Raw genomic sequence first — 72,089 nt, forward strand, 5'->3', positions numbered from 1 at the left:
ACCCTCCTTTTAACAGGTCAAGTCTGCCATTTTAACCCAATCAGCCTGACATAATGATCTCCAGCCTTGTTCTAGTCAACATTCTCACCTGAGTTAACAAGACGATTACTGAAATGATCTCAGTGGGTCCTTTAATGACAGCAATGAAATGCAGTGGAGCCCAGAACTTTTTGGGATTAAGTTAATTTTCATGGCAAAGAAGGACTATGCAATTCATCTGATCACTCTTCATAACATTCCGGAGTATATGCAAATTGCTATTATAAATACTTAAGCAGCAACTTTTCCAATTTCCAATATTTATGTAATTCTTAAAACTTTTGGCCACGACTGTACTTCACCAACAGGCTCTTCATAGCCCTATATGAGACAGTCTACGCTCTGTCACACTGGGAGTTCCTACAATGTTTACGTTCCTGCTCTATATGCTGTACAGATTAAGACCTGTGTAATAATACTTGTCTCTACACAGATACCTTTCATGCTACTTTGCTACAGAGACTCATACTCACAAATGTTTACACTTATGACTCTCCACAGTCCTGTACTTGCCGAAAATTGACCATGTATTATGTAACCATATGTATTTCGCTGCAACTTGTCTAGACATCACGTGACGTCAACTACTCTATACAATAGACTAATGATCTACTGTACTTACTGTACTTTATCTTTTTTGTTCTGTAACATATCTGTCTATATTTATACCAGGCCGTGATCAAGGTCTATTGTTGACTGAAACGTTGGCCAGTGGCTAAATATTATTCCCTGGATCGATAAAAAAGTAAAAAATAAAATAAAAAGAGCTTTCCAATAATAATAATAAAAATAAGCATTTAACGAAACAGCAACTAGAGTGCCGTGGATTTCTCTTCTATTGCATGTACCAGAAGAGCACCAAACCTGGTGATCTAAGTGGAAGCTGAGGACCAACAATTACTAGAGGGGCCCTATATGATAAATGCAAGCAATATGTGTAAAAACCTTCAGAGACAGTGGACCACAATGGTAAAGCAGGGAGCCATTGGCCTCCTTATTCACCTGGCCGGCGCTCTCCCCAGCAGCAGGCACGATGTAGTGATGTCATCACGCCTGCAAGAGAACGCGCAGGCCGGGGAATGATGATCATCCTAAGCCTGTGCAATCTTGTGCTCTGCACAGCAGGCATGAAGACGCCACGTCATCTTGTCTGCTGCTGGGGAAAGCAGGATGAGCTCCATTTATCAGGGAAACAGGGCGAGGTGAGTGTTACTTATCACTATTGATACACCTTTTTGAATCCAGAGGGAAAACAAACCAGGCTGGTGTAGTGAGCTGCATCTATATTTATTTATATAAGGAGCTATATAACGCGAGTTTGACCGCGACGCGTGGTTGATTTAAGTGTGGTTGCGTAAGTGTGTGACTTAAGATTAAGTGACTTTAGATTCAGGGACTTCAGTGGGGGACTGTAATTAGCCAGTTTCTTAGTACTACATTATATTGTATTTTTTGCTTTGCTGGTGTAATCCCCATTTAGTATGTGTTGCACAATTGACAACGCAGTCCAGTGCACATCTTGCATGATGTATGCAGTCCTGGAACTGCAGTTCCAGGGTGCATATCTTTGTTCAAGATGTGAGCAAATTACCCGTTTGGAATCGCAAATCGAGTCTCTAAACGGGCAAGTTGCAACACTGAGAGGCATTGACAATTTGCAAAAGAGTTTGCTTCTCACCGAGCAAGCACTCTTTGGGGTAGATGAGGGGGGAGGGTGACAGAGAGGAGGCTGAGGAAAGTGAGGTAGCTAGCTGGGTAACAGTTAGAAAGCGGGGTAGAGGGAAGAGTGCCAGGGAGGCTAGCCCTGATCTGACACACCCCAACAAGTTTGCTCGTTTGGCAGATGAGGGGGATGTCAGTCCAGGGATGGCACTGCCGCAGCCAGACACTTCCTCTGCCAGTCATGGGAATGCCAGCTCCGGTAAGCAGGGGACCAGGAGAGCAGGGCAGGCCAGACAGGTGCTGGTAGTGGGAGACTCAATTATTAGGGGAACAGATGGGGAAATCTGTCACAAAGACTGTGATCGTTGAACAGTGTGCTGTCTTCCTGGCGCTAGAGTTCGACACATCGCGGATCGGGTTGACCGATTACTGGGAGGGGCTGGAGAAGATCCAGCGGTCATGGTCCATATCGGAACCAATGACAAAGTTAGGGCTAGGTGGAGAGTCCTTAAAAATTATTTCAGGGATTTAGGTCAAAAGCTGAGGGCAAGGACCGAAATACTACCTTTACCACGGGCCACACAAGAGAGGCAGCGGGAGATTAGGGAAATTAACAAGTGGATCAAGAACTGGTGTAGGAAGGAGGGGGTTTGGGTTCCTGGAGAACTGGGCCGACTTCTCTATCGGCTACAGGCTCTATCGTAGGAACGGGCTGCACCTCAATGGGGAAGGGGCAGCTGTGTTGGGGAAGAAGATGGCTAGAAGGTTGGAGGAGTGTTTAAACTAGGGACTGGGGGAGAGGGTAATTATGTTATAGGAGGGGAAGATAGTGCAGATAGAGACCGGGGGCAAGGTAGTGGGACTGGGGGAGGAATGGAAGGAGGGACTAGAACAGTTCAGAAAGAAAGGTGTAGAGTAAAAAATATACATAAACCTCTCAAATGTATGTATACTAATGCCAGAAGCCTGACTAATAAAACTGGCGAACTGGAATTAGTGATGTGTGAGGAGGACTATGACATAGTGGGAATAACTGAGACATGGCTGGATGATAACAATGACTGGGCAGTTAATGTACAGGGTTACAGTCTGTTTAGAAAGGATCGTCAAAACCGGAGAGGAGGAGGGGGCTGCCTTTATGTAAAGTCCGGTATAAAGCCCACACTCCGTGAAGATATAAGTGAGGGACATGAACATGTGGAGTAGAGATACATGGCGCTAAAAACAATAATAAATTACTAATAGGAGTTTACTATAAACCACCTAATATACCAGAGTCCACAGAAAATCTACTACTAAACGAGATAGACGAGGCGGCAAATCATAATGAGGTGGTTATTATGGGGGACTTCAACTACCCAGATATAGACTGGGAAACTGAAACCTGTATATCTCATAAAGGAAACAGGTTCTTGGCAATAACCAAAGACAATTACCTCTCCCAACTGGTTCAGGACCCGACTAGAGGGACGGCCATACTGGACTTAGTATTAACCAAAAGGCCTGACAGAACAACAGACGTGCAGGTTGGGGGACACCTGGGAAATAGTGACCACAAAGTAATAACCTTCCAATTATCATTCAAAAGAGTGTTTCTACAGGGAGGAACAAAAATACCAAACTTCAAAAAAGCTAAATTTAGCCAACTAAGAGAGGCCATAGGCCTAACTAAATGGGATAAAGTCCTCGCAAATAAAAATACAGCCACAAAATGGGATATCTTTAAAAGCATCCTAAAATCTAATTGTGAGAGGTACATACCATATGGGAATAAAAGGTTAAGGAACAAAAAGAAACCAATGTGGATAAACAGAACTGTAAAGAAAGCAATAAATGACAAAAAGAAAGCATATAAAACACTAAAACATGAAGGTAGCACGGAAGCACTGAAAAACTATAAGGAAAAAAATAGAACATGTAAAAAACAAATAAAAGCGGCCAAACTAGAGACCGAGAGATTAATTGCCAAAGAGAGTAAAACTAACCCTAAAATGTTCTTCAATTATATAAATGTTAAAAAGTATAAATCTGAAGGTATCGGCCCGTTAAAGAGTAATGAGGGGGGAGTCGCAGAGAGCGACGAGGAGAAAGCAAAGCTGTTAAATATTTTTTTCTCCAATGTATTTACTGAGGAAAATAAACTGTCAGATGACATGCCGAATGTTGAAATAAATTCCCCATTAAAAGTGTCCTGTCTGACCCAGGAAGAAGTGCAACAGCGACTTAAAAAAGATTAAAATAGACAAATCGCCAGGACTGGATGGCATACACGCCCGTATCCTAAGGGAATTAAGTAATGTCATAGCCAGACCCTTATTTCTGATATTTGCAGACTCTATACTGACAGGGAATGTCCCACAGGATTGGCGCATGGCAAATGTGGTGCCAATATTCAAAAAGGGTCCAAAAACAGAGCCTGGAAACTATAGGCCAGTAAGTTTAACATCTGTTGTGGGTAAACTGTTTGAAGGTTTTCTGAGAGATGCTATGTTAGAGCATCTTAACGGAAATAAGCAAATAACGCCATATCAGCATGGCTTCGTGAGGGATCGGTCATGTCAAACAAATTTAATCAGTTTCTATGAGGAGGTAAGTTCTAGACTTGACAGCGGCGAATCAATGGATGTCGTGTATCTGGACTTCTCCAAAGCATTTGACACTGTACCACATAAAAGGTTAGTAGATAAAATGAGAATGCTCGGACTGGGAGAAAACGTCTGTAAGTGGGTAAGTAACTGGCTCAATGATAGAAAACAGAGGGTGGTTATTAATGGTACACACTCAGATTGGCTCACTGTCACTAGTGGGGTACCTCAGGGGTCAGTATTGGGCCCTATTCTCTTCAATATATTTGTTAATGATCTTGTAGAAGGCTTGCATAGTAAAATATCAATTTTTGCAGATGACACTAAACTGTGTAAAGTAATTAACACTGAAGAGGACAGTATACTACTACAGAGGGATCTGGATAGATTGCAGGCTTGGGCAGATAAGTGGCAGATGAGGTGTAACACTGACAAATGTAAAGTTATGCACATGAGAAGGAATAATGCAAGTCACCCGTACTTATCAAATGGTAAAACACTCGGTAACACTGACATGGAAAAGGACTTAGGAATTTTAATAAACAGCAAACTAAGCTGCAAAAACCAGTGTCAGGCAGCTGCTGCCAAGGCCAATAAGATAATGGGTTGCATCAAAAGGGGCATAGATGCCCGTGATGAGAACACTGTCCTACCACTTTACAAATCATTAGTCAGACCACACATGGAGTACTGTGTACAGTTCTGGGCTCCAGTGAACAAAGCAGACATAGCAGAGCTGGAGGGGGTCCAGAGGAGGGCAACTAAAGTAATAACTGGAATGGGGCAACTACAGTACCCTGAAAGATTATCAAAATTAGGGTTATTCACTTTAGAAAAAAGACGACTGAGGGGAGATCTAATTAATATGTATAAATATATCAGGGGTCAGTACAGAGATCTATCCCATCAGCTATTTATCCCCAGGACTGTGACTGTGACGAGGGGACATCCTCTGCGTCTGGAGGAAAGAAGGTTTGTACACAAACATAGAAGAGGATTCTTTACGGTAAGAGCAGTGAGACTATGGAACTCTCTGCCTGAGGAGGTGGTGATGGTGAGTTCACTAAAAGAGTTCAAGAGGGGCCTGGATGTATTTCTGGAGGGTAATAATATTACAGGCTATAGCTACTAGAGAGGGGTCGTTCATCCAGGGATTTATTCTGATTGCCTGATTGGAGTCGGGAAGGAATTTTTCATTCCCTTAAAGTGGGGAAAATTGGCTTCTACCTCCGTTTTTTTTTTTTGCCTTCCTCTGGATCAACTTGCAGGATGACAGGCCGAACTGGATGGACAAATGTCTTTTTTCGGCCTTATGTACTATGTTACTATGTATGTTACTATCGTGAGGGGGTACTAAGAGGGCATAACTACTCTGTGGGAGCACAAAGGGGACTGAGAGAGATTGGGCTCATGCACACAAGCTTAAGGGCCCCGTGCCCATGCTGCAGACCGCATACAGCTGTTCACAATGCACAGGCAGCGGCCTTTTGCAAATGCGGTCCCATGGACTTGAATGGCCAATGATAGAACATGTTCTATCTTTTTGTGGTGCGGAGGCACAGACACAAAAGCCCACGGAAGCGCTTTGTAGTTCTTCCGAATAGTGCCTCCGCACAAGATAGGTGTAGTCCTATCTTCAGTCGTATCGTGTGGATTGTGGACCCATTCAAGTCAATGGGTCTGCATGCGCACCACGGAGTGCACACGGCAGGTGCCCGTATATTGTGGACCCACTGTTTACGGCCTGCAATACGGGTATAGAGCCGTTACATTTGTGGGCATGAGCCCTCATACAGATAGGTTTTTGCAGAGTCAAAGACGTGGCTTAGTGTCCTCCTTGGCCATTTTTAAAGTTAGCAGGTAAGTAATACTGTCTGATGAGCCACTGTACCTAATCCTATCATATGTGATACCTCTCTGCTGAGTTGCTGCATCTAAAGGCCCCTTTACACCGATCAATTTAGCAGGCGATTGTTGGGAAGGAAGCGTTTCTTCCCCGCAAGCGCCTGCTCGTCAGTGAAGGAGACCTCTACATTTACATGCAGAGATCTCCACAGTACGTGGAGGAATGATCGCTAATGCCATCGCTTGTCAACATACTGAATTATTGTTTGCCGGCACCCCTGTTTCCTCATAGATTGTAAGCCTTTGTGAGCAGGGCCCTGGCTCCCATTGAAGTGTTGTCTGATTTTGTTTGTACATGTATTCAGTGATGGCCAGCGAACACATGCGGGCAGCCATCTTGAGTCACCCGTCCGGCGATGCACAGGTAAGCCCTTACCTGTACCTGTGCCTGTGCCGTTAGCCGGTCTGAAATCAAATGCGGTCACAGGGAGCAGGCAGTTTCGAGAACAGCTGCCGGAGGCCTTCATCGGGCTGTTCTCAGAACTGCCTGCTCCCGGTGACCACATTTGATTTCAGACCAGCCCTCGGCACAGGTAAGGACTTACCTGTGCATCGCTGGACGGGTGAGTCAAGATGGCAGCCCGCATGTGTTTGTTGGCGAACACTGCGAACCGACCATCACTGCATGTACTCCCTGAATGGTAAGGTGCTGCTATTATTATTATTACTACAGACATATAATAATTACACACACACTCAGTCCTCTCCCCATTTTGTGGATTTGTCGGTTTTTGGAAGAAAACTACAAATAAACAAGACTAAATTTTCACAGAATCCTCCAGGGCCTTTTTTGTAAGGGATTTAAGATTTTCATCACTTGTATATTTGTCGGGGGCCGGGGCTCAGTAGATAAATAAATGGCCGTCTGGCTGCTATGGACGTCTACCTGTTTTCTTATCCCTCAGCCAATCAATCAAGTTTATTATGCGACAGCTCTCCAAAACCCCTTCAAGTCTCCACTGCCTCCTAAGTAAAACACATGACGCCGTTATTAAAGACACGTCGTCAACTGTCTCCAGCATTAGTGTGCCCGGGGTGGGAGTACCAATCTGAATTATATTCTAGGAGAACCCCAGCAGTATGGAAAAGCAACCAGCAAGGAGACCAATACTGCGCAGAACAAGAAAAGAGAGCTTCTCTCCCAGCTAAGACGGGTTCATCCTGACCATCCTAGTTCCTGAATGCAATGCCAAAAGTGCAGTAAGGACTGACACATACTTAGCTAATTCTATATAACACTGCAAATGTATGTACCATTCATTATTTGTGACAACCGAGGACAGCAATGTCACCCAACACATGCCTGAAGGCAATAATGAGAGACGCGCCCTCCATCTGAAGGCTCCACATCAGGAACAAGCCGTTATTTCCTCACCTCTTATCTGGAGGCAGAAAACTGTTACCAGCTGCATGGATTTGTACAACATGAATCGCCCGCCCCCCCCCCCCCCCCATTAAAACATTAAGGTTCATCTCTTCCACATACCAGCTAGTCGGGTAATAAATCTGCGTCAGCTTCATGCAAACGTGACCGTCACATGGTGGGGACAGATGAGAAACATCTAGAAGCACAGAACGTCCGCATTACCCCATATGGGAGAGGGTCCCTGCACCAACCTAGAAAAAACATGGTATGGGCCCACACACACGGCCGGAGCATTTTTTGCGTATCGGATGTGGACCCATTCATTTTAACGGGGCCTCAAAAGATGCAGACAGCACACCGTGTTCTGTCCGCATGCGCACGTCCGTTCCGTGGCATCCACAAAAAATAGGACATGTCCTACTCTTGTCCGGTTTGCGGAGAAGGATAGAATATTTCTACAGAAGCTCACAATCTAAATCCATGTCACCATCCCTGTATCATCCTTCACAACCTACTCTTCCTGTTTTACAATGTATCACTCTCATCATCCCAGTCTTCAGTAGTTCACAACCTACTCTTCCTGTTTTACAATGTATCACTCTCATCGTCCCAGTCTTCAGTACTTCACAACCTACTCTTTCTGTTTTACAATGTATCACTCTCATCATCCCAGTCTTCAGTACTTCACAACCTACTCTTCCATCTCACACCCAATTAAACATAAGGCATAACTTGAAGCTATTAGGTCCCAATACAAATCCTGTCGCAGATGACCTGAAGCTGAGCTGTGCAGTTCCCTATCATGTGCCATTCACAGCACTGCTGTCCTCCTATGGGGTCTAACACCACTACAGTTACCCCCTTGGAACCCCCTTCTCTCATCCCAATTCTACTAAGCATCCAGTAATCCCTAAGGTGCGTCGATGTTGGACATATACTTTAGTCACATCCAGAGCTGTGCTTTTGTATCATGGGCCTAAAGCCAATTTAAGATGAGTGTTGTACAGACAAATTCCCCTGCCTGACTGCGGGTCTGCTGAGCCAAATTCACAGCGTTATAGGGATCTATGATGCTGTATGTTCTGGCCAGTAGACCTGCAGTACGGTCAGGACACTCTTCCATAATACCGACTAATTGTCTTGTCTGAAACTGGCCTTACTCTAGTTACATCCAGAGCTGCATTCACAATTCTGTTGTTACATCATGTCTCTTACTCCAGTTGCATAAAGAGCCGCACTCACTATTTTGCTATTGCATCTTGTTCCTACAGTCACATCCAGAATTACACGCACAATCCTGCTGTTGCACCATGTCTCTTACTCCAGTCACATCCAGAGCTGCACTCACAATTCTGCTGTTGCATCTTGTCAATTACTCCAGTTACATCCAGAGTTACACTCACAATTCTGCTGTTAAAGCATGTCTCTTACTCCAGTCACATCTGGAGCTGCACTCACAATTCTGCTGTTGCATCTTGTCCCTTACTCCAGTTACATCCAGAGTTACACACACAATTCTGCTGTTAAAGCATGTCTTACTCCAGTCACATCTGGAGCTGCACTCGCAATTCTACTGTTGCATCTCGTCCTTTACTCCAGTCACATCCAGAGCTGCACTCACAATTCTGCTGTTGCATCTTGTCCTTTACTCTAGTTACATCCAGAGTTACACTCACAATTCTGCTGTTAAAGCATGTCTCTTACTCCAGTCACATCTGGAGCTGCACTCGCAATTCTACTGTTGCATCTCGTCCTTTACTCTAGTTACATCCAGAGTTACACTCACAATTCTGCTGTTAAAGCATGTCTCTTACTCCAGTCACATCTGGAGCTGCACTCACAATTCTACTGTTGCATCTTGCCCTTTACTCCAGTTACATCCAGAGCTGCACTCACAATTCTGCTGTTGCATCTTGTCCCTTACTCTAGTTACATCCAGAGTTACACTCACAATTCTGCTGTTAAAGCATGTCTCTTACTCCAGTCACATCTGGAGCTGCACTCGCAATTCTACTGTTGCATCTCATCCTTTACTCCAGTCACATCCAGAGCTGCACTTACAATTCTGCTGTTGCATCTTCTCCCTTACTCCAGTTACATCCAGAGTTACACTCACAATTCTGCTGTTAAAGCATGTCTCTTACTCCAGTCACATCCAGAGCTGCACTCACAATTCTGCTGTTGCATCTTCTCCCTTACTCCAGTTACATCCAGAGTTACACTCACAATTCTGCTGTTACAGCATGTCTCTTACTCCAGTCACATCCAGAGCTGCACTCATAATTCTGCTGTTGCATCTTGTCCCTTACTCTAGTTACATCCAGAGTTACACTCACAATTCTGCTATTAAAGCATGTCTCTTACTCCAGTCACATCTGGAGCTGCACTTGCAATTCTACTGTTGCATCTCGTCCTTTACTCTAGTCACACCCAGAGCTGCACTCACAATACTGCTGTTACGTTATGCCTCTCGCTCCAGTCACATCCAAACCTGCATGCATAATTCTGCAGATTTTCTGTCACCAGAGGGAGTACATATGAGAGTAGCACTGTCCAGGCTGAGCTGTTAGGTCCCATGGCCATCTGCCGCCTGTCTCCTAGGGCCACCAGCAGCACTGTCGCCGCAGCTCTTGCAGTAACTCAGGATCACTGCAGGAGAGGATGTACAGTATGTTGGTTTAAACTGCTGCTTGTTTGGGCTTAGTAATGAAGCAGAGGCGAGCGCTGCTGGAGGAGGATGTGGAAGTTGAGTGTGTGACGTATAGCTCACCCCTGGAGGGTTCCTGAGCTCTGATATTATAAATTGTTCTATTTATTGAGTGGGCGCCCCCGGTTCCACTTCTAATTTCCCCCCTCTAAATGATCCGATTTCTGTGCGGCGGGATCTCAATTAAAATAATTTGTCTGCGTTTGTTTCCCCGCCTTCCTCAGCCTCAGTGATCTGCTAACACAAATAATCACACGGCGCTGCAGTGCGGCTCGCTGGCGCCACTGATCAGAGCAGGGAGACGTGTTTGTGGAACTGGAGCTAGCAGGTGGCAGCCCAAGCCTGACCCTCTCAGGATATCCAGGCTCAGTGCACACACTGCTGACGCTCTCGCAGGAAACGTGCATTGCACAGAGGATCGTGGGAAGTTTTTCATGGCTCGCTCCAGGGTTAGCCTCCAGAATAGCTCATGTTATTGCTTAGCTGGAAGCGGCTCAGGCAGCTGAGCAACATCTGCTGACAAAACGAGAGATTCAGGGCCCGGGCCTGGTCAGAGTCCCAATGGAGGACTTCTGTGTCTTATCGTCACCTGTCAGCGGTCCTGATCTCTCGAGGGCTGTACGGGGTGTGCAGTCTCAGGCCTCATTCACATTTACATTTCTGCGGACAGCACGCGTACCAATTGATTTTAACGTGTCTGTTCACACATCAATATTTTTTTTTTTTTATGACCATGGGTCAGTGAAAAAAAATCAGAGACATTTACTACTTTGGTCCATAATGCGGACCCAACACGCCCATTGAAGTCTATGGGTCTGTGAAAAATCACTGACACAACACGGGTGGCATCCGTGTTTGGTTCGTCTTTCACTGACCATTGGTAGGAGATGCTCTGGAAAATTAATTTTTAGCTGAGCAGTGTCTATGAAATACGGAAGACACACGGAGGGCAAAAAACGGACACATGGACTAAACACAGATCCTTTACGGACATCTTCACGGATGAAACACAGACGTATTTTTCCATGGAAGTCAAACAAATGTCTTTTTCGCCACAATCGGCGACTTTTCCCCGCTCACGCCAGGTCTAAAAAAGTCTCATTTTCCATTTTCTATGCATGGTCTAGTTGTAGAAAATGGTCTAAGGGTCCATTTACACGTCCGTATGTGTTTTGCGGATCCGCAAAACACGGACACCGGCATTGTGCTTTCCGCATTTTGCGGACCGCACATCGCCGGCACCCTCATAGAAAATGCCTTTTCTTAATTGCGGACAAGAATAGGACATTTTCTATTTTTTTGTGGATCCACAAATGCGGATGCGGACAGCACATTCCAGCCCCATTGAAAATGAATGGGTCCGCACCTGTTTCGCAAAATTGCGGAACGGATGCGGACGTGTGAATGGACCCTAAATAAGTGCTTTAGAATTATGATGCGTTATGCCCAGTTGCCCGCGCCATCATGTATCTGCTGTGTTTGCAGAAGAAAAAGTCCTGTCTGCAGAGCTTTTCTTTCCACCAAAAATAATGGATACGTGCGCTTTCAGGGTTTTTTCCTGAAAGTCAGTGGATAAGCCATATTTTTTCATTTTTTATGCTCTTCTGATAAAAAGCTCAATGCAGGTGAGCGAGCATTTTCTAGGTTTATGTCAAATTATAGATGTGACATGTAAAAGTAAAAGAAAATACATAAAAAAACCCTGTCTCTTAAGTGAAATAAATAGATAAATAAAATCAAGTAAGTGTACTTTCACACTTGCGTTAGAAGAATCCGGCAGGCAGTTCTGTTGCCGAAACTGCCTGTCGGCTCCGTAAATCCGCATGCAAACGGAGATCATTTGTTTCTGGATCCGGATGTGGATCTGTCAGACAAATGAATTGAAATACCGGATCCGTCAATTCGGCAATTTCTTGAACACTTGGTACCAGATCCGGCAGTAATATATTTCAATGGAACCGGCATTCCGGAAAATGTTCTGTAAATTTGGCCAGAGAAAATACTGCGGCATGCTGCTGTATTTTACCCGCCAAATACCGTAAAAGGGACGGAACTGAAGACATCCTGATGCATACTGTACGGATTGCTTTCCATTCAGAATGCATTAGGATAAAACTGATGTGTTTTTTTCCGGTATTGAGTCCCTAGGACGGAACTCAGTGCCGGAAAACCTTAACGCTAGTGTGAAAGTACCCTAAAACATATACTTTCATGCATTCCCCCATACTAAAAATGTCAAAAAAAATTAAAGTAACCATATAGTTACCAGAAAATTCTGCCCAAAAAAAAATTAAATAAAATACAGCTAATTAGTGACAGCTGACAAAAAAAAAAACACTTAATCACTGCCCAAAAAGTTCAGCAAACATCATTGAAGCTACTTATAAGACAACTATCGCCACATAAGCATATCTACAGCGAGACAAGCCGCTGCTATCCCCTCTGGCAGCAGCTTATCTCCTGGCGGAACAAAAGATCATATTTAATTTATAGTAATATTTGGATGAAAGAGCCAGCAATAATTATATGTGGTCATAGAGCGCCCTCTAGTGTTCAACCTCAGCATAACCGCTATATGACGTGCACACACGGTCCCAAAGGTTATTGGTCATTCAATCGCTGGGTAATAGACCCTAGTTGTGAGCTATGTCTGCTGCAGACACAACATGAACATTGCTAGAAGGACAATTCCAGCTGCGGGAAGCTGTGACTCCTGGTTTTGGTAGATGCACGCGGATTCCCATGTGGAAAAAACGCATCATAGTACAGGACTAGAAAAGTGTATGAGATTAGAAGATCTCATGTATATTGTGCTGTTTCCTTCCCTGTGGAAACTGACCTACTGTGTGGATTTAGAAAGCATGTCAACTATATTTGCGTGAAGAATGAGATCTGTAGCAAAACCGCATAAAAAATCCCTGTTAGAAGTGTCAGGTTTTGTTGCGGTTTGGATGCAGAAATGCACTGAAATCTGCATGGAAATTAATGCGGATCTTCTGCAAATTGACCTGCACCCTTACCCTGGGTTCACACCTGAGCGTTTTACAGCGCGTTCAAACGCGCTGTAAAACGCTCAAGACATGAAATCCAATGCTTCCCTATGGGAATGGTTCACACCTGGGCGTTTTACAGCGCGTACGAACGCGCTGTAAAACGCCTGACGCTCAAACAAGTACTTGAGCTTCTTTGGGGCGTTTTGACGCGCATTTGTGGCCATAGGACACTGCAGTCAATGACACAAACGCGCGTCAAACGCGCGTTTACTATTACAAAAAACGTGCATAAGAACGCGCGACAAAAACGCGCGTAAAACGCGCGTTTGCGCAACGCTCAGGTGTGAACCCAGGGTTAAGCCTATTTCACATGAGTTTTATGTAAAAAAAATAAACTCACCTCATCCACTTGATCGCACAGCCGGTATTGTCTTCTTTCATCCCCCTGCAGGACCTGCAAAAGCGCAATGACATCATCAAAGGTATTTTTGCAGGTCCTGCAGAAAGAAGATGATACCGGCTGCGTGATCAAGTGGATGAGTTTATTTTTTTTATTTTTTAACCCCTCAATGGACATTTTAGTTAGCATTCTGTATTAAAAATGCTATTATTTTCCCTTATAACCATGTTATAAGGGAAAATAATAAAATGAATAGAACACCTAACCCAAACCCAAACTTCAGTGAAGAATTCCGGGTTCGGGTCTGGGTACCACATTCAGTTTTTTCATCACTTGCGTGCAAAACGCATTGCACTCTTGCGGAAAAAACTAAACAATGGAAAGCAATTGCAGACAAAACTGACTGAAATTGCGTGCCTACTCGCGCATCCGGATGCGTGTGTGAAAGAGTTCACACGGGCGAGATTTCCGCGCGGGTGCAATGCAGTAGGTGAACGCATTGCACCTGCACTGAATCCTGACCCATTCATTTCAATGGGGCTGTGCACATGAGCATTTTTTTTCATGCATCACTTCTGCAATGCTTTAAAATCGCAGCATGTTCTATATTCTGCGTTTTTCACGCAGCCCTGGCCCCATAGAAGTGAATGGGGCTGCGTTAATAACGCAGTGCATCTGCAAGCAAGTGCGGATGCAATGCGTTTTTCACTGATGGTTGCTAGGAGATGTTGTTTGTAAACCTTCAGTTTTTTATCACGCGCGTGAAAAAAGCATCAAAACGCATTGCACCCGCGCGGAAAAAACTGAACAACTAAACGCAATTGCAGCCAAAACTGACTGAACTTGCTTGCAAAATGGTGCGAGTTTAACTGAACGCACCCTGAACGCATCCGGACCTAATCCGTCACGCTCGTGTGAACTCAGCCTAAACAAGGAAGGTTAAATGACCACATAAGCAACACCTGAAGGCAAGGGGTGTGGCCAATACCAGACACAACACAGACACCTATTGATCGACAAGGAAAACCTGCCAGATCAAACCACGTGTTGCCAGTCTCACAGATCTCCTGCCACTCACTGTCGCCGGTACGTCCGTATGTCTCGGTACATCTGTGACAGGTATGTCTCAGGTGGCACAACATTTTGGGCTGAAATGCTGTATCTGTGGAAAATGATTTTCATTTTGCGGTCCCCTCCTCATGTATTTCTGCAAAATGCCTGTGGTTTCAGAATGCGCACTCCACCACTTGATAAATTTGAGGGGTGTCATTTCCAAAATGGGGTCACTTATTGGGGGTACGGGTACCTCAGGGTCTCTGCAAATGTGATGTAGCATCTAAAACCAATACCAGCAAAATCCACGCTCCTAAAACCAAATGGCGCTCCTTCCCTTACCTTCCCTACCATGCACACATACAGCAGCTTATGTCTACATTTATGGCATTTCTGTACTAAGTGTGATGTGAGTCTCAAATTGCACCATTTTTGTTCTCTTAACCCTTGCTATGTTACAGGATAAATGAATAAAAATGGAAAATCTGCAAAAAAAAATGACATTTTAAAATTTCACATACATTTTGCTTTGATTCCTGTGGAACACCTAAAGGGTTAACAAAGTTTCAAAAATCAATTTTGAATAATTTGAGGGGTGTAGTTTCTAAACTATATACTGTAAGTCCTACAAAGTGACTTCAGAAATGAATTTGTCCTTTAAGGTCCCTTTCACACGAGCGAGTTTTCCGCGCGGGTGCAATGCGTGACGTGAACGCATAGCACCCACACTGAATCCTGACCCATTCATTTCAATGGGTCTGTGTACATGAGCGTTGTTTTTCACGCATCAGTTCTGCGTTGCGTGAAAATCGCAGCATGTTCTATATTCTGCGTTTTTCACGCAGCCCTGGCTCCATAGAAGTTAATGGGGCTGCGTGAAAAACGCATTGCATCCGGAAGCAAGTGCGGGTGCGATGCGTTTTTCACTGATGGTTGCTAAGAGATGTTGTTTGTAAACATTCAGTTTTTTTATCACGCGCGTGAAAAACGCATAAAAACGCATTGCACCCGCGCGGAAAAAACTGAACAACTGAACGCAACCGCAGACAAAACTGACTGAACTTGCTTGCAAAATAGTGCGAGTTTCACTAAACGCACTCTGAACGCATCCGGCCCCAATCCGCAACGCCCGTGTGAAACCAGCCTAAAAAGTCAGCTTAAATTTTCTTGAAACGTTTCTTCTAAAATTTTAAACCTTCTAATGTCCTAAAAAAATAAAATGCCATGTGCAAAATGATGCCAATATAAAGTAGACGTGGTAAATGTTAATAACTATTATGTGCAATATCACTGTCTTAGCAGAGAAATTCAAATTTCAAATCAATTTTTTATTTTTTTTTAAAAGACAAACATATCGACCCAAAGTTACCACTAACATGAAGTATGATGTGTCACAAAAAAATCTGAGCATATGTTCAACAACACATTAAGCTAGGAGACCTGCATCGACCACAGGTTTGGTTTGAAAGCCTGATTAGTTCCAGTTCGTGTCACACCAAAATTATATCACAACTATACAGCAGATTTCAGTATCGGACAGACATCATTCTCATATCCCCTCATGAATCGTCCAGATGTGTGAGATTTCAAGAGAAAGGCTACAAAATAATTACAAGTTGGTATAAGACTCCCGACAAAACATGCATGTACTCTATGTCCGCCTCTGACACATGCTGGAGGTGTAGGAAAGAAAGAGGATCTTCCGTCCATATTTGGTGGGATTGTCCTTTACTCCTAAAATGGTGGAAACAAATCTGTGGGGCGGCGCTACAACCCTCTTTTGGAAGTGGCACTTATAAACCTTTATCCCCATTCTTGTCGAGTCCCCAATCTAGACCTCTTTAGGTAACTGATAAATGCGGCTAGATTCCTTATCCTGAAATACTGGTTGTCAACGGAAATTCCCTCAATCGAACAATGGGCCATTAAAGTGGATCAGATTTATAGATTTGAGGAAATCTCCTCATGGGAGATGCGGAAGATCTATAGATTTACGAAACTTGGGGATGAGGTGGGGAATAGCGATTCCAATAACCCAACACTCTCTCATTAATCAACAAAACAGAGGGACGGAACCCGAAGAGTTCCTGCAAACTCGTCCTCCTTCCACTCTCCATACAGTTGACCCGCTCCAGAATTGACCAATAAAAATAACCTTGGTTTTAAAAGTGGATTAATCTTTTCTAATGTGATCTATGATTTAGATGTGACCATGTTATTGTGTCTTGTTGACTACATACCTTTATGGAGGATTGTTTCACTCCCCCACTGTTCTGTACTTTACTTTTAATTAATGTGCTTACAAATTTTAAAAAATAAAATAAATAAAGCTCCTTTTATAAAAAAAAAAAAAAAAAGTACCAAACTAGATCTCATCCTTAATGATTAGGCCAGTTTCACATGAGCGTGTTCAGTCCAGGAAACATGCTCCGTGTGATTTCCCAAACCAAACACTTCTCCTCTTACTAAATTATTGACTTATGATGTTGCAATTTTCTCGGATGGTCGTTAAACTGTACTGACTGCATTATGTGAGTACAGTACAGGAGACACCTTTTTGGGCTGGAAACTTCAGAGTCTTAAGTCATCAGAGGAGCAGTGTTCAGTTTGGGAAATGAGGCCGTCACAACAAGGGTGTATCCTTGACTGAATATGCTCAGTCAGCCAGATTACACAGACCAATAATACTGCCATACAGTAACTATCAGACCATTATCAGGTACTAATTCTATACAAGCAATCTGAGGAGCATGGCCTGGACTGGAACTACAAAGCAACCCTGGCACACAAATCCCACCGGCCAACATATATCGCAGAAAAATAGTGCAGCACATTTTGGCTGTCTTGGAATCGCTATTCCCCACCTCATCCCCAAGTTTCGTAAATCTATGGATCTTCCGCATCTCCCATGAGGAGATTTCCTCAAATCTATAAATCTGATCCACTTTAATGGCCCATTGTTCGATTGAGGGAATTTCCGTTGACAACCAGTATTTCAGGATAAGGAATCTAGCTGCATTTATCAGTTGATGCCCTTATGTAAACCATCAGTTCAAGAAATAAAACAAAAGTGGAACACAGAATGCCCAGTCACATGGTCAGGGACATATGCTACCTCCTCAATAGCTGCTCCTGGAACCAAATCTGAGCTACCGCAGAGGAGACTGATGGAATGTCCGGCTCTGTCAATCATACAGCAGGTGGGAACTTCTGTGGAGACAGCCCCCAGAGGTGAAGAAGTCTGGCTAATAAGACAAATCAATTCAGTTATGTCTAATGCAATTATTTAAAGTGGTTGTCCCGAGCTTAACAGAATAGGGAATAAGTGGGGATGCGATCACTAGAACAGGGGTCTTTTGTCCCACCATATGAATGGAGCGTCAGGCAAAAAAGCATGCTGATGCTCCATTCACTGCTGGAGATAGCTGAAAGCTATACTTGATTATCTCTGGCAGTAAGCATTCTTGACAACCGCTCCAATCATACATGGGGACACACAACTACTGTTCTCATAATTGGTGGGGGTCCTATCATTCAGACCCTCACTGATGGATACTTATCCCAAAGAGGGACATTACTAGGGGCACAAATAGAAGTGTTACCACTTGGAACCAAACCAGAGTTCGGGAAATGTTTTTTTTTTACAGTATAAATCTATTTCTGAAGTTATTATGCAAAGTCTCATCGGAGCCAATACATTCTAATACTGTATGGAGCTCCTGCTCCTTACAGTATTATAACAAAGTTTTATGCAAATCGACTTCGGACGTTTCATCCGAAGTCGATTCGCTCATCCCTAGTCACGAACACCTTTGACACACTCAGATCAGGAGAGAATGGGTCTCATAGATTTATGTCCTTCTACATCTCTTAAAGGGAGTCTTTCACGCCGATTGACCCTATTAACCTATTAACACACTTATGTCCACGGCATCCCCCCTATTAAAACTGTTCTTACCATTAGTTCCCTGCTAGCATCATTCGTCCCAAAAACACTTTTATTCCGTATGCAAATGAGGCTGTGAAGGTGCCCAGGGGCGGCCTTACAACGGCCGGTGCCCAGGCCCCTGGGTCATTTTCATACCAATTCACTCCCCCTCCTCCGCGTCTGCCCGCCCTTGGTCTCTTCTCTATCTTTCCTCCTACTGTCCGTAATCCCGCGCATGCGCCGATGACCGCGATATCGGCGCGTGTGCGCATTGAATGACCACAGTCTGGCCGGGGCATCACAGTTTACTGTGCGCATGCGCCGGCCTAACTTACGTTCTTGCCGTGATCACAGCATCGCGGCAAGAACGTAAGTTAGGCCGGTGCCGGCGCATGCACACAGTAAACTGTAATGGCCCGGCCAGACTGTGGTCATTCAATGCGCACTCGCCGATATCGCGGTCATCGGCGCATGCGCGGGATTACAGACAGTAGGAGGAAAGATTGAGAAGAGACCAAGGGCGGGCAGACGCGGCGGATGGGCGCGCAGACGCGGCGGAGGGGGAGTGAATTGGTATGAAAATGACCCAGGGGCCTGGGCACCGGCCGTTGTAAGGCCGCCCCTGGGCACCTTCACAGTCTCATTTGCATACGGAATAAAAGTGTTTTTTGGACGAATGATGCTAGCAGGGAACTAATGGTAACAGTTTTAATAGGGGGGATGCCGTGGACATAAGTGTGTTAATAGGTTAATAGAGTCAATCGGCGTGAAAGACTCCCTTTAAAGGGGACCTGTCACCAGTTTTATGGTGTCCTAACTAATGGCAACATAAATAAGTGACTGATTCTCTTAGCAAAATGTTGGGTCACTTTCTTTAATTGACCCAGTCAATCTGCCAACGTCTTGTATTGAAAAGCTCCAGCTGATAATGACGAGTCATGAATATCATGAGCTCCTGAATCTCCCCGCCCACCTGCTGCTGAATGAGTTATTTTCCATAGGAATCAGCAGCAGGTGGGCAGGGGAGTGGCTATAGCTCTGAATTAAATATACGCTGGACTCAATGACATCACGCTGGACTCCAATCAGCTCATTTCTATTAGAGGACGATAAAACTTTCACACTCCTTATCTATAATTTCTACAACACAGAGCTATGGGGACTGGGTATTGCGGATGTGCTAGCGGCCATCTAGCAACCCATGTCCTCAGCTCTATGCACAAAATCCCGGTGACAGGTTCCCTTTAAATAGAACTCAGCTGCACATAGGTCATGTGACTGTTGAAAATGATGGAAGCAGCCTAAGACGACGACACACGGGGTGCTGGGAGTCTGACCCTAACTGATCTTATATTGGTGACTCATCATGAGGATCATAAAATAAGTTACTCCAGATAACTCCAAATAAAAAAGTGTGAAGCAGCCATTGGCATTGCAAGATGAAGCACCACTTTTCACATAGAAGCCATAGTGTTGTGTTTTCATCCGGTAAAAGTAGACCCAGTGGTAAGTGCAACTGTATGAGCTGATCCAAACCAAGAAACATGTTTAATATTAAAGCGGTTCTCCAGGAATTAAGAAAATTAAAATAGGTAAATATTTTTTTCATTAAATATATTCCCAAATACCTTTCATTAGTTATTTTTTTTTTTCATCAATAAATTTTTTATTGAAGAGTTTTAGTAATTGCAAAACAATAGACATACAGAAAGGAAAGGTAACATAACAAAAATCAAATCAAAAAGGTTCCATACGTGACTCCATTAGTATGCAGATTAGGCGACATTAATTTCATCTTATGAGTACCCCCGGCACAAATGTATAATCGTAGGGAGGCTACATCAGGTATTTTGAGAGTGGCTCTGCGAAAGGACTTGACAACCATTGCATCCATAAGTTGTGCACTGATATTCTGGCCTTCATCGTGGATGCGAATGTAAATTCACACTACATATTGTGGTTAACAATTTTAAATACTTCACCCAGTGAAAGGGATTGTGGACTTTTCCAGTGACGTGCAATCCCTTTTTTTGATGCAAATAGGACATGCGCTATCGTGCCTCTGCACTCCCATGGTATGCTCTCCAATCCTATGCTAAGAACTGCTAATTCTGGGGTCAGTATTCCCTTTACCCCCGTTATGTCTTCCACAGTATTCTTTACTGAGGCCCAAAATCTAGCTACCACTGGACACTCCCACCACATATGGAACGGAGATCCTATCCGGCCGCATCCCCTCCAGCACAATGGAGAGTAATTGGGAATGATGTGAGCCAGTCTGTCCGGCGTTAAGTACCACCGCAGTTGAATTTTCCTGCTCTGCTCTGCGTGAATTATACACTTAGAGCATTTCATAGACCAGTACATGGCATCCATCCATTCTCTCGAAGAGAATTCCTTTCCAAGTTCAGCCTCCCACCTAAGCATAAAGGGCTTTTTGCTATCTATGTCTGTGCACAACAAGTGTGCATACCAAAAGGAGAGGCTGGACGTGGAGCGACCCTCCCCTCTTAGCAGTTTGCCCACTGAATTACTTACATCCACTGTTGCCTCCAATTTGAGGGGGGTGAGGAAGTGCCTCATCTGCAAAAATTGGTAAAAAACCTGATTGGGTAGCTTATAAGAAGTGTGTAACGACTCAAATGTACGTAGGGAGGACTGATCATATTGGCTCCCAAGATTGTCAATTCCGCAATTTAACCACCCTGTGACTTGTAGTGTGGGAATGTGGTATTCTATGGCCGAGAGCGGGATATATTTCTTTTCCAGAGGTAAAGAGGCTCTCTTTTTGAATAAGTGTGCCCATGCAAACATAGACGCTTGCATAGTTTTTAGAGGCAAAGCGAATGTGGTAGGCTTCATCAGGTATGCTGCCAGTAATGATTTAAGAGACCTCCTCCTGACATAGGCCTCCTCTATATTGAGCCATTTATGAGGAGAGGAAGGTTTCCACCATTCCATGGTCTGGTCTATCAGGTTGGCCAAGTAATAATTATATAGGTCCGGGACCCCTAACCCACCTTTGATAATAGGGGGAAATAATACGTTCTTCTTTATCCTGGGGGGGGGGGGGGGGAGTTTCCCCATATAAATCTAAGCATTTCACTTTGCAGCTGCTTAATATGCGATTTGGGAATTTTTAAAGGTATGCACCGGAATATGTATAGGATTTTGGGGAGAATTAGCATCTTAACCGTGTTTATTTTTACAATCCACCACAGCATTGCTTTACTGTATTTGAGATAGTCAGAGTGCAACTCAGACCTCAATTTCTTAAGGTTCAATGTGAGCAGGGTAGTCAGTGAGCTAGTAAGCTCCACACCTAGGTATCTTATTGATTCCTTGGCCCAAACAAAGGAATATTTAGTGCTCAATACCGGATATAGACTCTCCGGTACATTAATAGGTAAAACATTAGTTTTGTTGACATTCAATTTGTAATAGGAAACTGAAGAATATTGATCTAAAATTTCTGTTACAGCTTGAAGCGACTCAGAGGGGCTAGTAAGGGTCAGAATGACATCATCTGCATATAACCCAATACAGTGGGAAGTTTTCCCCACCCTAATTCCAGATATTAGCGCACTGTTCCTTATTGTCTCTGCCAGTGGCTCCATCACCAGTGCGAAAATCAGGGGCGACAAGGGACACCCCTGCCTAGTCCCATTAGTGATTGAAAAAGGAGCAGACAGGAAACCTGAGGCTAACACATTGGCACTGGGCGATGAGTATAAGCCTAAAAGAGCCTGCAAAATGTGTCCTTGAAACCCAAACTTCCTAAGAGTCTGATCCAGAAACTCCCAGTGCACCCTGTCGAACGCTTTTTCAGCGTCTAACGAGACAAAGATAGTGGGGGCTCTGGACCACTCGGCAATCTGGATTAAATTCAACATTTTCCTAGTCCCATCCCTACATTGTCTGCCTGGTACAAAGCCTACCTTTCATTAGTTATAATTGCTCATTTTGTCTAGGGAGTAATCATCAGAAGAAATAAAATGGCCACCATCCTATTAGTCCACACTGTCCTAATCTCACAGGACAAGTTACTTTAGGACACTGAGCTAAAGAGCTGCCTCATCCTCCTTTCAGGGATTATGATCCTGAATATAGCTGATATCTTCTGCTGAATCTCTGTAGGAATGGAGTCCATGAGAAGACATGAAGTACAGAGAGGAGGTGGGGATGTAGTAATGAGCAGCAGCACATGTCTGCAGTCTCCATTACCACAGCCTGTCCGTCCTCTCTGCACTTCATGTCTCCTCATGGAATCTATTCCTACAGAGATTCAGCTGAAGATCTTATCAGCTGTATTCAGGATCATAATCCCTGAAAGGAGGATGAGGCAGCTCTTTAACTCAGTGTTTTGAAGTAACTTCTCCTGCTGTGTGCTTAGGACAGGTTTGCGTGTACTAATAGGACGGCGGCCATTTTATTTCTCCTAATGATTGCTCCCTGGACAAAATGAGCCATTATAACTAATTACATTTATTTGAGAATATATTTATAATAAAGTAATAAGTATTTTTATTTTCTTAATTCCCGAAGAACTCCTTTAAAGTACAGTATTTGCACTTTAGACCCCACAGATGTGGTTTCCAACCCTACATCCAGGCAGATAATATATGTAGAAGAGCCTAGGTATGTTTGCAGTTCACTTATATGGGAGTCAAGGAAAGAGCTGAGCACACTTAGCCAACTCCCATACAAGTGAATGGAGAGAGCACCATTACATTCATTTTTCAACTGGTTGTGGTGGAAAATGGCAGCCTCAACATCTGGGATAGGAGCGTGTCTCAGAGGTGAGCCCTACATCTATGGCAGGGATTGCCAACCTGTGGCTCTCCAGCCGTTGTATAACTACAACTCCCACCATGCCCTGCTGTAGGCAGTTTGGGAGTTGTAGTTTTGCAACAGCTGGAGAGCTTCAGTTTGGCCATCCCTGATCTATGGCATACCCTGTCTAAGGGGCTGTACACATGTCTGTCCCCCGTTTAAGATATGTTGGGGGGGGGGGGGGTGGAAAGCAAAAGCATAGTGCACTGCGCTTTTTTGTCCGTATCCTTTTCATTCTTTTTTTTTTTTTACAATGGAACCCTATAGTGATGGCTATCACTGTATGGCATCTGTTTAACATAGAAGTCATCTTCATTAACGTGAAAAAATGTGATGTGAACTAAGATGAAAGTTCCCCTTAAGAGTTTCTTAAAATACAGAATTATTTCAACTATTTCTAAATAGAAACTGCTGCCATGATGGCCGAGGATCCACTGCTCTGTCCACACATTTTCTTCTGCACCTGGATAAACAGCTTGATACATTTTCTTTGACGTACTCTACCCAGAACACACGTGAAGAAAAATTGAAGAACAAAACTCTGCACCAACTAGCGGCCATCGGCGAAAAAACAGACTGCATCCGGATACAATGCCTGTGCTGTCAGTTTTTTTTCCACTAACCAAGTGAGGCTACTTTCACATTTGCGTTTAGAATGGATCCATCTGCATTATATTGAAAAAAAAATTCTAAGTGTGAAAGTAGCCTGAGCGGATCCGTCCAGACGTTATATTGAAAGTCAATGGGGGACGGATCCGTTTGAAAATTGAGCCATATTGTGTCAAATTCAAACGGATTCGCCCCCATTGACTTACATTGTAAGTCTGGACGGATCCGTTTGCCTCCGCACAGCCAGGCGGACACCCAAACGCTGCAAGCAGCGTTCAGGTGTCCGCCTGCTGAGCGGAGCGGAGCCCAAACACTGCCAGACTGATGCATTCTGAGCGGATCCGCACCCACTCAGAATGCATTAGGGCAGGACGGATGCATTAGGGGCCGCTTGTGAGAGCCTTTAAACAGAACTAACAAGCGGAGTCCTGAACGCAAATGTGAAAGTAGCTTAACATAAATGGACCCAGTTTTGCGTTAAAAATGGATTAAAGACTCATGTAGACGACTGCACAGTGTTTTGCAGTCCGCAAATTACGGATCCGCTAAACACGCAATATGCAGAACGGTTCGGGCCGCCCGTAAATAGAAAGGCCTATTCTTGTCCGAAAAACAGACAGGAATACGGCATGTTCTATTTTTTCCGTGGCCCCACAGAACGGAGCAATGTATGCGGACAGCACATGGAGTGCTGTCCCCATCTTTTGCGGTCCCATTGAAAAATGTGGCTCTGATGCAAAACCAAACCATGTTCGTGTGCATGAGCCCTAAGGCAGAGTTCATATCACGTTATTGCCCAACGCTTAATGTATACATTGGGAAAAAAGGATGCAAACACATAGGACCTGATTTATCTTACCTTTACTCCGGAATTCTGGCGTCAAAGTCATAAAAAATAGGGCTTTTGCAACTTTTTGCACTCGTATGCGCAAAATTTAGCATTTTTACACCGCACTCACCCCAGTTTTGTAATGTGGGTGGAAATGTGTGTGTGGTTACCCATGTTAATGAGTAAAAAAAAAAATTATATATCTATCTATGTCACAATCTCACTCCAGGAGGAGAAAGAAGGAAAACCGGAGGAGCTTCTCTAGACAAAAGTGTTAGGTTTAAGGATAAGACAAATTTATCAAACATCATGAGACATTTGATAAATGTGGCATAAAATACTCCAACGCAGACGAACAAAACAGACTTACAATTTTCTCCTCATGATAAATTTCCCCCCATAGTACACTAGCGATATGCCCCCATTGTCTGATATAAGAACCCTTTAATTCCAGTGTCCTACTCCACCCCCCTGAAGTGCAGCATCATCATTCGGGTAGAGTGTTCCTTTACCCCTTGTCTCATTAACAGAATGGAGATATAAAGCCCTTTGTTCCTCAAATTGTTTAGACCCTATCTGAAAGGTCTTGAGCTATCCCCCCTGTAGGAAGACAAAAGCACAACTGCCATGGAGCAACACTAGCGGAAACTTTCTAATATGATTTTTACCCTGGAGCTCTACCCCACCAATACGGCAGCCATTGTGCTGAGATGAGTGCAACCAATGAGATGCCGGACCATTTAATGAAATGACAACACTCGCAATCTGCCACATCCAGCATTTATTAGAGACGACACAAAGGAGGGGAGGGGATGACCCAAGTTAGCACGCATTCTCATTAGTAGTCCATGAAACCCAGTCTAAAAACTGGACACAAAAAGAATATAGCAGAAAAAAAAAAAAATCTGAAATGAGGAAACAAATCGACGCCTCGATGGACTTGAACTAAATGTCTATAGCGAGGAAAAGAAAATTGTAAAAAATAAACTGCAGCAATAACGTGATTGTGTGATACAGGCTTCACAGTCAGATAATGTGCCACGCTGCTCGCAAACAGGAAGAATTTAAATAGATTTTTTTTTTTCTCGACACTGGAACGTTGACAATGCAGACAGGATTATTGTTATAGCACAAACTTAGATTTCTGTTTCGAAAATGAGGGAAGGGGGGAAAAAAAATATTAGTATAATTTACAGCATCTCAAGATAAACTGGCGTTATCTCGGGAAAACTTCCAGTACGTCTGAGGTCTACAAGATGTATCTAGAAAATTTACTACTGTGGAAAATGACGAGAGCATAAATTCCTTTTAAATTGGGCATGAACAATTTTCTCTTTTCTCGTTTTTTGTTTTGCTTTTTCCAATTTTTTTTGTTTTGTTTCTTAATTGCTGTAACATTGTCCTTCAGGGGGCTGCGGAAGTTTCATATTTTCTTTGGACATCATTAGGCGCCGCAGTTCTTGCAGGATGACTTTGATGCTATAGGAATTCTGCCATTTTGCTAGAACAGATATGGCTCTGGGATCCACCTATTCAAAGAAAAGGAGAAAAAAAAACACAAGGCCAGGGGTCAGAACTTGAAATCCAGTCTCTTCATGCTGACGCTTAACACCAAGGATATTTGGATTCTCTTCCGATTCCCACCGACCCCAAGCTCCAATTATGAAGAAAGGCTGCCCTCTAGCGGTCGCTGCCACAAGCCTTTTTCTTTTTTATTTTACTTTGTATTTATTGTGCTCAGTTTTATTAGACCTAATTTACTAGTCACAGACTATGGCATTTGTAGCTATTGGGTAGACAGGTTTTATGTCCAATGTACGAACACTTCTTATTTAAATACTTTCCTGTATACTTGCCAACATAAAATCTATCTAGTTTTATAATGATCATTTTGCTTGACTGTTGAACATACGATTAATCTCTCCTTATAGATACTAATATGCCAAGAATACAATTCAAACCGGATCCAGTCCAGGTTTTGGGATATACAGCCGATCCAGTATGGGCGCTCTCTGAACTTGGGGTGTGCGTTATGAAATGTAATGTCAGGGAAAAATACATTTGATGTTGGTAATGAGAAAAGAGGGGTGATTCCTCAGAAACCATAGTATGTACTGCCACCACTACAAGATCATACCAATGACTGTCCTGGCAGTATCTCGCTTGGATTACATCACCTAAAACAAGGTGTAAACACTATAAGTATCCAACTATTCTGTGAACCAGACAGGTGTAAAGGAAAACTGGCCTAGTTGCCCATAGCAACTTTCATTTTTCAAAACTACTTTGGAAAATAAAAAGTTGGAATCTGATTGGTTGCTATAGGCAACTACGCCAGTTTTCCTTTATACCAGTTTGGATAAATCTCCCCCACTGACTGAAAGACCAGCATCATATACCAACAAAGCCATTCAAGAAAGAAGTCCTGGCAGAACTTCACCAGTAAGGTGGGCTTGATATCTCAGTCAGACCATTCATTCTGCCCAGAGAGCCCCCTGCAGGGACTCAATTAGAGCATCACACTAATCAATGCAATGCCCTTCTGTGGGATCCTTATCAAGAGAATAGAGCTGTCATACAGTTAACCCAATTCTACAGCTACTATTATCTTGAGGATTACACTTCAGATAACACCATCCCCTCACAGCAGCAGTAAGCTGACAATAGATTGCCCATCTATACAGGAGGGATTATCAGAAGGACAATATCTTGTATTTAATCTTCAATAACTTTACTGCCAAAATGAAAAGCAAAACATTCCTAAAAAAAACTTTTTTTTCTATGAATATTAAAGGTTTTCTGAGACTTTACTACTGATAACTTATCCTTTGGATAAGTCGGCAGTATCTGATTGGTGGGGGTTCGATACCTGTAACTCCCACCAATCAGCTGTTTGAGAAGGCACCGACAGTAGTGCCGTGGCCTTCCCCCTACTTACCTAGCACAGTGCCATCCATTTTACAGAGGGTTTGCTTGGTATCACTGTTCAGCCCCATTCAATTTAATGGGGATGAGCTCAGACTTTGCCATGTGACCAATTAACGTGACGTCACATGGCCTAGGGAAAGCTGACAGAAGGCTGCAGCGCCACTGCGTGCGCCAGTGCCTTCTTAAACAGCTGATCGGCAGGGGTCTGGAACCCCCACCAATCAGATGCTGATGACTTATCCAGAGGATAGGTCATCAGTAGTAAAGCCTGAGAAAACCCCTTAAAGTAAAAAAAAAAAAACAATAGCCTTTTCTGTTGGGTGTTTCCCTTTCTCTGCTAAGGACATATTTCACATCCTTGCAGGGTGGCACTTCAGTAGCCAAGGGTGTATCTCATATGTCTTTGCTACTGAGGGCTGAATCTCGGGCTGTGTCGCAGCTAGAATATACAAGCCAAGCTGTTCTAAAACAGACAATCTAAACCAGGGATCAGCAACCTTTGGCACTCCAGCTGCTGTGAAACTACAACTCCCAGCATGCAAACTTACTCAGCTCTTTTTGTAACGCCCACAGAAGTGAAAATTGAATTAGTCTTACCGGTAATTCCTTTTTCGCGAATCCTCCATGACGGCACCTTACTTGGAGATTATCCTCCTCCTCCAGCCAGGCAGGGACAGGAAGGTTCAAAAGGGCCCGCCTCCTCACTTATCTTCAGTGTCTTCTGGACTTGACAGGCCCTAAACTTACACACTCATTCGTGACCTCCACCAGTTAATTATCTATTCTTTGTTATACGTATTAAACCTCATACATATATCTCTAGACTAATTATTAACTTTATAACTAGTCCCTTTTTTTTTTTTTTTTTTTTTTTTTGGGGGGGGGGGGAATATAAGCGGTGCCGTCATGGAGGATTCGCGAAAAAGGAATTACCGGTAAGACTAATTCAATTTTTCCCCTCCCCTCCATGACGGCACCTTACTTGGAGAACTAACAGATTAGTCAATTAGGGAGGGACAACAGCTTGTAAAACTTTCCTACCGTAGGATAGGTCTCTTTTAGAATCAGTATCTAACCTATAGTGTTTTACAAAAGGTATGCGGATTCGACCAGGTTGCTGCCCTACAGATCTGCTCCAAGGAAGCGGATGCTTCTTCCGCCCATGAAGTCGATACTGCCCTTGTTAAAAGAGCCTTGATATTTACCGGGGGTCGTTCTCCTATTGCTATGTAGGCCTCTGAGATTTTAACCACCGTGTAATAGAAGGTATGGACGCTTTTAATCCCTTCCTACCCCCTAGGAATTGGACAAATAGGTTATTAGATTTTCTCCAGTCTTTAGTTTCTGATATATACTTCAGAACACATCTTCTGACATCCAAAGTGTGAAAAACCTCTTATTTTTTAGATCTGGGATTTTCACAGAACGAAGGGAGAACCACCTCCTCCATTCTATGGAACTCCGAGACAACCTTAGCCAGAAAGGAATTGTCGAAACTTAGAATTATTCTGTCGTCCCTGATCGTCATGAAGGGTTTTTTAACCGAGAAAACCTGTATCTCGTTAACCCTACGGGCAGAAGTAATGGCCACTAGGAATACTGTTTTAAGGGTCAGATATCTGATATTTGCTGACTCTAAGGGCTCAAAGGGGGGTTTAGTGAGACCGGAGAGGACAGAGTTTAAATCCCACGGAGCGACTAGAGGTCTACTCCGGGGTCTGAGTCTGACGGTTCCCTTCATGAAGCGAATGATCCACGGATTAAGAGCTATCTTTTCATCTAAGTAGGTACTTAATGCTGAAATTTGAACTCTAAGGGTACTAGGTTTTAGCCCTTTGTTAAAACCTTCTTGAAGGAAATCTAGAATAGACGGAATACTACCCCTGGAGCTAGAGGTATTTACTGAACACCAGGAAACATATCTCTTCCAGATTTTGCGGTAAATTTTATTAGTAACCTCTTTTTTGCTGGCTAACATGGTATTAATTACTCCGTCCGATAAACCCTTAGATTTTAAGACTGCCCTTTCAGGATCCAAGCAGAGAGGTGCAGACTTTGCGTCCTTGGGTGGAAAACTGGCCCTTGAGAGAGGAGGTCTTCCGACCAGGGCAAAATCCAAGGATCCTCCCTGGACATCTTTGCCAGGAGAGGAAACCAGGATCTCCTCAGCCAGTTGGGAACAATCAGGATTACCTCGGCCCCTTCTTTTATTTTCCTGAGAACCCTTGGAATCAGAGGCAGAGGTGGGAAACAGTATGCCAGTTGGAAATTCCAAGGAAGAGCAAGCGCATCTGTTCCTGCACTCCTCGGATCCCATGGATCCAGGGAAAAATAGGTTGGTAATTTTGCATTTATTTTGTTTGCAAAAAGGTCTATTTGGGGAAGACCCCACCTTTGTGTTAAGGACTGAAAAATTTCTTCCTTTAAACTCCACTCCCCCGGATCTAATTTCCTGCGACTGAGGAAATCCGCCTGTATGTTTTGCGTCCCTTTTAGGAAGACCGCTGACAGGGAGAGGAGATTCTCCTCCGCCCACAGGAAAATCTTGTTGGCTAGGGCTTGTAGTTGTTTGCTTTTTGTTCCTCCCTGGTGGTTTATATATGCTACCACCGACTTGTTGTCGGATCTTATTTGTACATTGGACCTTTCTAACTCCTTTGAGAAGTAACTCAGAGCCTCCCATACCCCCAGAAGTTCCCGATGATTTGATGAGTACCTCTTCTGGGCCTGTGACCACTCCCCTTGGGCTGACATTGTTTGGAGATGTGCTCCCCAGCCCCAAAGGCTGGCATCCGTGGTGAGGATCCCATCGTTTGTCTTATGGTGTGGGATCTTTGTTGCCTGAACTGTTTTACTTGGGATTGGATTTTCGAGATTTTTTCTGCTGGTAAAAAGCATTTTTGGCTCACCGAGTCTATGAGAATTCCCAGAAAAACTATCTGTTGCGTGGGGACTAAGTGGGACTTCTCCCGATTTAAAATCCAACCCAGTTCCTCCAGTCTGTCTATCGTTTTGGATAGATTGGTCTCTAGGTCTTTTCGGGAGTCCCCCACTACCAAAAGGTCGTCCAGGTATGGAATTATCATTATTTTTTCCTTTCTCAGAGGGGTTATTGCCTCTAGCATAATTTTTGTGAAAAGCCTGGGGGCAGTCGTTATCCCAAAGGGTAGAGCTTGGAACTGGAGATGTTTTAGCTGCCCTTGGACCCATACCGCTATTCTCAGGAATGGTTGAGACCCTGGATGGATGGGTACGTGAAAATACGCATCTTTCAAATCTATGGATGCCAGAAACGCCCCTTCCTGTAGAACTTTGACCGTGGTTCTTATAGATTCCATCCTGAATTTTTCGTACTTTGTGGACCTGTTCAGGGCTTTCATATTTATAATGAGACGCATTTTCCCGTTTGTTTTTTTTACCAAGAATACCCTGGAATAACAGCCCAGACCGACTTGGTCCGTAGGTACCGGAACTAAGACGTTCATCTGAACTAGAAGTCCGATTTCTTGCTCCATGCCAAGCTGGAGATGTTCCGAGCTCTGAACTGGAGTCTGAATAAAAAGAGGGGGGGGGGGACTCCTTACAAAGGGAATACTGTACCCCTTGCGGAGGGTATTTAGTAACCAGTGGCTGTAAGAGTATTTTTCCCAGCAATCCACAAATTTTCCCAGTCTTCCCCCCCACTGGGGCTCTGGCGTCATTTTTTGGAAGGTTCCTCGGAACGGGGAGAGAACAAAAACCCCTTCCCTTTCTGTCTTCCTGATCTCCAGTTTTCCGATTTACTTCTTTTATTTTGAAAACTAACCTTTTTTTGGGGACGAAAAAAGGGAGCTTTCCTCTTCTTTTTATCCTCTGGAAAATTCTTTTTAGAGTCAGATGCTTTCTCTAGGATTTTATCTAAATCCTGACCAAAGAGAAGGTTACCATGAAACGGAATGTTACATAGTTTTGCTTTGGAACCCGTGTCACCAGACCAAGCTTTTAGCCAAAGTGCCCTTCTGGAGTTATTGGCTAGAGCCGTAGCTCTTGCGGCCAGCCTGACAGAATCCGCTGTTGTGTCTGACAGAAAATCTACGGCTTTTAACAAAAGAGGGAAGGAGTCTGCAAAGTTTTCGTATGGGGTATTGGACTTCAAAAGTATATCTAGTTGTTCCAACCAATTTTTTAGGGATCTAGCCACGGACGTGGCCGCGATATTAGGTTTAAACAAAGCCGCGACCGCATCCCAGGTTCTTTTAAGGCTAGCATCCACTTTTTTGTCCATAGGATCACGCAGTGATCCTGTATCCTCGAATGGTAAAGAGGAACCCTTAGCTAGTTTGGAGAGTGACACGTCAATTTTAGGACAAGTCAAGAACGGGGACAGTTCTTCTTCGTCAAAAGGAAGCCTTTTCCTAATTGTTCGGGGTAGGAAAACCTTCCTGTTAGGATTTTTCCACTCCCTCAAGATAAGAGACTGCAGATTTTTATGTACCGAAAATACCCTTTTTTTTCTTGGTTTCTAATACTGAAAACATTCTATCTTGGGCAGACTTATGTACTTTTTCTTCCTTAATTTCCATGGTATCCCTAACCGCTTTTAATAGATCCTTTATATCGTCAGATGAAAACAGATAATTTTTAAAATCCCCATCAGAGTCGGAATTAAAACTATCCTCGTCGCTATCTGAAGAAACATCAGAGGACGATGAAGAGGTTTTTAAGGGGGATCTTTTCCTGGGCCCCTGTTTGGAAGTAGATGGGACGTTAGCGGCTGCAGAAAAATCTGAGAAAGCGTTTTTTATTTCCTGCTTAATCAGGCACTGCAATTCCTGTTTCAGGGACGGGGCTTCCTCCCTAACAATGCAATCAATGCATTTCTCACAAAGTTTTTTAGCATAGTTATCGGGGAGTTTGGCCGAACATACGCGACATCTAGGAACTTTAGATTTCGGCGATATTTTAGGCCTTACAGAACTATCCTTGTCACTCTTCCATACAAAAAAGGGGAAAGATGAGAAAGACTTAGTACAGTGCAAGCAGCATTCCATACTCACAACCTGGATGTCACTCACAGCTACAGGTTGGTCCATAGCTTCCTCCTGATCCATATGTGCGGATGTCTGAGGCTGCAGGAGCTTGCAAACTCTCTGGTCAGAGGCCGACATCCGACTTGACCAGGGCGCCAGTTTTTAAAGGATATGTATGGCCGGAAGTCTTCCCAGGACCTCCGACGTCATCCAGCCGGGCAACACTCCGGCTACCCTAATTAGGCCCCCAGATGACGTCACCCGCCGGAGCCGAGAATCTCGGGCAGCGGGCAGCCTAGACACCGGAAGAACTCCTTGAGTGTCCGGTTGCCGCGGCCTGCCACTACGCGCTGGCGCGCGCGAGTTTTGAAGAAAAGGAAGGGACCGCGGCAGGCATCCATGGAACGGACTTACTTGCCTAAGGTAAGACCGTGGCTGGCGCAATGCACCCGCCCTCCGCAATCGCTCCCGACTGGAGCACGAACGTAGTCCTATCCTCCGCCTGGCAGGGACAGGAAGACACTGAAGATAAGTGAGGAGGCGGGCCCTTTTGAACCTTCCTGTCCCTGCCTGGCTGGAGGAGGAGGATAATCTCCAAGTAAGGTGCCGTCATGGAGGGGAGGGGAAAAGGAGGATTCTCGGAGTTGTAGTTTCAGAACATCTGGATGTTGCTGATCCCTGATCTAAGCACTAAAACGTGATCTACCAGCCAGGTGAACGTCAGAAAAAATTAAAATAGTTTTTATTTAAATTTATAATTTATGTTGGGAAAAAACAAACAAAACAAAAACACCCATGGCATCAGTGGGGGCCAGCCTACAAGGTAATACCATAATTAGCCTATGTCAAAACTGATGAAAGGTCCTCTTTAAGTGAAATAAAATGTAATTTTTCATTTAATGTTCCAATAAAAAAAAAAAAAAAAAAAAAAAAAAAATTCTATGAAACACTTGTGGGGTCAAGCCAATCATTATTCCCCTAAGTAAATTCTTAGGCTACTTTCACACTGGCGTTTCTGGGTCCGCCTGTGAGATCCGTTTCAGGGGTCTCACAAGCGGCCCAAAACGGATCAGTTCAGCCCCAATGCATTCTGAATGGATGAGGATCTGTTCAGAATGCATCAATTTGGCTGCGTTTAGTCTCAGTTACGTTTTTTAGACGGTCACTAAAACGCTGAGGAGCCTAACGGATTCGTCTAGACTTACAATGCAAGTCAATAGGGACGGATTCATTTTTCACTGACACAATATGGTGCAATCGAAAACAGATCCGTCCCCCATTGACTTTCAATGTAAGTCAAGACGGATCCGTTTCGATTTAGACTTTTTTAATGAATAATGCAAACGGGGGGGGGGGGGGGGGGGGGGGGGGCTTTTCTCCTTTTATCCCTTGTAAATAATAAAATATTTGGGGCTAAAGCAATATTTTATTGGAAGAAATTTATTTTTATTTTCACAGCCAAGTATTCCTAAATTCTATGAAACATCTCACTACACTCCTTGAGGCATGACATTACCAAATTGGGGGCGTGGGGGTTCACTGTAGGGGTACCTCAATGTCCAAAATGCGACCTGGTGCCCAAAAAGTATTCCAGCAAAATCTGCCCTCCAAAACCATTACTGCCCTGTTTTCCTTCTGAGCTCTGCTGTGTGCCCATACAGCAGTTTACAACCACATATGGGGCGTTTCTGTAAACTGCAGAATAAGGTTACCGGAAAAAATTGAAAATCTGCAAAAAATTAAAATTTTCAAATTTCACCTCCATTTTGCTTCAAGTCCTGTGGAACTAAACAATATTTCTAAAATCAGTTCTGAATAATTTTAAGGGTGACATTTCTAAAATGGAGTCAGATATCGGTGGTTTCTAATATACAAGTCCCTAAAAGTCACTTCAGAACTGCATTGGTCCTTAAAGTCAATTTGGGAACCTTTTTCGAACAATTGTTTCTAAACTTCTAAGGCCTCATGCACACAGCCGTTGTTTTGGTCCGCATCCGAGCCACCGTTTTGGCGGCTCGGATGCGGACCAATTTACTTCAATGAGGCCGCAAAAGATGCGGACAGCACTCCGTGTGCTGTCCGCATCCGTTGCTCCGTTCCGTGGCCCCGCAAAAAAAAACATGTCCTATTCTTGTCTGCGCTTTGCGGACAATAATAGGCATTTATATTAAAGGCTATCCGCGCCATTCCGCAAATTGCGAACCGCGCACGGACACCATCCGCGATTTGCGGACCGCAAAACACACCACGGTCGTGTGCATGAGGCCTAAGTCCTACAAAATAAAATGACATTTAGAAAATGATGCCAACATGAAGTATGTGGTAAAGTATATGGAGACTGTTAGTAACCATTTTGGGAGGTTTCACTATCTGTCTTAGGCTCTATGGCCAGCATAGACTTCTATTATGACGGAATGCGATATGGAATGCCTCTTACAGGCTTCTGTGATGCATTCTGTCATAGAATTAATTACGGAATTCTTAGATAACCCGAACTTGCAAATAGAAGGTTTGTTTTACACTATTCCTGAACCATGACTGTTCCATAATAGTCTGGTGGCTTGTACAGGGCAGGAAGGAGTTAGAATATGTCTGTATACACTGGTACACTTTCTCAAATGGAGGAGAGGGATTCCTATGTGCTTGGTATTTATTTTATCTCTTGGGGGATCAAACAATACTCAAGGTGCATTTACACTGGGCGAGAAACCAACTGTCGGGAAGGTAGCAGTTAATCCTGACAGTCGGCACCTCGTTAAGTGGAAATGAAGCGTTTCATTTACATGCAGCCATCACCTCCACTGTATGAGGACGAGCAATCGCTAGCTACTATACAAACCCATTGCTCCTGGGCAGCAGATCGCTATTTAGGGCTCATTGAGACGGCCGTATGCTGTCCGCAAAAATGCAGATCCGTTTTTTTTTTGGAGACAGATCAGCAGGTCTGCAAAAAAACGGATTGCCTTCCATTTTTTTGCTGATCCATAGACTAAAATAGAATGTTCAGTCTAAATTTTCTTATTGAGGGTAGCACCTCTTTTAGACTGAACACGCCCATCTACCTTCTAAGCAGAGTACGTTTGTAGCTGGTTTCTACACTGCCCTGAATATTGGAGGCTTAATCAAGTCCAAAGTGAGGCGGCATATTTAGTGATCGGGACCCATCTGCGGAAGCCATCTTGATGCCTGGTAGATGGGCCCGACACGTATGTGCGCTAAGAGCTTCCATTATTCATTTATAGTCGGTGTTGTACCACTTTTATCTAGAATGACCCCCATTTCTTAGCTCTATTGTTTGTATATATAACGGTGTGCACCCATTTTGGTTTTTGTAGACTAAAATAGGGCCCACTTTTATCTAGAATGACCCCCATTTCTTAGCTCTATTGTTTGTATATATAACCGTGTGCAGTCATTTTGTTTTTTGTAGACTAAAATAGGGCCATGTCCTGATTTTCACTGACAAGTATAGGACATTTTCAATGTTTTTTTGCTGAGCTGTTCAATGGAAGAAAAGGGCCCCATAGAACTGAATAGGACAGCATCTAATCTGCAAAAAAAAAAACAGATCCGTATTTTTGCGGACAGCATATGGCCGTCTGAATGAGCCCTTATACAGCACAATCTGCTACCCGGGAACGATGATTGAGGTTTCCGCACCAGCGATCATCTCAGCCGATGATCAAGCGGTGATTTGCGGCACCTTTAGACGGGCAGATTATCGGGAACGACCATCCGTAAGAAGGTTCACTCCCGATAATTGGCCCGATATTTGGGCTGTGTAAATCTAGCTTAATTCTTGTCATTTACTATTACAGCTGAGTGACTAGTGCAGGAAGCCGCCATTAACAATGTTTGAAATCTGCCTTTGACGACAATGAGGCAGCGGATCAATATAAGGGAGGAACGCTGCTACTTATGAGCAGAACCAGTGACACAGGCACAGATAACCAGAGACAGACAATTAGATTTATGCTGCACCTACGACTTCCTGTCTCTACAGAAATCATTAGTGTAAAGGAGTGTGAGCATTATTCAATGTAATACAAGCTTAGTATTGCAAGTCGTTTCCTTGGTATGATGTCCATTTCCACCACTGAGGGGCCCTGTTCACGTACGGTTCCTCTGCTTTGATGACAAAGGTTTCTGGTCAGGGCTCTTCACTTTTTTATTGGTGTCCACACAGATCCACACACTGACAGCAGGGCATGTTGTCACAAGAACAGTGGAGCAGAGAAATTGTAATCAGGGAGTAGATCCTCTAAGTTCTCCTCTATAAAACGGACAATGCCCATATGTGACAAAGCAGAAGTGAAATGTACTACTCACCACACCATTAGAATTATTCACGCCATTCATATTAATTTTTGTTACAAATTTGACGAACGGAGGAGATTCTGGGTATTTAGGGCCACACTCTACTTTAAGGCTGTATATCCTGTTTTCATAAATTGTCTGGAGAAAGAAAAAAAAAAAAAAAACTAAGTCACAAGAAGCATGACAGAACACTGGTAAAAAAAAAAAAAAAAAATTATGCAAGACATCAAAAGAGGGCGGAGCATATTTACAGCACATTGCAAACTCCTTTATACTTTGTGACCCTGACAGAGGACTTAGCAGGCAAGGTTCACACCATGTCCTCCAAAAATACAGAGATGCAACTGTGCAGCAACTATATGATTACAAATGCAGGTATACCCTTGGCATCCAGGATAGGTCATCAATATCATATCAGCGGGGGTCAGACTCTTGTTTTAAGAGGCCGCTGCACAGCGCCATACATTGCATCTGAACCTCATTCACTTCAATGGCACTGAGCTGCGCCTAGGCCATGTGACCAATGTACGGGGACATCATTGGCCTATAAAGAGGCCTAAGTGCTCACACAGCGCTGCAGCCTCTTCGACCAGCCTATCGGTGGTGGTCCCGGGAGTAGGACTTCTGCTGATCTGGTACTGAGGATAGGCCATCAATATTACATTTTCTAGAAAATCTCTTTAACTTAAAGAGGACCTTTCATAGATTTTTTTTAGTTTAATTAAATACCTTTCTTTGCTGGGTACCCCCCGCTGATGCTGCCACCCTGCCTGTGTTTTACAAATATCGCTCCTACGCCCCGCTGTGCCCCCACCCAGTATGTTAATAGTATGTCACAATTACGCTGGTTACGCAATGTGAGCAGAGCACTTTAGGAGCTCAGAAGACAGCCACAGAAATAAGGTGATAGGTCATATAACTGAAATAACCTGCTGTCTGTTTCCAAGAGTAACCAGCAGAGGTAAACATATAGATCAGGAAAAAGTTCTCAAGATAATAACCTGTAAATCCAGTTTACACACGCAATGTTTAGCTACGGTTCTGTTCACTGCAGGTTTGTCTATACATCAGACACACAGAGCCTTCAGACCCTTTAACTTTTTTCACATTTCATTATGTTGTTAGGTTTTCCCTATCAATCTGCACTCAATACCCAATTTTGAGAAAGTGAAAAAAATAATATATGTAATAATAAAATTTTAGCCAATTTATTAAAAAGGAATTCTGACCCTTTGCTATGACACTTGTAATTTCTCTTCATCATCTTTGAGATGTTTCTACACTTTGATTGGAGTCACATGTGGTAAACTCAGTGGATTGGACGCGATTTGGAAAGACACAGCCCTGTCTATATAAGGTCTCATAAGTGACGATTCAGATCACAGCAAAAACAAAGCCATGAGGAGGAAAGGACTGCCTGTAGAGCCCAGAGTCAGGATTATGTGGAAGCACATTGCTGGAGATGGCTACAAAAACATTTCTGCTGCATTGAAAGGTCCCAAGAGCTTTGGGGTCTCTATAATTATTAAACGGAAGATGTTTGGAACAACCAGGACTCTTACTACAGCTGGCTTCCCCACTATACTAAGTAACCAGGGAGATGGGCCTTGGTAAGAGGGGACCAAGTGCAATGGTCACTCTGGCTGAGCTCCAAAGATCCTGTTTGCAGATAGGTGAAACTTCTAGAAAGTCAATCACCACTGCAGCACTCCACCAATCTGGGCTTTGTGGCAGAGTGGCCAGAAGGAAGCCTCTCCTCAGTAAAAGGGCTCATGCACACGACCGTATGCATTTTGTGGTCCGCAAAAAATATGGATGACATCCGTGTGCATTCCGTATTTTGCGGAAAGGAACAGCGGGCCCTTCATAAAACAGTACTATTCTTGTCTGTAATGCGGATAATAATACATGTTCTATTTTTTCGCGGAACAGAAATACAGACATATGGAAACAGAATGCACACGGAGTAAGTTCCGTTATTTTTTGCGGACCCACTGAAGTGAATGGTTCCGCATACGGTCTGCAAAAAAACGGAACGGACACGGAAAGAAAATACGTTCGTGTGCTTGAGCCCAAAGACACATAAAGGTTTGCAAAAACTCAGACTGTGAGGAACAAGAGTCTCTGGTCTGATCAAACCAAGATTGCGCTTTTTGTCATCAATTTAAGCATCATGTTTGGAGGAAACGAGACATTGCTCAAAACCATTCCTACAGTGAAGTATGGTGGTGACAGCATCATGATGTGGGGGTATTTTTCTGTAGCTGGGACACGGAGACCAGTCACAGTTGAGCGAAAGCTGAATAGAACAAAGTACAGAGATATTCTTAATGAAAACCTGATCCAGAGTGCTCTGGACCTCAGACCGGGTCAAAAGTTCACCTGACCCTGAGGGACATATCTTCAACTCAACTTGAACCCAATTGAACCTCTCTGGAGAAACCTGTTAACGGCTGTCCACTGATGGCCCCATCAAACCTGACAGAGCTTGAGAAGATCTGCAGAGATTCCCCAAATCCAGGTTTGCAAACCTTGTGGCATCATACCCAAGAAGACTGGAGGCTGTACTCTCTGCCAAACGGGCTTCAACTAAGTCCTGGGTAAAGGGTGTGAATACTTTTGTCAATGCAAGATTATAGTTTTTCCTTTTCAATAAATTAGCAAATATTTTGAACACTGTTTTCACTTTGTCATTATGGGGTATTGAGTGCACAATGATGGGGGAAAAACTTGAACTTTTTTTTATTTTAGCACAAGGCCGCAACATAAAATGTGAAAAAAGTGAGAGGAGCTGAAGACTTTCCAAATGTACTGTATAACATACCGATAGGCTGATGAATGGTGTCAGACGTGAACTTTCTGAGAAGATGAAGCTGTGTAATGGTATAGTGCTGCACAGTATGTGAGGGGGGAGGCATTTATCAAGATGTGCCTTATTTAGTAAGAGGAACATGCCTCTCGATAAATTAGGCACATCTGTGGACCTCCTGAAAGTGTAATCTATGCCAGCTATAATGTGCACTCTCTTCTGGTGTACATTACAGTAAAGCTGACGAGCCGCAGGAGGGCCATGCCTGCTTCTGTAAATCTGCACCCACTTTTGAAAATTGGCGAGTGTGATGTAAAATCCCCAAAAGACACAATTTTATTGCACAAATGATGCTCATGCAAAAACGTGTGCCTTTTGATGCCACATTTCAGGGGTGACAGACTGAAAACTATGTTGGGCTCTATCCAGAGACACTGATGTATTACGGTACTGTACATGCTCCAAGTTGTCATACAGCACCCATAAACTTCCATGAAGCCACTTGGTACATGTGCATCAATCAGATTACATATTATGGAGCTAGTCTTCTCTAAAATCACTGCCAAGAGGGAACAAGTGCCGTTATATATCAGAGGCGACCATCACAGCACATATGACAGGGGGAAGCTGTAATACTTACTCTAGGTGGTCCAATAATCATACCAGTCCATCTTGTGAGTGTCATGTCTTCATCATCTACCAGACCCCAGCTAACCGTCCCATCACCAACTCCTTTCTGACCTTCTTCAAGTTCTTCCAAAAGCCGAAAATTACGAGGAACTTTGACACCTAAAATGAGAAACAAGGGATTAGAATGCCGTCCTCTGGTCACTGACCTGATCTCTGCCACTTTACAGTCAAAGTACGTGCATGTTATGAGAACAGGGGGGGGGATCAAGTACCATATGATGGCTCATGTAATATCCATGATATTCTGCTGGTGGAGTCACTGTGTACATACATTATTTCACCTGTACTGATCCTGAGTTACATCCTGTTTATACTCCAGAGCTGCACTCACTATTCTGCTGGTGGAGTCACTGTGTACATACATTATTTCACCTGTACTGATCCTGAGTTACATCCTGTTTATACTCCAGAGCTGCACTCACTATTCTGCTGGTGATGTCACTGTGTACATACATTACTCATTCTGTACAGATTCTGAGTTATAACCGCTTTTAGAACCAGGCGCTGAAATCTACCAGCATTCTCTGCTTGCTCGGTGTCTGCACAAAGCTCCCTAAGGTGATCTGCATTCTGGGAAGTGTGGTCTTTACACCTGGAACCGTACAGTCATCAGGAAAATGAACTCCTCTCCCCAGCATTATAAGAGCTCAGCTATGCTGTGAGGGGAGGGGTATCTTTCCACAAGCTTGGTAACCATTTCAAATAACCAGAAGAATTGTGATTGCAGCTATAGAGTATAATACAGTATATCATTTAGAATTAGTACAGGATAGGCAATGTATGTACACAGCAACTCCACCAGCAGAATAGTGAGTGCTGCTCTGGAGTATAATACATTATGTAACTCAGAATTAGTACAGGATAAGTAATGCATGTACACAGGGTCTCTACAAGCAGAATAGTGAGTGCAGCTCTGGAGTATAATACATTATGTAACTCAGAATTAGTACAGGATAAGTAATGCATGTACACAGGGTCTCTACAAGCAGAATAGTGAGTGCAGCTCTGGAGTATAATACAGGATGTAGTGTCATATAGCAAGTTACGGATGGGGGTGCATACTGACATATGCACCAGAACTTCTACACTTGGGCAGAGTGGAGAAAGAGTAGCTGCCAGTCCAAAGAGTATGGATTGCTAAGCCAGTGGTTCATATTTGGTGACTGTCAGGACATGTCTCTTGGCCGATGTATTCCGACGGTCTGGTATGAAGAAATTTCAAAAACGGAGGAATCTGCAGAACTTGCAAATCCCTAATGTTATAAGCAATAAGTACACCGGTATGAAAAGCTGCCGGTTCTATTCCTTCACACTCTGCAAGGCCGGTAACTGACCTCGTAGAGGATGAAATCTACACGTATAACATCATATCAATGTAATAGAACCTCATAGGGAAGGAAGAGACAAACCAGAAAATGCGGAAGTGAAACAAGAATAACTGAAGTAGAAAGTGATAACGGAGTAAGAGGAGGTGTCTGCACAGGGTCAGGTATGATGCCCCGGGAGCTTCATGGCGAGCACAATCAGTATATCCGCCCCCGAACTGACTACCAGGATACAGAATGTAGAAGCAGAATTTAAAGGAGCTCTAAGGGTTAACGCACACTTTCAGGAATTATGTGCGGACAATTCGCACTGAAATCTGCAGGGAATTTACGTGCGGATTTGGTGCGGATTTTCCGCTTGCAGATTTTACTTTCCCTATTGAAGTGAATGGAGAAAATCCAGTCAGGAAAGATAAAATAAACTTGACACGCTGCAGATTTCAAAGACCGCACCATAGGTCAAAATCGGCATCTTGTGCATGACAATTTAAAATTCTCATAGAATACAATATACATGCAATCCTGATGGTGTGCATTTAGCCTGAAGCTTATCAGTACAGCTGCTCATCCGCTTCATAAAACAAATCTGTTACTATTTCTATTCTGAATCATTTTCCAACTTCTGGCATGCAGCCTGCAGTGTAAAGAATGGTGGATTTCATGGCTAAAACTCCATCCATGCACCTTATGTGTATAGCAGTATGTCTGGTATACAGATGAGTGTACCAATCACTGCAGAGATATCCTACGCTTACATGCAGCCCGGTCAGGAATGTTGTATGTTTGCAATTCACCATCCACATCAAGGTCCACACATCACGGCTGTGAAGTAAGCCATTGATGGCAATCTGACAAAGACCAGAGCACAGCCGGAAGTGGTGTGATGGAGACTTATGGACTAAAGTCGGTGGAGGGACTGGAGAAGATTAAGATAAGCTGAAGCACCCCACCTATTTTTAGTATACCGTAGATAGCCCGACTGTAAGGAACTTCCACCACTATGGGGCACGTGCAAGGAACCCCAGGGACTACAGCACTGAACCAGCAAGAAAACCTGCACGGCCTTATGGACAATAACTGAAGCTCTCACCTACAAGCTTCCCCCTGTGCTCGGTACTGCCCCCTAAAGAAGCAGGGGAAGGGTAGCGACAACTGCTCAGACCACAGTTCTGCTCTACTATAGTGGTTGTCAGGCTACTTTCACATCTGCGTTTTTAGTTCAGGTTTTGGGGTTTCAGAGGATCTCAGAACCTGAATGGTACAGATCAGTTTTGTCCATATTCATTGTCAATGGGGACAAAACTGATCAGGGAGCATCGGTTCGGATGCTTGCGTTTTGGAGCCGGACACAAAACCACTGCAAGCGGCGTTTGTGCGTCCGGTTTGCAAAACTGAACAAACCTGACCAGGCATGAAAATCAATGTTAGGCCTCATGCACACAACCATTTTTCTTTTTAAGGTCCGCAGGTCCGTGACCGTTCTTTCGTCCGTGGGTCTTCCTTGATTTTTGGAGGATCCACGAACATGAAAAATGAAAAAAAAAAATCTAAGTCAAGTTTGCCATTGAAATGATAGGAAAAAACTGACACTGATCATGGACGCGGATGACAATCTGGTGTGCATCCGTGATTTTTCACGGACCCGTTGACTTGAATGGTTCCGTGAACCGTTGGCCGTGAAAAAAAATAGGACAGGTCCTATTTTTTTCACGACCAGGAAACACGGATCACGGATGCGGCTGCCAAACAGCGCATTTTCCGATTTTTCCATGGACCCATTGAAAGTCAATGGGTCGGCGAAAAAAACCCCGGAAAACGGCACAACGGTCACGGATGCACAGAACGGTCGAACTGCCTGCCGGATCCGGACGCAAACGTATGGCATTTGTCAGATGGATCCGGATCCGTCTGACAAATGCATTGAAATACTGGATCCATCTCTCTGGTGTCATCCGGAAAAACGGATCCGGTATTTATTTTTCTTCACAGATTTAAAGGTCTGCGCATGCACGGACTGGAAGAACGGATCCGTCAATGCGGCACTAATACATTTCAATGGAAATTAATGCTGGATCCGGCAAGTGATCAGAATTTTTGGCCGGAGAAAAAACTGCAGCATGCTGCGGTATTTTCTCCGGCCAAAAAACGTAAGAGGGACTGAACTGATGCCTGAACGGAATGGTCTCCATTCAGAATGCATTAGGATAAAACTTAAGACTTAAACAGGCGAATGGGCAGCAGAGCAGGACGTACAGGGTGCAGAGACGGCAGAAGATAAGGACACAACGGCAGATAATCAGCCATTAGTCACCAGTAAACTGGTCCATTCACTTCCAGCCAACACGACTTCCTCAGCCCAGCCCCCCATACACAGAGGGATTCAATCCTCCGACATCACTGGAAACCATAAAGTAAGTGAACCCACGTGGCACCTAACTCTTTGTGAGACTTGCGAAAGCTATTGTTGGCCACTGAACAGTCAAGCCGGGTCCATGTCCCCTCCAGAGAGAAAAGACTGCAAAGTACCGTAATGGCAGATAATGTTCCCCCCCCCGCCCCCCCAACCATCTGTCCTCCAAAAATACAGAGCGACTGCCAAAGAAGCGATCTGTATCCAGGGGTCTACATATATCTATACACACACGTACATATACAAGCGCCTGAGACGAGCAGGAAACGACTGTCATTCATCAGGTGTGGGCGGCAGATGCTGGGGGGTGGAGGAGAGGAATTAAATTAAAGCTGACGTCGTTCACTTCTTGGATTTCCACAAACTCCTTGAGAAAGGACTGCAGTAGGAAGCAATAGACAACTACATGCATAGCAATCGCCTGATCCACAAGCTGCTGAATGAATACAGGCCAGTTCCCTACGCTCTCCTACATGGAGACACTGCGCCTAATCTGAAGGATTGCCTATTATATTCTGTGATGTGACTCATTGGGAGGTAAATGCCTCGGAGTCGTCATCCACATCGGAGTCACAAAACAGAACCAGTGGCACCGGATCCACGACTTTCCTTTCCCTGAGAACATGGCACCCATACAGAGTATCACCTTCCAGATCTCAGTATGGACGACCAGTTGTAGGGGACATAAGTGGATCATACCTGTAAATGGCTGGGGGAACGGAGCACCGGGGAGCAGGAGAGTAGGATTTTTTTTTTTCAGCAGGTACAACCCGCTGCTGACCACAGTTAAAAATGTCCCAAAGCGGAATAGGACCAGTTTCACACTAGCGCTAAATTGATCAGAGGAACAACCTGCATCCGACATAGACAAAAAAGGCTGGAGCACCGCCAGACCCCACTGACTATAACGGGACCCGGCCTGTTTCCGGCATTAGTGCCGAGATTCGGCCGGACGAATACCACTGGGAGCAGCGGTTTTTCTCTGGACAAACCAGGGCTGTGGAGTCGGTAGATAAATGCTCCGACTCCGACTCCTCAGTATTATTTTGTACTTCCGACTCCGACTCCCCGACTCCGACTCCTCTGTATTTAATATGCGAATGTATTTTATACATTCCTTGAAGGAAAGAAAGAAGTTCTTCTAAGCTCTTCTAGCACAGAGGTAGTTGGGCAGAAGCTGCTGCCTTCTCCTTTGTGTGCTGATCTTCTGCTGAAGATAGGGCAGTGGGAGGATCCAGGAAGGGACATTTATTTTAATACATGATTTCCCTAGAAGAATCCCATAGTCATGTTTAAAGTTTAAGATAACATTCTGAGTTTACACGTTTTATAGCCTTAGGCCCCATGCACACGGCCGTGTGCGGGCCGTGGAACCGCGGCCTGGATCCCTCCTGAGAGCAGGAGCGCACGGCGTCACTGGTTGCTATGACGCCGTGCGCTCCCTGCTGCCGGCACAGTACAGTAATACACTGGTATAGATCGTACCAGTGTATTACTGTACTGTGCCGGCAGCAGGGAGCACGGCGTCATAGCAACCAGTGACGCCGTGCGCTCCTGCTCTCAGGAGGGATCCAGGCCGCGGTTCCACGGCCCGCACACGGCCGTGAAACACGGCCGTGTGCATGGGGCCTTAGCTGAATGACAGCAGTTTTTCCAATGGTTTACAGCTTCAGTCTTGAACTATTGACCCTCCATTCCCTTCACTTATACAAGTGTCTCTAGTCCTGCAAAACACATATTTACTTAATCCCTTATCAGTGAGAGGCTAGGTAAACCATGGGCATTGTGTTCCCTGTAACATCAGAACACAACACAATGGAAAGTATATGTATTGCCACTCCTAATTGTGCATTGCGTGCCATATAGTGAAGCATATGAAAAGCATGCTTCTTCACATCACTGAACGCGTTTGTTTTGCGGTTACGTGAGGCATGCATTGGTCTTTATTCTTACAGTAGAGAAGTCATTAATTATAACTGTTTATGAATTCGGACATTTAAACTTGCTTTTTTTTTTTTTTTATTCCAATTTAAATTTAGTAGGAGTCGGAGTCGGTTCATTTTTTGCCGACTCCAGGTACCCAAAATTGACTCCGACTCCAACTCCTCGACTCCGACTCCACAGCCCTGGGACAAACTAGCCAGATGCCGCGTGTCCCATTATTGTCAACAGCCTGCGGGACATATCAGCGCTGAGGACCAGTGAAGAGGGAATAAAGCGGTGGGGAGCAGGAGAGGATAATTATTTTTCCACAGGTACAACTAACACCGATGCCCAGAGTAAAAAATGTTCCAAAGCTGGACAACCCCTATAAAAAGGTTTAACCACTTTATTTCAGGAAGTCTTAGGCCTCTTTCACACGGGCGTCATGTTTTTTGCCCGGATAAGAGGCAGGTGCGTTGCGGGAAAATGCGCGATTTTTACGCGCGAGTGCAAAACAGTGTCATGCGTTGCACTCGCGTGAGAAAAATCGCGCATGTTTGGTACCCAAACCCGAACCTCTTCACAGAAGTTCGGGCTTGGGATTGATGTTCTGAAGATTGTATTATTTTCCCTTATAACATGGTTATAAGGGAAAATAATAGCATTCTGAATACAAAATGCATAGTAAAACAGCGCTAGAGGGGATACATTTTTTTTTTAACTCACCTTAGTCCACTTGATCGCGAAGCCGGCATCTCCTTGTGTCTCCTCTGCGCTGAACAGGACCTGGGGTGAGCATTAAATAGAGGTTAAGGACCTTTGATGACATCACTCCGGTCATCACATGGTACGTCACATGATCTTTTACCATGGTGATTCACCATGGTAAAAGACCATGTGATGACCGGAGTGACGTCATCAAAAGGTCCTTAACCTCTATTTAATGCTCACCCCAGGTCCTGTTTAGCGCAGAGGAGACACAAGGAGATGCCGGCTTCGCGATCAAGTGGACTAAGGTGAGTTAAATTTTTTATTTATTTTTTTTTATTTATTTTTTTTAACCCCTCTAGCGCTGTTTTACTATGCATTCTGTATTCAGAATGCTATTATTTTCCCTTATAACCATGTTATAAGGGAAAATAATAATGATCGGGTCTCCAGCCCGATCGTCTCCTAGCAACCGTACTTGCTTGCGGATGCTATGCGATTTTCACGCTTCCCATTCACTTCTATGGGGCTTGCGTCACGTGAAAAAAATCGGACAATATAGAGCATGCTGCGATTTTCACTCAACGCACAAGTGATGCGTGAAAATCACCGCTCATGTGCACAGCCCCATAGAAATGAATGGGTCAGGATTCAGTGCGGGTGCAATACGTTCACCGCACGCATCGCACCCGCACGGAAAACTCGCCCGTGTGAAAGGGGCTTTACAGTTTGATGATATGGTTCACCTTTGTTAAAAATTTGGGGACTGTATTCATGATAAACGAAGCCACGTCCAAGGCCACCATACTGTCCTACTAGTGCTCAGGTCCCTCTGCCAGATGGAGGGCCAAGATCAGTAATGGCGAACCTTTTAGAGACCGAGTGCCCAGGTTTGCCACCACGGGCCAAGATGACTGAACATGTGAAACATCTTATGGTGGTGCCTGAAGATGGCAGTAAACTGGCCAAACTTAGAAGGAGAAGTTTTCCTGTCTTAAAAAGGGTTTTGCACTTTGTTTTGTTGATTGGCGGGAGTCCCGGGTGTCAGACCCCCACCGATCAGAAGCTGATGATCTATCTAGAGCAGGGGTGCACAACACAGTATGGGGAGGTGGGATTGCTAATGCCATCGCTCGTCCCCATACAGAATCGCTGTTTTTGGGCAGCAGAGCGTGTTTAGACAGCCCAATCTATGGATGGAAATGAAAATTTAGGTGACTGCATGAATGACGCGATTACTTGATGAACAAGCATTTTGCTTGTTCATTGGCGGCACATTTACACTGCCAGATAATCGCTAACAAGCTTTCCTATGAACACTGATTAGTGATTATCTGGCAGATTCTCGGCCGTGTAAAGGACCCTTAAGCTGAAACTAGACTTAACAGACACTCAGACTATCAACTTGTCCACTTCTCAGGTACAGTACAGTACTACGTGTCCTCTACTGCCCTCTGTACCACAATGAGTTGGTCCTGTGGACAACAGGTGGGGGCCGCTCCATTGTATTTTTCTGGTACACTGTGTGCTATGCAGGACCCTAAGAACCTCCTGTCCTCACCATAGATATAAACATAATAATATACATATATATATTTATAATGTCAACATATTCTGCAGCGCTTTGCCATCCGGGGGTTTACCGCTGAAAGTGATGTACCTCTTCCAGCAGCTATTCCTGACTTATCTATGAGGACTTGCTTTATCTCTCTTGGCCTCAGAAAGAACACAGAAAGAAAATATGTTCGTGTGCATGAGGCCTTCGGATAATTTTTCCACAGAGTTATGAACTCAAGTTACAATGGTTTCATCTTACAAGGGTCATCCCAGACCCAACAGTGCGGGGCCACGGTACAGGAATGTGGTACTATTCGTAGCGTGTGCATGTAAACCGTGTTCAGACCAATGACACCTTCAATAATCTGCAGTGTGAATACACTCCAGGACGGCGGCCTCTCCATGCAGCAATACACAAGATCGGGGGCAGAATCTGCACAGGAGACTGACGCCTCAATACCGGGTGCAGCGTCCAGGGCAGTGTATGAACCTGTAAGGCAGACTCTGTCTTTGTTGCTATGCGCAGTTTCATAAATCTGCCCCAATGTATGTACCTATAGGTTTTCAATGGGAAATCCGCCTTTATACAAATCAGATTTTTTCAGGCCGTGATTTAGAAAACAGTGCCACGGCAAATCTGCTGCAGAAATCTGACGACCACCCTCGCATTTCTGCGGCAGATTTTTTCGCTGTGTATTTTGTCATGTTAGGAGGCATGGCTTGGATGTCTATTACACAGCACCGGATGTACCGACTCCACGTGCTATGGCCTGTGTACCCCCCACTACTATACAGAGTAAGGCCTTATGCACACGACAGTTGTTTTTCTCGGCCTCCGTTCCGTTTTTTTTTTTTCCGCGGATAGGATGTGGACCCATTCATTTCAATGGGTAAGCAAAAAAAATGCTGATAGTTCATCCGTTTGTGTTCCGCGTCCGTTGTCCGTGTTTCACTTCAGCAAAAAAAATAGTGCATGTCCTACTTTTTTCACATTTGCAGACAAGGATAGGCATTTATTACAAGGGGTCTGTGGGAAAAAACTGATCCGCCCTGGGAAAAAAAAAAAAAAAAAAAAAAAAAAAAAGATGCCGCATGCGGTTTTTGGGGCGGACGCAAAAAACAACTGTCGTGTGCATGAGGCCTAAGGGTATGTTCACTTGTGGAGTCACGCAGCAGACATTCCAGAAAATCTGCAGCATATTGCAGTACCAGTAAAGTCTAAAGCAGACAAAAAAAAAAAAAACTGCAGCGGAAATTGACCAGCAGTCTGGTTTCTACATTGGCAGTATGTCACTTTATGCCGCAGATTTCCACTGCGCATTTCACAGTTAATGCTAAATCTACTGGTTGTGCCCACACCCTACTAGTTAGGAGCGAATCGAGTCGTCTTATCAAGCAGAAATCTGCACCTATGATGGGCGGTCCCTGATGAGGACACTCTCCCACCACTTGAATAAAACAGCTGGACGTCTCGGCGGAACCTGACAATATTGCTGTTGTGCCGCTGCTCCACGTAGCAGTGCAAGCGCAGAGCCTCTGCTTCTGTTACTGGAGCAGCGACTATGCTGGCGCTGTACACTTCGGATAGCGGTGCATGAACAGCTGCTGCAGCAGAGACTCTGAACTTGCACCGCTACTTGGAGCAGAGGCGTAGGCATGAGATTGTCAGGGCCTGCCGAGATGTCCAGCCCTTTCAATCGAGAGGTGGGAAAGAGGGTCCTCCTTTCAGGGACACCCCGTCACGGGTGCCGAACTCTGATTGATGAGACAAATCAATTGGCTGCTCTCTAGTCCCTATAACAGTGATGGCTAACCTTGGCACTCCAGCTGTGGTAAAACTACAACTCCCAAGATGCCCCCCTTGCTTGGCTGCTCTCAGAACTCTGTAGAAATAAATGGAGCATGCTGGGAGTCGTAGTTTCACCACAGCTGGAGTGCCAAGGTTAGCCGTCACTGCCCTATAACTTACCTGCTCCCCAGCACCCGTGTCACTCCGGGTCCCTGCTGCATCTCCCCGTCACTTGGCTCAAAACATCCAGCGACAACAGCCAAGAGCAGGCTGTGAAGCTGACCAGCCTCAAGGGGGCTCGTTCCTGTCGCGGTCTGCTATCGGCTACTCTCCCCGTTGCCAGATGCAGTGGCGGCTGTGCAGGGATGCGAGTGCTGGGGAGCAGGTAAGTAACCTGTCACCTCTCCTGACAAGTCTTTTTAGAAACTACTTGCACCCCAACCCCCCCCCCCCCCCCAGTAATAATGAGCATCTATTCTTATCACTCTAGGATATGTTATTCTCTTATTATTCCTGCTAAAAATATGACCGAATTAGGCCTCATGCACACGGCCGTGACGTTTTTTGCGGTCCGCAAAGAACGGAAGCCGTCGGGTTGCCTTACGCAATTTGCGGAACAGAAGCTGGCAAAATAAATGCCTATTCTTGTCCGCAAAGCGCGGACAAGAATAGGACATGTTATATTTTTTTAGCGGGGCCACGGAACGGAGCCACAGATGCGGACAGCACACGGAGTGCTGTCCGCATCTTTTGCGGCCCCATTGAAGTGAATGGGTCTGCATCCGAGCCGCAGACCCAAACAACAGCTGTCTGCATAAGGCCTTACTAGCAGTCTGCAGTGAAGTCAGTGACTCTTCGGACAGGAGTAACACGACATCGGAATCAGACTAGGCTGAGTTTGTTTTGTAAGCTGTTACCATGGAGACAAAAGTTTGCATAGGAGCTGCGTACACAAAACTGGAGGAGATCTAGAATAACCAGCATTGACTTGTCCTCTTCAATGGGTAGTGATGGCTCATCTACCCTGCTGGGGGGAGACCAGTTAACCATTTCCTGGCTGTAGGCAAGCACTGTATGACGCTTGCCGCTAATTCCATCGATTTCTGTGGGGGTGGAGCCAATGGACCTCTGTTCTCCAGATAGAGGAGGGTCCCAGAGGCGAGACCTGCACCTTTATATCTAGGGATGAGCGAATTTCCTATTTTGAAGTTCGTGTTGTGGCATTTACTGAATTGCGTTATGGATTCCGTTGCCACGGACCATGACGGAATGCATAAAGGAAAGTCTATGGGCTGCATAACGGATACGCCCAGTTTCCGTTTTGCAGGGGAGTCATCTCCTGCATAATGGAAACAAGACGGATCCGTTATGCAGCCATAGACTTCTATTATGACGGACTGAATAAAGGCATTCTATCATGGTCCGCGGTAACGGAATCCATAACGCAGTTCAGTAAATCCCACAACACGAACTTCAAAATAGGAAATTCGCTCATCTCTAGACATATCCTGTGGCTACACAGTCACTGTGCAGGGGATTCTTCGTAGATGTAGCAGAGCCGAGCTGGTTACTGAGGGGTTTCTATTATGCATCTAATACGGCAGTGGCTGCTGATCTACTTAAAGGGGTTTTCAGTTTCTGATATTGATGACCTATCCTCCGCAGTGGTCCAACACCCGGGACCCCCACCAATCAGACTGTGGTGCTCCTGTGAGTGCTGCAGCCCCCCACAGGCCGTCCATTGGAAGGTGGCCATGCTTGGTCTCACAGCTCAGCCCCATCCACCTGAACAGGACAGATCTGCGCCGTCCACAGGACCGATGTGACATCACTGAGAAGAGGTGACGGGTGTCACTGATGACCCATCCAAATCTCAGAAAACCCCTTTAACACAGGGGGTTACAGCCTCAGCTCTGCTACATCTAATCCAGGACACAGGCTTCTTTGTCTTCACTGTATTCCCTCCAGCCACAGGGATGGACATTACACTGCACCTGGGGCCCCATGACACTACACCAGGGCAACATACAGACGTGTGGTCCCTGGGGGCCCCACCTCCAGCGTAACAGAAAGAACCCCTCCCCCTGTAAGGCCTGTGGTGGCCCCTGGAGCACCCGTAGGCCAGGAGGGCCCCCAGAGCACTCACAGGGGTTGAACCAGGAAGGATGGCCGCAGACAGGCAGCAGCGTAGGAGCCACAGCTGGATGTGTGGCCCCCAAGGACCCCTCTGCTTCCATAGGTGTGGAGCAGAGCCGTGAGCCGGCCGGGGTGTGTGCGCTCCTGACAGAGCACAATCATGCGTTGTGAGGAGAGGAGGCCTCGGGCCTTACCGAGCCCCAGACAGCGCCCCAGCGCGGCCGAGCCGGCCCCGTCCTCCGCCGGTGGCAGCCGCTCCCTCAGGGGCCACTTCCCCTCCTCACACGCCTCTTCCTCCCCGCTTCCCCCCTTTACCCGACTCACTTGAGCCCGTGGTGGCCGCCATCTTGCGTTAGCTGTGCTCCGGAGCCGGCCTCTCGGTGACGTGACGGAGGGCGGGCTCCTCACAGCCGGCTGTCACAGGGGAACGCTGGGAGGAGCTGGCGCCATGACTGACAACGCTGGGGTCAGCATAGAGAGCAGCGACGAGAAGAGATTGCCGCCATATTGGATGAGGGCATGGCAGTGGCTAAGTCCCATGCGCCCTAAGGACCTTCTGACGTCACAGGTTATTGCTCAGACGTTTCCTGCTGTTTTAGAACTAACGGGTTCCAGCGTGCACTGCGACATTGCTTATTCGGGGTGGGTGAGGGAACAGTTCACACAGTAAATACTCAGTAGCGTCTGATGGTGCGATACCGCTGGTCACGACGTGTAATGTCCGGTATGGGCTTCCTGGGGATGCCCGCCCATTGTCCATACTGCTGCGGATTTTATCCCTGCGGCTTTCCAGAGTAACTCCCTTCTGAGCACTGTTTTCGCTTGGACACCAGGAGGGTCAGCACTGTGTGAACATACCCTAACTGCTGAACTGTAATGGGAGAGAAGCCGCAGCATTTATGTGACGTTCTCCTGTACCTTTAAAGGGTCTGTCCCACTAGAAATATTCTACAGGTTTCAAACCAGCACTTGGATCTGAATATGTTTGTAAGGCCTCTTTCACACTTGCGTTGTCCGGATCCGGCGTGTACTCCACTTGCCGGAATTACACACCGGATCTGGAAAAACGCAAGTGTACTGAAAGCATTTGAAGACAGATCCATCTTCAAAATGCGCTCAATGTTACTATGGCAGCCAGGACGCTATTCAAGTCCTGGTTGCCATAGTAGGAGCGGGGGAGCGGTATACTTACAGTCCGCGCGGCTCCCGGGGCGCTCCAGAGTGACGTCAGAGCGCCCCATGCGCATGGATGATGTGCCATGCGATCACGTGATCCATGCGCTTGGGGCGCCCTGACCTCACTCTGGAGCGCCCCAGGAGCCGCACGGACGGTAAGTATGCTGCTCCCCACTACACTTTACCATGGCTGCCAGGACTTTAGCGTCCCGGCAGCCATGGTAACCATTCAGAAAAAGCTAAACGTCGGATCCGGCAATGCGCCGAAACGACGTTTAGCTTAAGGCCGGATCCGGATTAATGCCTTTCAATGGGCATTCATTCCGGATCCGGCCTTGCGGCAAGTCTTCAGGATTTTTGGCCGGAGCAAAAAGCGCAGCATGCTGCGGTATTTTCTCCGGCCAAAAAACGTCCCGGTCCTGAACTGAAGACATCCTGATGCATCCTGAACGGATTTCACTCTATTCAGAATGCATTAGGATAAAACTGATCAGGATTCTTCCGGCATAGAGCCCCGACGACGGAACTCTATGCCGGAAGAAAAGAACGCAGGTGTGAAAGAGCCCTAAGGGTACTTTCACACTAGCGTTTTTCTTTTCCGGCGCTGAGTTCCGTCCTAGGGGCTCAAATCCGGAAAAGAACTGATCAGTTTTATCCTAGTGCATTCTGAATGGAGAGTAAGGGCTCTTTCACACCTGCGTTATAGTCTTCCGGCATAGAGTTCCGTCGTCAGGGCTCTATGCCGGAAGAATACTGATCAGGATTATCCTAATGCATTCTGAATGGACAGTCCGTCCTTCAGGATGCATCAGGATGTCTTCCGTTCCGGAACGGAACGTTTTTTGGCCGCAGCAAATAGCGCAGCATGCTGCGCTTTTTGCTCCGGCCAAAAATCCGGAACACTTGCCGCAAGGCCGGATCCGGAATGAATGCCCATTGAAAGGCATTGATCCGGATCCGGCCTTAAGCTAAACGTCGTTTCAGCGCATTGCCGGATGCGACGTTTAGCTTTTTCTCAATGGTTACCATGGCTGCCGGGACGCTAAAGTCCTGGCAGCCATGGTAAAGTGTAGTGGGGAGCGGGGGAGCAGCATACTTGCCATCCGTGCGGCTCCCGGGGCGCTCCAGAGTGACGTCAGGGCGCCCCAGGCGCATGGATGACGTGATCTCATGGATCACATGATCCATGCGCATGGGGCGCTCTGACGTCATTCTGGAGCGCCCCGGGAGCCGCACGGATGGTAAGTATGCTGCTCCCCCGCTCCCCACTACTACTATGGCAACCAGGACTTTAATAGCGTCCTGGGTGCCATAGTAACACTGAAAGCATTTTGAAGACGGATCCGTCTTCAAATGCTTTCAGTACACTTGCGTTTTTCCGGATCCGGCGTGTAATTCCGGCAAGTGGAGTACACGCCGGATCCGGACAACGCAAGTGTGAAAGAGGCCTAATCTGTTCAGGATGTCTTCAGTTCAGTCTTTTTGACTGATCAGGCTTTTCAGAAAACCGTAGCATGTTATATTTTTACCTCCGGCCAAAAATCCTGAACGCCGGATCAGGCCTTTTTCCCATTGACTTGCATTAACGCCGGATCCGGCGCCTTTTGTTCAGTAAAACCGGATCCGGCTTTTGCATGTTAAACTCGAAAAATGTGAAAAAAAGATGAACATGGTGTGCGCCGTTCTTGGCACGCACCATGTTCTCCTGAGCTGGCACAGTGGAGAGGAGGGAGCCCGCCCCTCCCCTTTATTATAAGCATTGGTGGCACAGTGGCCCCCCGCCTGACAAATATTATATTCATTGGTGGCAGTGGCCACAGGGTCCCCTCCTCCTCAGTATTCTCATTGGTGGCAGTGGCAGCTTCCAATCGGAGCCCAAGCAGACACTCATGTCTTTTCAGGAGCGTATAACACTGCAAAAATTCTCCAACTTCTCATCAATAACACCTAACTTTCTCAGTAAAGGGCTCTTACATGGGCCAAAAATCCGCCAGATAATTGCTAACGTGTGTTTATAGGAATGGTCATTATCGATTATCTGGCGGCGCTGCTGATTATTCATTCAGACACAAAAATAGTAGTTTGCCCGCTGAATGTAATAGCAGCGGTCTCCTCCACTGATGAGCAGGCGATTGTTGGAAAGGAACACTTTCTTCCTGACTATTGCCCGCTGTATCGTCCCGTCAAAGGGACCTTTAGGCCTTAGGGCTTGTTCACACAAACGTTTCTTGCGTTCCGCATACGTGCCATTTTTTGCGTTCCGTATACAGGCCGTATATGGAACCATTCATTTCAATGGTTCCACCAAGAAATGGAATGTAATCCGTATGCATTCTGTTTCCGTTTTTCCGTTCCGTTGAAAGATAGAACATGTCCTATTATTGCCCGCAAATCACATTCCGTGGCTCCATTGAAGTCAATGGGTCCGCAAAAACACAGAACACATACGGAATGTACTCCGTATGTCTTCTGTATCCGTTCTGTTTTTGCAGAACCATCCACTGTATGCATTTTTGCTGGGGATCATAATTAGCAACGGGCCACAAGTGCAGGATTTGCTCCCCTGTTTATATATGCACAACTGCATATGGGTTTGAGCCTCCTGCCTGTTGAACACCACACAAAAAAAACTAAAACTTTGGAAATGTCTTTCTTTTCATTACCATATTCTGACACCCATAACTTTTTTTTTATCGTTACATATATGGAGCTGGGGGGGGGGGGGGGGGGGGAATTTTGTATATATTTTTTTATATTGATACCATTTTTGGGGTGTGTCTGACTTTTTGTTCACATTTTATAACTTTTTTTGGGGAGGAGAAGTGATATAAAAATAGTGAAATGGCCAGTTTGATTTTTTTTTATTTCCCCCCATTACGTAATTTACCGTATGGGATGAATTTTTAATTTTTTTTATATTTTAATAGTACGGACGTTTTTGGACATGGTGATGACTATGATGTGTTTTTTTTATTATTATTTATTTTAATTTTAGGGAAAAGGGGTGATTTGGATTTTTACAATTTTTTTTTCTTTTTGGGGGCTCCCAAGGGGACCCCAACATGCAATCATTAGATTGCAATTTGTATAAAGTAATGACATTTCATTCATTACAATATACAGTCCTGATCAAAAGTTTAAGACCACTTGAAAAATGGCAAAAAATCATATTTTACATTGTTGGATCTTAACAAGGTTCCAAGTAGAGCTTCAACATGCAACAAGAAGAAATTAGAGTGAGACCAAAAAAAAAAATTGAGCATTCAATTTAATTGAAAATAACGATTTGTCAGCTGATCCAAATTTTAGGACCGCATGCCTTTAAAAGGCCAAATCTGTGCAAAGATGTGGATTCATTGTCATTTTCTGTCAGGTAGTCACACGTTGTGATGGCAAAGGCAAAAAAAACTCTCCCTTTTTGAACGTGGTCGGGTTGTTGAACTGCATAAGCAGGGTCTCTCACAGCGTGCCATCGCTGCTGAGGTGGGACGCAGTAAGACAGTCATTCGGAATTTCTTAAATGATCCTGAGGGTTATGGAACAAAAAAGTCAAGTGGAAGGAAGACCCCAAAAAAGTTTCATCAGCAGTTAGGCCAGAGGATCCAATTGGCTGTCCGTCAAGACACTGGACGATCCTCGACCCAAATTAAGGCCCTTACTGGTGCTGACTGCAACCCCATAACCATCAGACGGCATCTGAGACTGAAGGGCTTCAAAAACAAAAAACGCCTTCAAAGACCTCGTCTCCTTGAACTCCACAGAACTGCTCGTTTGGACTTTGCAAGAGAGCACCAAACATGGGACATTCAAAAGGTGGAAGAAAGTTTTATTCTCTGATGAGAAAAAATGCTACCTTGATGGTCCTGATGGTTTCCAACGTTACTGGCATGACAAGCAGATCTCACCTGAGATGTTTTCTATGCGCCACAGTGGAGGTGGCGCCATAATGGTCTGGGGTGCTTTTTCCTTCAGTGGAACAATGGAGCTTCAGGAAGTGCAGGGGCGTCAAACGGCCGCTGGCTATGTCCAGATGTTGCAGAGAGCATTTATCACGATCGGCGTAACTGTCACATACGTGACACGGAGGGAGGAAAAGAGGGAGGCCCTGCCCTAGTGAGAGGGAAGGTGGTGACCCCTGACTCACCTTGCGGCTGGCGCCTGGCTGCCCTGTCGTCCCTAGAAGGGTTCCTCACCCGTACGCCGATCACGTGCCTAAAACCCTGGCTTTCCCTAGGATGAGCCCTAGATAGTGAACAGGGCGGTGGGAACACTAGTCCGCACCACTAGCTCTAAAGGAAAACACCAAGGGGAGGACAGACAATACAAACTAAACATATAATCCCAGGTGGGCAACAACAGGAGACAACAAAAGCCCAACAGGGATCCGGAGGGTAGCACTCTGGAACAACAACCAGATTCTCAGCTCCAGTGGGTCAGCATAGATGTCCAGGCAGGAAGCTCTATAACTGGCAACAAGAGAAGTGTGAGAGGAGAATATAAGGAGTTTGGGAGTGGCAGACAAGAAATAGCTGAGGAGGATAAGCTACGGATCCCTGAGTGAGACAAAAAGGATAGCAAGGCAAACACAGAAAACAAACACTAAGAAACACCGTGATCTTTAGACATAGAGCGCGCAGCCACCCGCTGCGACTTCCTGACCCCGGGTATAACGGAGTCAGACGTGGCTCTTGACACCCTCGTGACAGTACCCCCCCTTTCACGAGGGGCCTCCGGACACTCAGGACCAGGTCTCTCCGGATGAGAGACATGGAAAGCCTGAATCAACCTGTTGGCGTTTACCTCTGACGCTGGAACCCACATTCTTTCCTCGGGACCGTAACCCCTCCAATGCACCAGATACTGAAGAGAGCGGCGGACCCGACGAGAATCAACAATTCTGGATATTTGAAACTCCAGATTACCATCCACAACAACAGGAGGAGGTGGCAGCGGTGATGGTTCTAGAGGTGGAACATACTTCTTGAGCAACGACTTATGGAAGACGTTATGGATCTTAAAAGTCTGAGGTAGCTCCAGGCGAAAAGCCACAGGGTTAATGACGGCTACAATTTTATAAGGACCAATGAACCTAGGACCCAGTTTCCAAGAGGGAACTTTCAACTTAATATTCCTAGTAGACAACCACACATAGTCATTCACTCCTAGGTCCGGACCTGGCGACCGTTTCTTATCGGCCATGCATTTGTATTTACCACTCATATTTTTCAAGTTAGCTTGCACCTTCTGCCATACCGATGAAAGAGATGAAGAAAACCGTTCCTCTTCGGGAACCCCAGAAGACCCCCCCTCTTTGAAAGTACAAAATTGGGGATGAAAACCGTATGCACCAAGAAATGGTGACTTGCCAGTGGATTCCTGACGGCGATTATTTATGGCAAACTCGGCTAACGGTAAATATGATGACGACACCTCTTGGTTTTCAGACGCAAAACACCTTAAATATGTTTCTAGGTTTTGGTTGGTACGCTCAGTCTGTCCATTCGACTGAGGATGGAAAGCTGAGGAAAAGGATAAGTGTACCCCTAAACGGGTACAAAAAGCTTTCCAAAACTTAGAAATAAACTGGGTTCCCCGATCCGAAACCACATCGGAAGGGACCCCGTGAAGCTTCACGATTTCACTGATAAACACCTGAGCAAGAGTCTTAGCATTAGGAAGTGCGGGTAGCGCAATAAAGTGTACCATTTTGCTAAACCGGTCTACTACTACCAAGATAACTGTTTTACCCGCAGACAAAGGTAAGTCAGTGATGAAATCCATTGATAGATGTGTCCATGGTCTATTGGGGATGAAAAGTGGCAATAAAGACCCTGCTGGACGTGTATGAGAGACTTTCGCGCGTGCACAAGTAGAACAAGTAGACACGAAATCTATTACATCCTGACGCAACCTTGGCCACCAAAAACGACGAGACAATAGCTCCAAGGTTGCTTTACTACCTGGGTGCCCAGCAAGTGCCGAATTATGATGTTCCTTCAATAACTCAAGACGCAGGTTTAACGGTACAAACAATTTCTCTGAGGGGCAAGAGGCCGGGGCGTCCCCCTGGGCCTCTAACACCTTTCCCTCTAGAACAGAGTGTACAGCCGAGACAACCACTCCTCTTTGTAAAATAGGTACTGGATCACTAACATTACCCCCTCCAGGGAAACTACGAGACAATGCGTCTGCCTTGGTATTTTTTGCCCCAGGACGATAGGTGATTACAAAGTTAAATCTGGTAAAGAATAGCGACCACCTAGCTTGTCTAGGGGTGAGACGCTTAGCCGATTCTAGGTACAGAAGGTTTTTGTGATCCATAATTACCGTGACGGGGTGGATTGCTCCCTCTAAGAAGTGACGCCACTCTTCAAACGCCAGTTTAATCGCCAACAGTTCCCTATTTCCAATATCATAGTTCTTTTCTGCTGCAGATAATTTTTTGGAAAAGAAAGCGCAAGGACGCCATTTGCCAGGAGACGGACCCTGAGACAATACAGCCCCCACTCCCACCTCCGACGCATCAACTTCAACAATAAAAGGCTGGGAGACATCAGGTTGAATTAGAACAGGTGCCGAGGTAAATCTCTCTTTTAGAGAGGAAAATGCAATTTTAGCGGCGTCAGACCATTTAGAAAAATCAGTCCCCTTCCTAGTCATGTCAGTAAGGGGTTTAACGATCACTGAATAATTTTTAATAAACTTTCTGTAGAAATTTGCGAAACCCAAAAACCGTTGTAGAGCTTTAAGGTTCTCAGGAAGATCCCAATCTAAAATTGCCTGGACCTTCCCAGGATCCATACGGAAACCTGAAGCAGATAATAGATATCCCAGGAATTGTATTTCCTGAACGGCGAAGACACATTTTTCAATTTTCGCATATAATTTATTCGTCCGTAGGACCTGCAGTACTTGCCTGACATGTACTTCATGTGTTTTCAGATCAGCCGAATAAATTAAGATATCATCTAGGTATATGACTACAAACCTGCCGATGAGATGACTAAAAATATCATTAACGAAATGTTGGAAGACAGCAGGGGCATTGGTCAGACCGAAAGGCATGACTAAATTTTCGTAATGCCCCTCAGGGGTGTTAAAAGCTGTCTTCCACTCATCCCCTTCCTTGATACGAATCAGATTGTAGGCCCCCCTAAGATCAAGTTTGGAGAACCACCTAGCACCCGCAATCTGATTAAAAAGGTCAGGAATGAGAGGAAGAGGGTATGGGTCTCGGACGGTTATCCGGTTTAGCTCACGGAAATCTAGGCAAGGACGCAGGCCCCCATCTTTCTTTTTAACAAAGAAAAACCCTGCAGCCACGGGTGAAGAAGAGGGTCTGATGTGTCCCTTGGCCAGACTCTCGGAGATATAATCTTTCATGGCTTGTCTCTCGGGACCCGAAAGATTATACAACCTGGACTTGGGTAATTTTGCACCGGGAATCAGGTTAACCGGGCAATCATAAGGACGATGAGGTGGTAGCTTCTGACAACCCTTTTCAGAAAAAACGTCCTCAAAGTCCGAAATAAATGTAGGTAGGGAAGCTATGGAGGCGATTAAGCAATTGTTATTTAAGCAATTCTCTCTGCAATGCTCACTCCACTCCAATATCTCCCTGGCCTGCCAATCCACCACTGGATTGTGCGCTACCAACCAGGGAAGACCCAATACCACAGGAGAGGGAAGGCCCTCCAGAACGTAACATGAAAGACGCTCCTTATGGTGGTCCCCTACCCGAAGATGTAAGTTATGGACAACATGAGTGAGGTTTCTCTGAGACAGAGGAGCAGAGTCAATAGCGAATATGGGAATGGGTCTCTGCAGCGTACAGAGAGACAAACCCATAGTGCGGGCAAAATGGGCATCTATCAAATTTACCCCTGCACCACTGTCTAGAAAAAAAGAAATAGACTCAGTCTTAACACCAAAAACAATAACCGCTGGCAACACAAATTGAGATGTTCGTATGGAGGAAACGTATACCCCCCGGCTGACATCCTCCGCACAGCCTGGGGTTAGTAGTTTTCCGACGGTCTTTTGTTTTTGGGAAAGGAGGGACAGACATTAATGAAATGACCCTTCCCCCCACAGAAAAAACAAGCCCCCCACCTACGGCGAACCTCAGGAGGACGGACCTGACGAGAAGTTCCTCCTAGCTGCATAGGCTCATCCAAGTCCGTACAGACTAACTGTTGCTTGGGAGAGGTTACCAATTGCTCAGGAATTTTCGATCTCTCCCTAAGACGTCTATCTATCCTGATAGAGAGGGACATAACAGCATCAAGGGAAAGGGGGGTCTCATACAGCGCCAGCGCATCCTTAACCCTTTCAGATAACCCAGAGCAGAACTGACTCCTGAGAGCCGGGTCGTTCCACTGAGTATCCGTAGCCCACCTGCGGAACTCTGAGCAATATTCCTCTGCTGGCCGATCTCCCTGTAGGAGTCTCCGTAACTTCGACTCAGCCAGGGCGACACGGTCAGGGTCATCATATATGAGACCCAAAGCCCCAAAAAATCCCTCCACTGACCGGAGAGCCTGGGAACCAGGGGGTAACGAGAACGCCCAGGATTGCGGGTCCCCCTGAAGCAGGGAAATAACAATCCCCACCCGCTGTTCTTCATTACCTGAGGAGTAAGGGCGCAGCTTAAAATATAATTTGCAGGCCTCACGGAACAACACAAATTTGTCCCTTCCCCCAGAGAATCTGTCAGGAAGAACAACCTTGGGTTCTGTAACAACCTGGTTACCCATAGCAACCGCTGGGCTTACGGTCTGCTGCATTTGCTGCTGCTGTTGGAGGACAGACGCCTTCAATCCTGCCACCTCCAAAGACAGGCCTTGAAGCTGTTTTGCCAAAGCAGCAATAGGATCCATATTGGATTCTAAGTAGAGAAAAAAAAATTTAATATATATTTATTTTTATTTTTTTTCTCAAAAAATAAGGGCCAGTTATAATATCACGATCGGCGTAACTGTCACATACGTGACACGGAGGGAGGAAAAGAGGGAGGCCCTGCCCTAGTGAGAGGGAAGGTGGTGACCCCTGACTCACCTTGCGTCTGGCACCTGGCTGCCCTGTCGTCCCTAGACGGGTTCCTCACCCGTACGCCGATCACGTGCCTAAAACCCTGGCTTTCCCTAGGATGAGCCCTAGATAGTGAACAGGGCGGTGGGAACACTAGTCCGCACCACTAGCTCTAGAGGAAAACACCAAGGGGAGGACAGACAATACAAACTAAACATATAATCCCAGGTGGGCAACAACAGGAGACAACAAAAGCCCAACAGGGATCCGGAGGGTAGCACTCTGGAACAACAACCAGATTCTCAGCTCCAGTGGGTCAGCATAGATGTCCAGGCAGGAAGCTCTATAACTGGCAACAAGAGAAGTGTGAGAGGAGAATATAAGGAATTTGGGAGTGGCAGACAAGAAACAGCTGAGGAGGAGAAGCTACGGATCCCTGAGTGAGACAAAAAGGATAGCAAGGCAAACACAGAAAACAAACACTAAGAAACACCGTGATCTTTAGACATAGAGCGCGCAGCCACCCGCTGCGACTTCCTGACCCCGGGTATAACGGAGTCAGACGTGGCTCTTGACACCCTCGTGACAAGAGAACCTTTGGGGATGGATGGCAAGGGAAGTTTACAAAAATGGACAACAGTTCCAGACAGTAGATGGCCTTCGTGTGGCCGTCTTCACCACTTGGAGAAATGTTCCCACTCACCTCATGGAAACGCTTGCATCAAGCATGCTGAAACGAATTTTTGAAGTGATAAACAATAACTGCGGAGCTACTCATTACTGAGTTCATGTTTGGAAGTTGGATTTCTGTTTTGGGGTGGTTTAGTTTTTTTTTGGAGGTGTGGTCCTAAACTTTTTCATCAGCTGAAAAACAGCCTGTTTCAGTTTATTCGTTGTTTTCATTAAATTGAATGCTCAAAAAATGTTTTGTCTCACTCCTATTTCTTCTTGTTGCATGTTGAAGCTCTACTTGGAACCTTGTTAAGATCCAGCCATGCTAAATATGATTTTTATGCCATTATTCAAGTGGTCTTAAACTTTTGATCAAAGATCTGTATGTTAAAATACACTGCTGCCACTTGCACTGATCTCAGCCCGGGGGAGCCATTCCTGCCTGGGAAGCACACACTTCTGGGTTTTTTGCCTTTCAGATGGGTTGTTCACATTTGAACATGCCATCTGAGTGGTTAAATGTCAGTGATCTGCCGATCACAGACATTAGCCCTGGCTATCTGCTGTGTTTAACAGCACGCACTCTGTAGCTATGGCACTTGATGCACTCTGGAGCGGGTGCTAACTTTAAAGACCAGACATCCGCCGTACAGGTTGAGATATGGCTCTTGGTTGCAAAGTCTTTAGTGTCACTATATCCCTAAACCTTTTGCTTTGGTAGCTCTCAGGTGTACTATCATGGAGACAACTGGAGGAAAAGAGAGATTAGTCTCACCACTAATCCGGTTTCCGTGACAGCACCCAGGCAATCCTACCCTTGAATATTTTTGTTGCACCTAAATAAATGGGGATTTTGCCTTAGGGCTCATGTACACAAACGGATTTTCTTTCAGTGTCCTTTTTTTTTTTTTTTGCGGACCATATGCGGAACCATTCATTTCAATGGGTCCGCAAAAAAAACAGAAGTTACTCCGTGTCCATTCCGTTTCTGTATGTTCGTTCCGCAAAAAAATAGAACATGTCCTATTGTCGGTATTACAGACAAGGATGGGACTGTTCTATTAGGGGCCAGCTGTTCCGTTCTGCAAAATATGGAATGCACATGGACATCATCCGTATTTTTTGTGGATCTGTTTTTCGCGGACCGCAAAATACTTACGGTCGTGTGCAGCCCTTAGTCTGATCAGTAATCTAATTTCCTGAAAGTCTCCATGACAGCACACCAGAGATTGCTTTCAATCTTTAACCACTGGTTTTTCTTGTCCTATCAGGGGAAGGCAAAGTGTTTTAGGCACACAAAACCTCAAAAATTGGATCAAGTCGTGTGGGATGATTGTGCGATGCCTGCTGTTTGGCGAGGTACCAATTATTGCCGCGTGCCACTGCTCTGAAAGACTATCATGGTGTACAGCAAGATGGAGGCTGGAATGGAGGTCTATTTTCTTAAGCGATGAGTCCTGCTTTTGTCTCAGATGCAATGATAACTGGAATTTGTTCTGCGGACCACGTGGGCAACACCATGAAGAGGCCTTCACCAGGGAAAAATCACACCGACATTACTCCTGGAATTATGGTGTGGGGTGGCATGATGTATGGCAGCCAGGCCCCTCTAGTCTTCATTCAGGTACACTAACAGCTCAGTGTTACATTGATTTGGTTTTGGAACCAGTGGTAAATTGGTGGGGGCTCCACGGGGTATGGGCCCTCCGTTCTGATAATTTCTCGTACTCTGATAGTTATCCCCTATTCTGTGGATAGGAGATAACTTGTGTGAGATGGGACCACTCGGACAGTCTCTTTTCCCAGGGTTTATTGGGCACACAGCAAACAAAAAAACGGTACAGGCTTGCTTCCGCAATAAAAAATTACAGTTCATAGAATTAACAAAACACGGTGATACAATCTTCTCACCAGCTTGCAGGTTTTTCTTAGCAATTCCTCTCTGCCAAGAGGTTTGTTTCAATAGGTCTTTCTCCTAGACCTAGACCAACATCACACACACACACACACATACACTGACAGTGTGTCTTTTAAATTCGATTCCCACCTGTGTGAGGTGGAGTATAGGAGTGAGCTTTCCACCCAAACTCTTCAGTCACTCCTAAATCCCGGACCCAAACTCAGTGATCTAACATCACTGGTCACAATTTACCTCCGGGATTTACATCACTGAGAGTAGCTGCCTCAGTGACACATACCTGCCATCTATGACCTCACCCATTGAATGTTTACATATCCTCCCCTCTCTGCCTAAAGCCGGGGAGCTTGGCACCTTCTGTAACCAGACAATGGACTCTTGACAGGGCATCTGCATTGATATGCATTTTTCCTGGCCTGTGTTCTACCACATAGTCAAAATCCTGTAATGCTAGGAACCACCTTGTTACCCTGGCATTATTTCCCTTGTTTTGACTCATCCATTTCAATGGGGCATGGCCTGAGATAAGTCTGAACTTTCTGCCCAGCAGGTAATATCTTAGGGACTCTAGGGCCCATTTTATTGCCATACATTCTCTTTCCACAATTGAGTAATTTTTCTCACAGGAGTTCAGTTTTCTACTTAAGTACATGACCGGATGCTCCTCTCCATTAATTTCCTGGGACATAACAGCCCCTAGTTCCACCTCTGATGCATCTGTCTGCACTACAAATTCTCTGAAGAAATCTGGTGCTATCAGGACTGGTTGTCTACACAAGACGGATTTCATCAAATGCCTTTTCTGCCTCAGAGGACCACTGAACCATAACTTTTTTCCTTATGTGCGGTCAGACAAAGGGGCTGCAATACTGGCAAAGTTGGGCACAAATCGCCGGTAATACCCGACTATACCTAAAAAAGCCCTCACCTGCTTTCTTGTAAGAGGCCATGGCCAACTCTGTATGGCATCTACCTTATTGGCTTGGGGTTTAATCATGCCTCTTCACACAATGTAGCCAAAGTATTTAGCCTGCTCCATACCTATGGCACACTTCTAGGTTGTAGATGACAATGTCATCTAAGTAGGCAGCTGCATATTCTCTATGGGGAACCAAAATCTCATCCATTGTCCTTTGAAATGTAGCAGTGGCTACTTTCAACCCAAATAGCATCCTCACATAGTGGAAACACCCCTCTGACATAGAAAATGCTGTTTTCTCTCGGGCCTCTTTGGCCAACAGTATTTGCAAATACCCTTTGGTGAGGTCTAATGTGGTTATGTACCTGACTGGACCCAATCTTTCAACCAGTTCATCCACCCTGGGCATAGGTTAACTGTCCATCTTGAAAACCTCATTAAGTTTCCGAAAATCATTACAGAAGCGCCAGCTTCCATTTGGTTTCGGGACTAATACAATTGGGCTGGACCATTCACTTTTGGACCTTTCAATTACTCCCAATTTTAACATCCTTTGAATCTCCTCTGAGACCGCCTGTCTACGGGCTTCTGGGATGCGGTATGGTTTTACTTTAACCCTTACTTGGGGCTCAGTAATGACATCATGTTCCACCACATTAATGCATCCCAGTAAGCTGGAGAATATGTCCTTGTTACGTTGCAACAACTCTTTTTTAGTTTCCTGTTTTTGGGAACAAGATAAGGATCTAGCAATTGTCACTTCCTCAAACTCAGGATCAGAAACCATAGGAGAGAAGATCGTAACCGACAAAGGCTCCCTTTCTCTCCCAGGCTTCATCAGGTTTACATGATAAATCTGCACTGGTTTCCTTTTACCTGGCTGATGTACTCTGTAATTTACCTCCCCAACGTTTTACATCACCTCAAAAGGTCCCTGCCATTTAGCCAAAAACTTGATCTCAACTGTAGGTACCAAAATTAATACCCAATCCCCTGGCCTGAACTGTCTAATCTGGGCAGAACGGTTGTAAATACTTCTGAGTTTCTTGGGTGCTCTGGAGATGTTCCTTTATTATGGTCATCACCTTGGCAATTCTCTCCTGCATTTGTACCACATGATCAATTACACGTCGGTACGGAGTAGCTTCAGTCTCCCATGTTTCCTTAGCTATATCAAGCATCCCCCGATGGTGTCTACCATAGAGCAATTCAAAAGGTGAGCATGAGAACCCTGTAGAAGCTTGAGGAACTTCCCTGATTGAGAACAAATATGGCAGCAAACAATCCCAATCCTTACCATCTTTTTCAAAGGCCTTTTTAGCATTGCTTTCAAGGTTTTATTGTACCTTTCTACAAGGCCATAGCTTTGTGGACGGTATACTGAAGTTTTTAACAGTTTAATCGTCAGTATTTTACACAGCTCGTTCATAACCCTGGCCATAAATGGGGTCCCTGTCACAGCTGTTTAAGGGTAACAAGAGCATACACAGTAAAAAGAGCTACTGACCGGACCCAAACTAGGGAAGAGAAAGGGTGACCCCTGTCAGACCCTCAACACTCTCCCTATGCTGCTAAAGCACATGCCCGGATCCATGTGGTGGAACGAGGCATGCCCGCGTGCCTAAGACTGATGAGCCCTGTAACCCCTACAATAGTGGAAGGGGCACGGCCACCAATGCCCTGCTCAGAATATGGAGGGAACCGTGGCCACCTCAGATCCAGTCAGAAAATCACCAGGTACACAACAATGTCTGCACACTTAGCTGATGGAGCTGCAGCCACAGAGAAGACGGATCCAAGGGCCGCTGGCAATATCCGGAGTGCTTGCAGCAACAGAACACAGGTCCAGAGAACTAATAGCTTAACAAGTGAAGATACTCGAGGCAGAGCTACAACTGAAAAGAGAAATATGATCCACGCCCTGCAATAGGAGGAGGGGTGATTTAAAGGCAGGGAAATCAAACGCAGGAGGAACAGCTGGGAGTAAAGACCTCATCACAGGGGCGGAGAAACAGAACAGTGAGAACACCTCCAAACTCTAAGTGACATCATCACGGGGTGGAGACACAGAGCTGTGAGAACGTCTCAAAGCTCTGGTAGTGACAGTACCCCCCCCCCCCCCCTCTACGGGTGGACTCCGGACACCCAGGACCCACCTTCCCAGGATGAGCCCTATGAAATGCCCTGATAAGGCGAGTGGCTTTAATGTCCGACATCGGAACCCACATCCTCTCCTCAGGACCATAACCCTTCCAATGAACGAGGTAATGAAGAGAACCGCGGACAATGCGAGAGTCCACAATTCTAGAAACCTCAAACTCCAGATTGCCATCAACCAAAATCGGAGGAGGAGGCAAAGAGGAGGGTACCGTGGGCTGGACATATGGTTTTAAGAGAGATCTGTGAAATACATTATGTATCTTCCAAACCCGTGGAAGATCAAGGCGGAAGGCAACAGGATTGATGACTGACAAAATTTTATAAGGCCCAATAAACTTGGGACCCAATTTCCAGGAGGGAACCTTCAGTTTAATATTTCTTGTAGACAACCACACCAGATCACCCACATTCAGGTCCGGACCAGGCACACGCCTCTTATCAGCCACACGCTTATACAGGGAGTGCAGAATTATTAGGCAAGTTGTATTTTTGAGGATTAATTTTATTATTGAACAACAACCATGTTCTCAATGAACCCAAAAAACTCATTAATATCAAAGCTGAATATTTTTGGAAGTAGTTTTTAGTTTGTTTTTAGTTTTAGCTATTTTAGGGGGATATCTGTGTGTGCAGGTGACTATTACTGTACATAATTATTAGGCAACTTAACAAAAAACAAATATATACCCATTTCAATTATTTATTTTTACCAGTGAAACCAATATAACATCTCAACATTCACAAATATACATTTCTGACATTCAAAAACAAAACAAAAACAAATCAGTGACCAATATAGCCACCTTTCTTTGCAAGTACACTCAAAAGCCTGCCATCCATGGATTCTGTTAGTGTTTTGATCTGTTCACCATCAACATTGCGTGCAGCAGCAACCACAGCCTCCCAGACACTGTTCAGAGAGGTGTACTGTTTTCCCTCCTTGTAAATCTCACATTTGATGATGGACCACAGGTTCTCAATGGGGTTCAGATCAGGTGAACAAGGAGGCCATGTCATTAGATTTTCTTCTTTTATACCCTTTCTTGCCAGCCACGTTGTGGAGTACTTGGATGCGTGTGATGGAGCATTGTCCTGCATGAAAATCATGTTTTTCTTACCTTGCAGACTTCTTCCTGTACCACTGCTTGAAGAAGGTGTCTTCCAGAAACTGGCAGTAGGACTGGGAGTTGAGCTTGACTCCATCCTCAACCCAAAAAGGCCCCACAAGCTCATCTTTGATGATACCAGCCCAAACCAGTACTCCACCTCCACCTTGCTGGAGCTCTCTGCCCTTTACCAATCCAGCCATCTGGCCCATCAAGACTCACTCTCATTTCATCAGTCCATAAAACCTTAGAAAAATCAGTCTTGAGATATTTCTTGGGCCAGTCTTGACGTTTCAGCTTGTGTGTCTTGTTCAGTGGTGGTCGTCTTTCAGCCTTTCTTACCTTGGCCATGTCTCTGAGTATTGCACACCTTGTGCTTTTGGGCACTCCAGTGATGTTGCAGCTCTGAAATATGGCCAAACTGGTGGCAAGTGGCATCTTGGCAGCTGCACGCTTGACTTTTCTCAGTTCATGGGCAGTTATTTTGCGCCTTGGTTTTTCCACACGCTTCTTGCGACCCTGTTGACTATTTTGAATGAAACGCTTGATTGATCGATGATCACGCTTCAGAAGCTTTGCAATTTTAAGAGTGCTGCATCCCTCTGCAAGATATCTCACTATTTTTGACTTTTCTGAGCCTGTCAAGTCCTTCTTTTGACCCATTTTGCCAAAGGAAAGGAAGTTGCCTAATAATTATGCACACCTGATATAGGGTGTTGATGTCATTAGACCACACCCCTTCTCATTACAGAGATGCACATCACCTTATATGCTTAATTGGTAGTAGGCTTTCCAGCCTATACAGCTTGGAGTAAGACAACATGCATAAAGAGGATGATGTGGTCAAAATACTCATTTGCCTAATAATTCTGCACGTAGTGTACTTCTCACTCATCTTTCTGAGATTACTCTGAATCTTTTGCCAAATGGTAGACAAAGACGAGGAAAATCTCTCCTCCTCAGGTAAACCAGAAAGAGCCCCTCCCGAGAATGTCCCAAACTGCGGATGGAACCCATATGCACCAAAAAATGGTGACTTATCAGAAGATTCCTGACGACGGTTGTTCAAAGCAAACTCAGCAAGAGGGAGAAATGAACACCAATCCTCCTGGTTCTCTGCCACAAAACAGCGCAAATATGTCTCCAGATTCTGATTGAGGCGCTCAGTCTGACCATTCGACTGCGGGTGAAAAGCAGAAGAGAAGGACAGCCGAACCCCCAGGCGAGAACAGAAAGCTTTCCAGAACCTGGACACAAACTGCGTGCCTCTATCGGAAACAATATCAGAGGGAATGCCGTGCAATTTAACAATATGGTCGACAAAAGCTTGCGCCAACGTTTTAGCATTGGGTAAACCAGGGAAAGGAACGAAATGAGCTAAAACGGTCCACGACCACCAGGATCACAGACTTCCCCGAGGAACGAGGAAGATCCGTGATAAAGTCCATGGACAGGTGTGTCCAAGGACGGGAAGGTATGGGTAACGGGAGAAGGGAACCTGAAGGTCGTGAACGAGGGACCTTAGCGCGAGCGCACGTCTCACAAGCCGCCACAAAACCCTCCACAGACTTACGAAGAGCCGGCCACCAAAATCTCTGAGCAATGAGATCTACCATGGCTCTACTCCCGGGGTGACCAGCAAGAACCGTATCATGATGTTCCTTAAAGAGTTTGTGACGTAGCTCAGGAGGCACGAACAACTTCCCGGAGGGACAACGGGCAGGTGCCTCAGTCTGGGCAGCCTGGACCTCGGCCTCCAAATCGGAATATAGAGCAGAAACAACTACCCCCTCCGCCAAAATGGGACCCGGGTCCTCTGAGTTTCCTCCTCCCGGAAAACAGCGAGAGAGAGCATCAGCCTTCACATTCTTGATCCCAGGGCGGAAAGTAACAACAAAATTGAATCTGGAGAAGAACAGAGACCATCTGGCCTGTCTCTGATTCATACGCCTGGCCGACTCCAAGTACGCCAGATTCTTATGGTCGGTAAAAACGGTGATAGGGTGCCTGGCGCCATTCCTCGAAAGCCAACTTGATGGCCAACAACTCCCTATCTCCCACATCATAGTTTCTCTCTGCCGGGGAGAGTTTTCTAGAGAAAAAGGCACAAGGTCGCCATTTGGCAGGAGAGGGGCCCTGGGACAAAACTGCACCCACACCCACCTCGGAAGCATCCACCTCAACAATAAAAGGTAAGGAAACATCGGGATGCACCAAGATGGGAGCAGACGCAAAACTCTCTTTAATCTTAGAAAAGGCTGCAAGCGCCTCCTCCGACCAAGAGGAAAAATCCGTCCCCTTTTTTGTCATGTCAGTAAGGGGTTTGACAATAGAGGAATAATTCAAAATGAACTTTCTGTAGTAGTTAGCAAAACCCAGAAAGCGCATCAATGCCTTCTGATTTTCAGGAAGCTCCCACTCCAGCACAGCACGGACCTTCTCCGGATCCATGCGAAAACCAGAAGCAGAGAGGAGAAAACCCAGAAATTGTATCTCCGATACCATAAAAAGACATTTCTCCAGCTTGGCATACAGTTTATTTTCCCGCAGTATCTGCAGGACCTGAAAAAGATGATCCTGATGGGTCTGAACATCAGG

General features: G+C 45.2%; 1 protein-coding gene across 1 annotated transcript; it reads right to left on the reverse strand.

Moving 5' to 3' along the window:
- Positions 1-25,673: 25,673 nt before the first annotated feature.
- UBE2V1 (ubiquitin conjugating enzyme E2 V1) lies at positions 25,674-52,989 on the reverse strand. The gene is made up of 4 exons (XM_044298872.1): positions 52,835-52,989; positions 40,613-40,761; positions 37,176-37,301; positions 25,674-26,438 (listed from the first exon to the last, which is right to left on the reverse strand). Exons 1-4 carry the CDS (start codon positions 52,854-52,856, stop codon positions 26,292-26,294), a joined length of 444 nt encoding a protein of 147 aa, XP_044154807.1. The 5' UTR covers positions 52,857-52,989; the 3' UTR covers positions 25,674-26,291.
- Positions 52,990-72,089: the final 19,100 nt, after the last annotated feature.

This window comes from Bufo gargarizans, chromosome 6 (assembly GCF_014858855.1).
Source record: "Bufo gargarizans isolate SCDJY-AF-19 chromosome 6, ASM1485885v1, whole genome shotgun sequence".
NCBI classification, from domain to species: Eukaryota; Metazoa; Chordata; class Amphibia; order Anura; family Bufonidae; genus Bufo; species Bufo gargarizans.

Excerpts from the sequence above, each read along its gene's own strand:
- UBE2V1 (XM_044298872.1), bottom strand. The coding sequence starts at position 52,856 with ATGGCGGCCACCACGGGCTCAA. Across the intron at positions 37,302-40,612 it reads TGATTATTGGACCACCTAGA|ACAATTTATGAAAACAGGAT; the intron begins GTAAGTATTACA and ends TTCTTTCTCCAG. Across the intron at positions 26,439-37,175 it reads TGAATAATTCTAATGGTGTG|GTGGATCCCAGAGCCATATC; the intron begins GTGAGTAGTACA and ends TTCTTTGAATAG.